The sequence below is a fragment of the Martes martes genome, assembly GCF_963455335.1.
Source record: "Martes martes genome assembly, chromosome: 2".
In the NCBI taxonomy this organism is placed as follows: Eukaryota; Metazoa; Chordata; class Mammalia; order Carnivora; family Mustelidae; genus Martes; species Martes martes.
The window spans coordinates 181,727,019-181,799,107 of record NC_137889.1 but is presented as its reverse complement, the minus strand read 5'-3'; the positions used below and the strand labels follow the sequence as shown (position 1 = coordinate 181,799,107).

The 72,089-nt window shown below is 47.0% G+C and overlaps 1 protein-coding gene across 1 annotated transcript; it reads right to left on the bottom strand.

The window, feature by feature from the left end:
• Positions 1-20,774: 20,774 nt before the first annotated feature.
• Positions 20,775-51,754, bottom strand: PDGFRA (platelet derived growth factor receptor alpha; the record flags this gene model as incomplete). Its single annotated transcript, XM_080797178.1, has 22 exons — positions 20,775-20,922; positions 26,361-26,602; positions 28,141-28,246; positions 28,369-28,468; positions 29,733-29,844; positions 30,603-30,725; positions 31,068-31,183; positions 33,487-33,653; positions 34,547-34,700; positions 34,922-35,032; positions 35,430-35,534; positions 37,675-37,807; positions 37,999-38,093; positions 38,811-39,004; positions 40,097-40,223; positions 41,193-41,308; positions 43,988-44,177; positions 44,268-44,439; positions 45,642-45,772; positions 46,950-47,210; positions 49,626-49,943; positions 51,706-51,754. 22 exons carry the CDS (start codon positions 51,752-51,754, stop codon positions 20,775-20,777), a joined length of 3,270 nt encoding a protein of 1,089 aa, XP_080653304.1.
• Positions 51,755-72,089: the final 20,335 nt, after the last annotated feature.

Here is a 72,089-nt window from a genome sequence, read left to right as displayed (position 1 = left end):
AATCCAAACTTCAAAGGTACACAAAAACCACATTACAAACCCTCCAACCAGTCTCAAGTCCATATCCCCAGCCCCTCCTTTATCCAACTCACACATACCATGTCGGTTTCCCCCATCTTAAAGCAGCCCACACAACCAGGGACAGCCCTTAAGCCCCAAAGCCTGCTAGAATTATTCAAACTAGTGGGTCCTATGACATCTACCCTTCCCTGCCTTGCCTTTCTGGTAGAAATCCCAATAAGGTTGTACCTATTCTACCCATATTTTCTCCTTTTTATCTGCTTCCTGACTGACTCCGGTGCTTCCCATGTGGCCATGCACAGTGTGGTGTGTGCCCCTCTCCTCTCAGGAAATGTAAGAAATAAGAATCTCCTTTCGATGGCATTTGACTTCTCCATGTCATCACTCAGTCCTCTTTATATTTATAAATTAAGGGGAAAAAAATAATCACACATCTTCCTTTGTAATTCTAGACATGCTATTTTCTTTGAACTTTCTTTCATTTATCTAAAATATAGGAATAATAATAATGAGTTACTTCGTATGGTCGTCATGAGACTTACTTCAAATAGGTGATAACAGTCTTTGCACATTATGAACATTATGTTCATTATTATAATTAGCCCTCAAAAAACTGATTTGCTAGTGTGTTTTCCCAGCAAAATCAGCTTCTGACTTTTTTTTCCCCTGACAATATAGTCAACGAATCATTTTCATGAAGCATCATTCCTGTCCAGGTGAAGAGTATGTTGTCAGAACCAGGTAAATTCAAGCAACAGATACAGAGCTACAAGGAGTTGTTGAATTGTTTGGACTTACCTGATGCAGTATCACATACAAAACTCTGCTTAATTTAGAAAGGGAAGATCAGTAAAAAGTGCTCCTCTAGAATACAAAAGGATGGCTGGATTTGTGATCATTCTAGTTAGACCTTTTCAGGAGTCCAACTAAACAGAACTTGGCCATTAAGCCTTTGTTAAGTGCAATTGCTAGTTTATAAAAATTTCCCACCAGATTCTTAATTATTGTTGTTCTAAACACAATAAATGGAATAAATAATGTTTCAGAAAGGAAGGGAAGACAATCTATGTAGAGGGGGAATAAATAGAAAGAAAATGGTCTTTTCCATAAGCAAAATGGCATTATTGTTGTTCCAGGAAATAACAAAGTTTCCACAGAGAGCTCTCCATAGTTTAAAGATGCTAACAGGAAAGGGTTTGCCCAAGACTGTTCAGAGAGTATCACAACCAAGATGGCGGAAATCTACATTTCCTGGAGCATTTAGTGCTAATTCCACTTGGTTCAGAACAAGAACAGATCATAGCAGGACAATGACCCGGGTGAGGTAAGTGAGATGCCAAGGGTGCAAAGTTTAAGGAGGCACTCGAGATTTCTGACTGTGAGTGTTCCCGATCCCCACCCCACAGTACAGCTACCAAGGATAAAGAATTTCCTTTCTAGCATCATTAACATAGAGAAGTTCCATCAAGTGGCTAGCCCTCAGCTGTAGCATAATCATAATGCAGACTATTGTGTGCTATACTCCACACTGAAACATGCCTCTATGGATAGACTGGGTTCTTTGCCAAGTAGCCTCCATCAAAACCTAACAAGAGTCCTGAATTTGAAGAGGAATTGAGACTAAACAATGTTTGCTTATTCATACCAGAAGTGGAATAAATTCTCAATCTTAGTGGGTGAAAGTCAATGTTTCTGAGAAATTCACCTCAACGTCTACAAATACAAATGTGTCCTTATGAAAGTAGCCACTACCCAACACCACCCATGTACTTAATTCCTATAATAATAGTGCTCAGGGTTTTGCCTCTATCTCCCCTCTTCCCGTGTTGCCTCACTCCTAGCTTGGACGGCTTGCCAGTAAAGCTCTGGGTTTTATTTAACCCATGCATATATGGTCAATTAATTTACAATGAAGGCTGCAAGAATATACAATGGGAAAAGGATAGTCTTCAATAAATGGCTCTTGGAAAACTGGACAGACATACAAAAGAATAAAACTGAACCTATATCTTAGACCTTACACAAAAAGAACTCAAAATGGATTAAAAACTTGAATGTAAGACCTAAAACAAGAAAACACGGGCAGTAAGCTCCTTGACATAGGTCTTAGAGATTTTTTTTTTTTAAATCTGGCTTCAAAGCCAAGGGCAACAAAAGCAAAAATAAACAAGGGAGACTACAATCTAAAAAGTTTCTGCAAATCAACAGAAACCATCAACAAAATGAAAAAGAAACCTGCCTAATGGGAGAAGTTACTCTCAAATCATATATCTGGTAAAGAGCTAATATATAAAATATACAAAGAACGCAAAAAACTCAATAATAACAAAAACATCAAATTTTAAAATGGGCAGAGTATCTGTATAGACACATAAGAAGACATCCCGATGGCCAACGGGCACATGAAAAGATGCTCAACATCTTTTCATCAGGGAAAGGCAAGTCAATATCACTATGGGATCTCCCTTACACCCATCAAAATGCTATTACCAAAAAGACAAGAAATAGGGGCACCTGGGTGGCTCAGTGGGTTAAGCCTCTGCCTTCGGCTCAGGTCATGATCTCAGGGTCCTGGGATCGAGTCCTACATCGGCTCTCTGCTCAGCAGGGAGCCTGCCTCCCCCTCTCTCTCTGCCTGTTTCTCTGCCTACTTGTGATCTCTGTCTATCAAATAAATAAATAAAATCTTTTTAAAAAATTAAAAATAGAAATACCATACGAGGAGTGTCTTGTGGCTCAGTTGGTTAAGTATCTGCCTTCAGCTCAGGTAGTGATCTCGGGGTTCTAAAATTGAGCTGCATGTCAGGCTCACTGCTCAGCGAGAAGTCTGTTTCTCCCTCTCCCTCTGCCCCTCCCTTCACTCATGCTCTCTCTCTCAAATAAATAAATATTTTTTAAACTCCTAATAAAGAAAGAATAAGAAATACCATACGGTCAAACAATGCCATTTCTGGGTATCTTTCCAAAGAAAACAGAACACTAACTCAAAAAGATATATGTACCCTTAGGTTCATTACAGCATTTTTAATAATAGTTGAGATACAGAAACACCTAAGATGAAGAATAAAGATATGGTATGTGTATGTGTGTGTATATATATATATATACACACACATACACACACACAATGGAATACTACTCAGCTATAAAATGAATGAAATCTTGCCATTTGTGACGGCATAAGTGGACCTTGAAGGTATTATTCTAGGTGAAATAAGTCAGAGAAAGACATATAGCACATGGGGGCGCCTGGGTGGCTCAGTGGGTTAAAGCCTCTGCCTTTGGCTCAGGTCATGATCTCAGGGTCCTGGGATTGAGCCCCACATTGGGCTCTCTGCTCAGCAGGGAGCCTGCTTCCTCCTCTCTCTCTCTGCCTGCTTTTCTGCCTACTTGTGATCTCCATCTGTCAAATAAATAAATAAAATCTTTTTAAAAAAATATACCACATGATCTCACTTACACATGGAATCTAAAAAACAAAATAAACAAACTCAGGCTCACAGATACAGAGAATAGACTTGTGGTTACCAGAAGGAAGGAAAGTGGGGAGGGGGTAAAATGAGTGAAGGGGATACAAACTGAAATGAGTGAAGAAGTACAAACTTTCAGTTATAAAATAAGCAAGTTATGTGAATGTAATGTATAGCACAGGGAGTAGAGTCAGTGATATTGTAGTAACCTTGTATGGTGACAGATAGACACTAGACTCACTGAGGTGATCATTGTGCAATGTATAGAAAGACTGAACCACTGTTGTACACCTAAAACTAATACAACATTGTATGTCAATTATACTTCAATTATTTAAAAAATTGGGGGTATTCAAAATAAGTAATGTAATTCTTCCCATAAATCTGAAAGGAATGTTATGATGATAGATGAGGGCATTCGACAGAAGGTTTGATTTGGGGGGATTTAAGGGAAGCTCTATTTAAACACTTTCCAGTACTTTGCAAATGTGTCCTACTAAATACCTCCCATACAGGGACGCCTGGGTTGCTTAGTCGGTTAAGCAGCTGCCTTCAGCTCAGGTCGTGATCCCTGGGTCCTCGGATCAAGTCCCACACAGGGCTCCTTGCTCAGCAGGGAGTCTGCTTCTCCCTCCACCCGCCGCTCCCCCTGCTTGTGTGCTCTCTCTGACAAATAAATAAATAAAATCATTAAAAAACCAACAACAACCCTCCCCTACAATCACTGTCATGATTGTTTTTCTTTTTCACTAGAGAAAAGAACAGCCATTATGTAATAGGCATTTTAGATTGGTGCACATGGGCGGGAGCTTTGGGATCAACATTGAATTTGGCCTCCAGAATTGCCAGAGACTTAAGTGTTGCTTTCTCAACTCTTCTGTTGCTCTGCAACAAATATTTACTAGGCTTTTACTCTGAACCAGGCACTATTCTAGGAATCAGGGATATATCAGTGAAGAAAACAGATATATATCTTGTAAGCATACAGCTTACATTCTAGCAGAGGAGACAGAAAATAACAATGAATATATCAATAAATTATATATGAGATGCTTGTAAGTAGAAGAAAAAAGAAAAAGTAGAGCAGGGTAGGTGGAAAAGAAAGTGCTGGAGGTAAGGGGCAGTGTCGGGGGGGTGTGAGGGGGGCGGGTGGTACCAATGTCCATATTAAACAGGAGGTCAGGTTTGGCCTCGTGGGAAAAGTGAAATTGCAAAGACACGTGGAAGAAATGAGGGAATTATCCAAGCATAGCTGGGGACGAGGATTCCATTTCAAAAGCTATAACATGAGTGGGTACTTGTGTTCCAGCAACAGCAATGAGGCCAGTGAGGTTGGAAAGGAGTGAACAAAGGGAAGAAGAGGAGAAGAAGTCAGAGAGATGGCAGAGGCCAGACCTTGAAGGGCCTTGACACCTATTTTCAACACTTTTTATGTTTTACTCTGAGTAAAATGGAGAGCCATTATAGGGTTTTGAGCCAAGGGGGTAACTGCGATCTGACTTCATTTAAAAAAAATTACTCTGGCTGTGGTATTGAAAACAGTCTACTGTGGGAGAGAAGAGAGCAGAGAAAGGTAGACCTAAGAGTAACCCGAGCAAAAAGTGATGGGGCCTTGGTCCATGGTGGCAGCAAGGCAGGTAGTGAGAAGTGGCCAGATTATGAATACATTTGGATAGGCTTCAGGTAGAACCAAAGTCTTGGCAGATTAATTTCAGAGTGTGGGAAAAAGAGAGTTGTCAAGAATGACTCCAAGATTTGGAGCATAAGCGACTGGAGGATGAGAGTTGTCGACACACAGATGAGGGAGACTGAAGACAGATCAAGCTTGAGGGAAGAAGTGAGAGTCAAGTTTTCAAGTTAAGAGGTCGGGGCGCCTGGGTGGCTCAGTGGGTTAAGCTTCTGCCCTCTGCTCAGGTCATGATCCCAGGGTCCTAGGATCAAGCCCCGCATCCGGCTCTCTGCTCAGCGGGGAGCCTTCTTCCCCTCCCTGCGCCCCCGCTCCTGCCTGCCTCTCTGCCTACTTGTGATCTCTGTCTGTCAAATACATGAATTAAAAAATTTATAATAAAGTTAAGAGGTCAACTATTTGACATCCAAATAAAGATGCTGAGGATGCAGTTGGACACATGAATCTGTAGTTCAGGAGAAAGGACTGGGTTGGAAATATGCATTTAGAAATTGCAAGCACATAGATGGTATTTGATGCCATGAACTTAGATAAGACCAGGAAAAAAATGAGGTTCAGAAATTTGCCTTGGGGCACTCCAATATAAACAGAGGCCAGGAGAAGAGAAGGATCAGTAAAGAGACTGATTAAAATCAACCAGTAGGGATGCCTGGGTGGCTCAGTTGGTTAAGCATCTACCTTCTGCTCAGGTCATGATCTCGAGGTCCTGGGATCAAACCCTTCAACCAGCCCCACATCGGGCTCCCTGGTCAGCATGGAGCCTGCTTCTCCTTCTCCCTCTCCTCCCACTCATGCTCGCTCTGTCTCTCAAATAAATAAATAAATAAACTCAACCAGTAGTGCAGGATGAAAACGAAGAGACATTGATATCTTGGAAGCCCAGTTAAGAACATTGTTATGGGTTGGAATTACAGATATCCCCATACAACTTTTTTACTTGTTACAAAAAGGTTGCAACACTTACGAACCAATTTATTGTAAGTGATGGAAAACATGAAAATAGTCACTTAAACTTGTGTTTTTTTAACAACAAAAAAAGCGGGATTAGATAGGTCAGAACTAATGTACTTGTTCAAGAATGTGATCAGGAAGCCTGTCGCAGTGTCCTGGACTGCCATTTTTAGGATGTGATTTTTTTTTTATTTTTTTATTTTAATAAACATATAATGTATTTTTATCCCCAGGGGTACAGGTCTGTGAATCGCTAGGTTTACACATTTCACAGCACTCATCATAGCCCATACCCTCCCCAATGTCCATTTCCCCCCACCACCCTCTCCCGTCGCCCCTCCCCGCCGCAACCCTCAGTCTGTTTCTTGAGATTGAGTCTTTTATGGTTTGTCTCCCTCCCAATCCCATCTTTTCATTTTTTCTTTTCCTACCTCCCCCCAACCCCCCCCGCCTTGCATCTCCACGTCCTCATATCAAAGAGATCATATGATAGTTGTCTTTCTCCGATTGACTTATTTCGCTAAGCATGATACCCTCTCGTTCCATCCACGTCGTCGCAAATGGCAAGATTTCATGTCTTTTGATGGCTGCATAGTATTCCATTGTGTATATATACCACTTCTTCTTTATCCATTCATCTGTTGATGGACATCTAGGCTCTTTCCACAGTTTGGCTATTGTGGACATTGCTGCTATAAACATTCGGGTGCACGTGCCCCTTCGGAGCACCACGTTTGTATCTTTAGGATATATACCCAGTAGTGCAATTGCTGGGTCGTAGGGTAGCTCTATTTTCAGTTTTTTGAGGAACCTCCACACTGTTTTCCAGAGTGGCTGCACCAGCTTGCATTCCCACCAGCAGTGTAGGAGGGTTCCCCTCTCTCCGCATCCTCGCCAGCATCTGTCATTTCTTGACTTGTTAATTTTAGCCATTCTGACTGGTGTGAAGTGATATCTCATTGTGGTTTTGATTTGTATTTCCCTGATATCGAGTGATGTGGAGCATTTTTTCATGTGTCTGTTGGCCATCTGGATGTCTTCTTTGCAGAAATGTTGTTCATGTCCTCTGCCCATTTCTTGACTGGATTATTTGTTCTTTGGGTATTGAGTTTGATAAGCTCTTTATAGATTTTGGATACTAGCCCTTTATCTGATATGTCGTTTGCAAATATCTTCTCCCATTCTGTCCATTGTCTTTTGGTTTTGTTAACTGTTTCCTTTGCTGTGCAAAAGCTTTTGATCTTGATGAAATCCCAATAGTTCATTTTTGCCCTTGCTTCTGTTGCCTTTGGCGATGTTCCTAGGAAGAAGTTGCTGCAGTTGAGGTCAAAGAGGTTGCTGCCTGCATTCTCCTCAAGGATTTTGATAGATTCCTTTCTCACATTGAGGTCCTTCATCCATTTTGAGTCTATTTTCGTGTGTGGTATAAGGAAATAGTCCAATTTCATTTTTCTGCATGTGGCTGTCCAATTTTCCCAGCACCATTTGTTGAAGAGGCTGTCTTTTTTCCATTGGATATTCTTTCCTGCTTTGTCGAAGATTAGTTGACCATAGAGTTGATGGTCTATTTCTGGGCTCTCTATTCTGTTCCATTGGTCTATATGTCTGTTTTTGTGCCAGTACCATACTGTCTTGATGATGACAGCTTTGTAATAGAGCTTGAAGTCTGGAATTGTGATGCCACTGACTTTGGCTTTCTTTTTCAATATTCCTTTGGCTATTCGAGGTCTTTTCTGGTTCCATATAAATTTTAGGATTATTTGTTCTATTTCTTTAAAAAAATGGGTGGGATTTTGATAGGGATTGCATTAAATGTGTAGATTGCTTTAGGTAGAATAGACATTTTCACAATATTTGTTCTTCCAATCCATGAGCATGGAATATTTTTCCATTTCTTTGTGTCTTCCTCAATTTCTTTCATGAGGACTTTATAGTTTTCTGAGTATAGATTCTTTGCCTCTTTGGTTAGATTTATTCCTAGGTATCTTATGGTTTCGGGTGCGATTGTAAATGGGACTGACTCCTCAATTTCCCTTTCTTCTGTCTTGTTGTTAGTGTAAAGAAATGCGACTGATTTCTGTGCATTGACTTTATATCCTGACACTTTACTGAATTCCTGTATAAGTTCTAGCAGTTTTGGAGTGGAGCCTTTTGGGTTTTCCACATATAGTATCATATCATCTTCAAAGAGTGATAGTTTGACTTCTTCTTTGCCAATTTGGATGTCTTTAATTTCTTTTTGTTGTCTGATTGCTGAGGCTAGGACTTCTAGTACTATGTTGAACAGCAGTGGTGATAACGGACATCCCTGCCGTGTTCCTGACCTTAGCAGAAAAGCTTTCAGTTTTTCTCCATTGAGAATGATATTTGCGGTGGGTTTTTCATAGATGGCTTTGATAATATTGAGGTATGTGCCTTCTATCCCTACACTTTGAAGAGTTTTAATCAGGAAGGGATGCTGCACTTTGTCAAACGCTTTTTCAGCATCTATTGAGAGTATCATATGGTTCTTACTCTTTCTTTTATTAATGTATTGTATCACATTGATGGATTTGAGGATGTTGAACCAACCTTGCAGCCCTGGAATAAATCCCACTTGGTCGTGGTGAATAATCCTTTTAATGTACTGTTGGATCCTATTGGCCAGTATTTTGGTGAGAATTAGGATGTGATTTTGAATGTCACGGTCAGACTGCTGCCACCCTAGGAATTGTCTTCAAGTTCCAGGAAGGAAAAAATGGGAATCCTGGACAATGTAAAAAAGATGAAAACTTTTTCTCATCTTTGCCTTTTTAATGCGATAAGGAAGTCCTCTCCAGAAATTACACCCACATTTTATTGGCCAGGATCGTGTCACATGGCCAAACTCTAGCTGCAAGGGAATTTGAGTATTTTGCCTTCCAACCTTTGTATTTTTAAAAAGCAATGAAAACATACAGAAAGATGTTGAGTGGGCCAATCTATAATATCTGCTACAGAGATTAAGAAACCATGCAGAGATAAAGGTCTCATGGCCGTAGAAATAGATGGGAAGTTGGGAGATTCCAAGGCAATCTCTCTTTAATAAATGAGTGTTTCTTAATGATCTATATCTAAGAATTATAACCAGATACTGCTCTCCTGTTTCCACGTGCACCTTATTTTGCCTTTGTTCTTTTTTTTTTTTTTGCCTTTATTCTGATCAATATCCAAGAATTTCACACATGACAGTACTTTTTTTTTTTTTTTAACTCTCTTGGACCAATACTATTCTCATTTAAAATGGTATCAGCTAAAAGGATGACTTCAAGACCCAAATCAACTTTCAGCCTTAATATCACTTTTGGTTTATGGGAATGACTGGCTCTGTCTCTGCCTTTCAAAGATGTTCTATCTGTGGACTATAGCTATTAAATATTCATGAGCATGCTTTAAAAGGAAATGTCAATTCATGAATCCTGGCTTATTGTTCTTTTGGCTTAGAATGCTCTTACCTTCTTCTCTCTCTGGAAAAAAAGTCATTCAAAGGCCAGCTCTAATGTTTCTCTGCAACATCCCCTTCATTGATTAAAGGCTCTTTTCTCTGTACTCTGGTAATACTTTGAATTACATATCACACTGCACTTTACCAACATTTGTAGGATGTATCTAAATTAACTCTTATAAGAAAACTTACAGCATTAAATCTGTACGTTAGGAAGTTTAAAGGTCTCACAAAAATTATCTAAGCTTCTACCTTAAGAAACTAGAAAAGAACAAATTAAGCCTAAAGTAAGCAGAAGGAAAAAAGTAATAGAGTAGAAGTCAATATAACAGAAGCAGGACAAACAATAGAGAACAGATAAACAAAGAAACCAAAAGCTTATTTTTTTGAAATTATTCTTAAAATTAATACACTGCTGTGAATATCCTCAATTAAAAAAGGAAGAAGACACAAATTATCAATATCATGAATGAACAAGGAGACAACACTACAGATCTTATAATAAAGAATAATAAGGAATGTTATCAACAACTTCATGTTAGTAAAGTCAAAAACTTTCTCCTAATACATTCATAACTGATACGGACAAATTCCTTCAAACACAAACTACCCAACTTACTCAAAAAGAATCAGACAGATTGAAGAGCCCTGTATTTATTAAGGAAATTGAATTCATAATTTGTAACCCTCCAACAAAGAAAATTCCAGGCCCAGGTGGCTTCTATGGTGAATTATATAATACCAATTCTACACAAACTCTTCTAGAATATAGAGGAGGAGGAAACATGTCACAACTCATTATATAAAGCCATTTATTACCTTCATACAAACCAAGACAAAGAACTGACAAGAACAGAAAATTACAATTACAGAAAACAGAAAAAAAGTCAATATTCATCATGAACAAGGGTGGAATGTTTTATATATATATATATATATATATATATATATATATATCTTTTAGAACAGTGTATTCTGACTGTGCTTCAGGTAAAAAATGTTCTTGTTGAAAAAAATAACTTTAACTGAGGGTACTTGTTTAAAATAAAGCATATCAGAGGGGAGGTAGGTGGATAGATGAGTGAAATAGGTGAAGGGGAATAAGAGTACACTTATAATGATGAGCACTGAATAATGCAAAGAATTGTTGGATCACTATATTGTACACCTGAAACTAAAAACACTGAATGTTAGCTATACTGTAATTAAAATTAAAAACAATAAAAAATAAAATTTAAAAAATTAGAATAAAAAATAAAAGAGCCCTAGAACAAAAACAGACCCCAGCCATTAAGTACCTGAGGGGGGAACATTTTGATAAAGACACCTGAGGATACTGTAAGCAACAAGGACATTAGCTAAGTAACTGTACTATACTGGCTAAGAATCTTATTTTTCAATTTTTAAATTTTAAAAAATTTTTTTCAGTGTTCCAAGATTCATTGTTTATGCACCACACCCAGTGATCCATGCAATACGTGCCCTCCTTAATACCCACCACGAGGCTCACCCAAACCCCCACATCCCTCCCCTCCAAAACCCTCAATTTGTTTCTCAGTGTTCACAGTCTCTCATGGTTTGTCTCCCTCTCTGATTTCCCCCAACCACTTCTCCTCTCCTTCTCCCAGTGTCCTCCGTGTTATTCCTTATGCTCCACAAGTAAGTGAAACCTTATGATAATTGACTCTCTGCTTGACTTATTTCACTCAGCATAATCTCCTCCAGTCCCGTCCATGTTGATACAAAAGTTGGGTATTCATCCTTTCTTTCTTTTTTTATTTTTCTTAAAGATTTTATTTATTTATTTGACAGACAGAGATTATAGGTAGGCAGAGAGGCAGCCAGAGAGAGAGAGGAAGGGAAGCAGGCTCCCTGCTGAGCAGAGAGCGCAATGTGGGGCTCAATCCCAGGACCCTGGGATCATGACCTGAGCCGAAGGCAGAGGCTTTAACCCACTGAGCCACCCAGGTGCCCCTCATCCTTTCTGATGGAGTCATAATACTCTATGTATATATGGACCATATCCTCTTTATCCATTTGCCTGTCGAAGGGCATCTTGGCTCAAGGAAATGTTGAAAAAGAAAAACAAAACTGGGGGCATCACACTGATTTCAAGCTTTACTATAAAGCTGTGATCACCAAGACAGCATGGTACTGGCACAAAAACTGACACATAGACCAGTGGAACAGAGTAAGAGAGCCCAGATATGGACCTGCAACTCTATGGTCAACTAATCTTTGACAAAGCAGGAAAAAATATAACAGTGGAAAAAAGACAGTCTCTTCAATAAATTGTGCTAGGAAAATTGGACAGCTAAGTATAGAAGAATGAAACTCGACCATTCTCTTACACCATACACAAAGATAAACTCGAAATGGTTAAAAGACTTCAATGTGAGGCAGGAATCTATCAAAATCCTAGAGGATAACATAGGCAGTAACCTGTTTGACATCAGCCACAGCAACTTCTTTCAAGATATGTCCCCAAAGGCAAAGGAAACAAAAGCAAAAATGAACTTCTGGGACTTCATCAAGATCAAAAGCTTCTGCACAGCAAAGGAAACAGTAAACAAAACAAAGAGGCAACCCACAGAATGGGAGAAGGTATTCTCAAATGACACTACAGACAAAGGGCTGATATCCAAGATCTATAAAGAGAACTCCTCAAACTCAACACACACAAAACAGATCATCACGTCAAAAAAAATGGGCAGAAGATTCACAGACCTGTATCCCTGGGGCTAATAATACATTATATGTTTATTTAAAAAAATTAGAAAATTTAAAAAAATGGGCAGAAGACACAGACACTTCTCCAAAGAGGACATACAAATGGCTAACAGACACATGAAAAAATGTTCATCATCATTAGCCATCAGGGAGATTCAAATCAAAATCACATTGAGATACCACCTTACACCAGTTAAAATGGTCAAAATCAACAAGACAGTAAACAACAAGTGTTGGAGACGATATGGAGAAAGGGGAACCCTTTCTCCATATCAACTAAAAAACTAAACTAAACTAAACAACTAGATCAACTAAACAAAGAAGAGGTTGTTCTCTAATAGTATTTGTTGAAGAGAATAATTAAAAAATGACTTTCTGTGGCCAGATCATTACATTACACTGTTGGTGGGAATGCAAGTTGGTGCAGCCGCTTTGGAAAACAGTGTGGAGATGCCTTAAGAAATTAAAAATAGAGCTTCCCTATGACCCTGCAATTGCACTACTGGGTATTTACCCCAAAGATACAGATGTAGTGAAAAGAAGGGCCATCTGTACCCCAAAGTTCATAGCAGCAATGGCCACAGTCGCCAAACTGTGGCAAAGAATCTTGTGGGGTAAAATAAAGTTGGTGATCAATAAAGCTGTTTCGAGAAGGAAAAGAACAATTTTTAACAAAATATTAGCATACTGAATCCAGCAATACATAAAAAGAATAATAAATCATAGTTAAGGGTATTTTAACCCAGGAATGTAAGAATCCTTGACTTTTGGAAAGCAGTCAATGTAACTAACCAAACTAACAAAAGAAAAAAGAAAAAGTATATGATAATCTCAATAGATGCAGAAAAAAGCCTTCGTAATAAACTGTTTTCATTCAACTTTGTAGTGGAATTCCTAACCAGTGCAATAAGGCAAGTAAAACAAATAAAAGGCATCCAAATTGGAAAGGAAGAAGTATAATTGTCTTTACTTATACATAACATCATTTTCTATATAAAAAATATTTTCTATGTAAAAAAATATTTTCTATGTAAAAAAAAATATGTTGAGTTAGTGTCAAGAACTATGAAGGGTCTGAGATTTTATCGTACTTGGAAGCTTACAGGTTGGACCACCACAGTTTCATGGATGCTGCCAGAAAACAAAAGAGACTCCTGGATCAGAAACAAAGGACTTGACGGCCCACAATCCAGTAAACAGCATGAGCTTGATACTTAACGTCAGTTTTCCCTGCATCCTGAACCCTATGAGGGTAATGCAAAGTGGCCTGGGTGGGTGCTCAGAGGCAACGGTCCTCACTGGCCAGAACCTTGAGCTTAGGAAACACCAGTGTTTTACAATAGGCTGCAAGCACATCTGACCAACATCTGTCCCAGAAGGGGACACCATCAAATAAATCTGCTTTCTGCTCTCGAGAGAAACTATTTCCATCTTCCGTGATGTAGAGATCTTGTGTGTTGTATTAATTTCTCAATCCCGGGGCCTGTAACAGTGCCTAGCTCAATAACATCTAAGGGCCGGGGGGAAAATTGGGGAAGGATGGATGTGAAGGTGGCTGTGAAGCGTCTGGAATCAAGCTAGGACAGGGGCTGGAGGAAGCAAGTCCACAGGTCTCGCTACCCCAGCCCAACCTTCCCATTCTCAAATGTTCCGACAACACTCTGTGTCCTTTGGTTGCAGGAAAGCTTTAGTTTTACCAGAAATCTCCATTAAGCTGTACTCATATCGTATAGATTATTCACGATACACTACTCCAGTTTTTTGTTACTCCCAAGTATAGACCGTGGCCCTCCACCCACCACGTTTTCTGCTCGGTGCTGCTCTGCTCTGTGATGTCATCTTCCCCTCAGGTAATTAGCCAGTTGGAATCAACTCTGCCAGCTGCCTCAGTGAGGCTGAAATATTCTAGAGATCCACTAAACAAAGAAGAGTCTGTTCTCTAATAATATTTGTTGAAGAGATTAATTAAAAAATGACTTTCTGTGGCCAGATCATTACATCATGTCCTCATGCATTTTCCATACTTAGAAAACCGACCCTAAGCCCTCCAGGGAAAAAAGAAAGGATGTCTAATAATCTTAGGCTCACGAAGGATACTTTGGTATCATCTTCATATATGCCAGATATTACATGCAACCCTGTGGGATGGCAAGCTCAGCAAAAGGAAAAAATGTAATGGAATACTCAAGTCAGAGAAGAAAAAGGTTTTCTTCCTTTCAAAGAGTTACTTAATTTCTAATCAAGCCTAAAACTTTGACCAGCCCAACAATCTGCAGCTCCAGCACCACACAGAAAATTCTGGATCCAATTCTGTTTGGAGCAGTCAGCATGAAATGTAATGAAATTCAAAATAGACAGGATACACATGCTCCAGAGGGAAGTCATTAATACCCATGAATAATGATAAAGCAAAATACCATCTGCCAGGATAATGTGGCAAATCTTTTTAAAATTCCAATTAGCCTTTAAACCAGAAACAGGGAGCAAATATGCTCCCCCTGCCATGTGAAACCATGTGTCCTTGATATCTCCATTGCTTTATATGTAGACTAAAATGTGGTTGATGGAAACATTACCCACATAGGACTAGATTTTGGAAGATGCGTTCATTATTCCTTAGGACATTGGTGCTATTTATGTAGCTGGGTAGAATAGAACATTACAATCTGCTAATAAGGCTATGTATATATATTTTTTCACATGTGTTTAATTGTAGGGGTGAAAAATTGTGTGTTATCAGCACAGTATATTAATTTTGCTATAACAACGTGGTTGGGTTTAATCCTTGTATGTATTTGGAGTCAGAGATAATGAAGCATTTCTATTGCCATTATCCTGGGGGAAATTGCCTAGTTTTTTATGATGGATTCAGGTATTCTAAGTCATTTTCTTGAGCTGCATTTTATGAGGCATGTAACTATTAGAGTCATAATATTCATTATTAGAGCTGTTGTACTATAGCCTAAAAAGAAACTGTTCTTATTATAAACGTGTGAAATGCTTCTACAGGCCAACTAGTCCATCACTTGTCTTTTGAAGTATCTCAAGAAGCAAAGCTACCTACTTCTGAACACGAACCCTTTCTCGGGATCCCTTGCTTTCCCATGGTCCCGTATGGTATAAACAGCACTGGAATTAGTATATTTGGAATTTCTAGCCTTGGTGCTCTCATTACTCAGCTGTATGGTTTTTGCAAGTCACTTGGTTTCCTCATCAAATGTCTTCCCTGCCTCAACGTGCTATCTTAAGAATCAAAAAAAGTAAATGTGAAAAGGATCTCTGACAGTTTTAAAACCATCTGATAGTCGTAACTGGGTGATGGGCATTAAGGAGGGCACGTGATGTGACGAGTGCTGGGTGTTCACGCAACTGATGAATCACTCAACGCTACATCTGAAACTAATGACATGGGCTAATATGTGGGCTAATTGAATTTAAATTTTAAAAAACCCTCCAATAGTGAAAGTTGTTCTTATTGGCATGAGGAGATAAAGTAGGCCACATTGTCTATATTATATTAAGAGGCAGAATTATACGTTAAAAAAGGAGAAGAGAAAGATCACTCTGCAGGCTGAACGCCTTGTGTGGATGCTAATCACGTCTCCTTGGGGCTGGAATGGAAGCAGAGCCAATACCCAGCCTACAATCCACATCTTCCAACTAACTCCATGGAGGTGAACTTTGATCTTCAGGCTAATAGAATATGGGTAATAAGGAGTTATGCTGGAATAGGGTGCTACATTCCAATTATTAATAACAATCATTTCCATCATCCAGAAATTGAAAATAAGTTGAACTGTATCGTTTTTTGTATTTTTTTTAAATTTTATTATTGGACAGAAAGAGTAGGAGAGCACAAGCAGTGGAACAATAGAGAGACAGGGAGAAGTAGGCTTCCCGCAGAGCAGGGAGCCCAATGCAGGGCTTAATCGCAGGACCCTGGGATCATGAACTGAGCCGAAGGCAGATGCTTAACCATCTGAGCCACCCAGGTGCCCCTCTAATTTTTGTTCTTTAAATCCTAAAGTCATTTGACTCAACACGCTTCAGAACACAAAAACCAACACCTTCCCAACACTTACTATATTGCAGTGAGCAAGGAGAGGCAGAGGAAACCCTAGAAAACTAGGGTTCCTAAAATAATGTGCAAATCAGGTGATTCAAAAATTTACTGGGACAATCATACAGGAAGACTTGGGCTTAATATCAACTTATTTCTGCAAACCCTTTGGCCTTGCAAATTTCATTTCTAGAATTCTGTCCTAGTGAAACCCTACAATGTGTGCACAAGGACGTGTGTGCAAAGAGCTTCATGAAGTCATTCCAATAGCAAAGCCTGGGAACCATAAAGGCACCTAGGAACATGATCGCATTGATTCTAGAACCACTGATTCCCATCGCATTGACTCATGGGAACCATAAAGACACCTAGAGGAACACGATCGCATTGATTACATTCACATGTGAACTATAAAACATGAGGGGAAGTCTGTCTACAGGGACTTCTCACAGAGATCTCTAAAACATAGCATTGACAGAGCAGAGCAGCAAAAAATCTGATAAGGATGTGTCAGTATAGTTTCATCAACTGCAACAGATGTGCCACTCTGGGAGATGCTGATGATGGGAGATGCTGATGATGGGAGAGGTAAGGGGCAGAGGGGAACCTCTGTGCCTCCCATTCAATTTTGCTGTGAACCTAAAACTGCTCTAGGAATAAAGTCTATGTTTAAAAAAAAAAAAAAGGTGGGGGGAAGCACTTTAGAAAGCATTATGGAGGCACCTGGGTGACTCAGTTAGTTAAGCGCCTGACTCTTGGTTTCAGCTCAGGTCATGATCTCAGGGTCATGGGTTCGAACCTTGCATTGGGCTCTGCGCTCAGGGAGGAGTCTGCTGGAGGGTCTGTCCCTCCCATTCCCTCTCCCCCGACCCAGTTCATGTGCACGTGCTCTCTCACATGCTCGTGCTCTAAAATAAATAAAATCTTTTCCTAAAAAAAGAAATAAATCTCATTTAGGTAAAATACAAAGCAAAAATACAAATGTATATGTATCTATAAAAACAGATGCATAGAAAGGGAACTGGAATGATAGAAGATGCATTTCTGCCTCTGAGAACCAGCACAGGGACGGGGAAGATGTTAGAATGAAAAAACTCTGTCACCTTCTATATTACATACACCTATGTACCATGTTTGAATGTTGTAGACAGTAAACGCAGTTGTGTACTCCTTCTGCAGGGGAGAAAAATACGATGCAATATGACACTATTAAAATAAACAGTAGGATCAAAGATGAGCCACGTACCCGTTATCTTTAAGACAAAACCTGGATCTAAAAACTAACCAGCTCAAATAATGTTTCAATCTTAAATTTCCTATTGGTTTCATCGAAACCCTATATGGAGTCCCACTGAAATGTTGCCAACAAAGGAAACTGCACAGGATGGCTTTAATTTCCGGGATTCGGCTAAAAACCAGAATGCTAGAACCTCAGCGTAACTTTAAATTATATATATCATTTATTGAAATATAAAGATCTTCATTTACATGTTTTAAAACAAAAACACGAATGGGGCATTTTGTAATACATTTTTTTTTTTTAATCAGTAGACCCTACCTATTGAGTTACCTCTCACACATTCGCCACACCACTGTTTTGGAAACACTGACGTATTTTTCTCTTTATTTTTCTAAAATATAAATTTTGGACATTCAAAAGTGCAACAGTCAATGTGCCTGTGGGGAATATCACAGTCAAAAAAAATATAAACCAAGGCAGTGATACAGCTCTGTCATAAATGTTTTGGCAGTATTCTCCAAGTCTACATAGAAATACATATATACATATTGATGTATAACATCATTTTATCTCACGTCCCTCTTCACAAAAATAGGACCATTTGTACAGATCGGCAGACCACATTTTAAGGACATCATCGACCATTTAAAAAAGTCACAAATTGTGTTTCTCAGGCCAGCTTTGATTGTCTTCATAAAAATAGAAAGCAGGAAGGATTGGCCAATTTTCATCTGGGGACTTTTGCAGGAGGCCAAAAAGGAAACAAATCTGTAATACACTGAAAAAAGTTAAAAAAAAAAAATGCAGTCACACACAAACTCAGGTGGGAGTATTCATTAGGACTGGAACGTACTCATCTGAGAATTTTCATCCAGCCTCATGATGTCATGCAGAACTCCAAGGAACATCAAAATGCAAAGCACCAGCAAAAGAAGGCTGTACAACAGACAGGGAGCGGTCAACAGAATGCTTGAGCTGTGATTCTAGAAACACAAATGTATTTCAAGTCTAATTGGCTCTACAGAACCTAGTCAGATTTTCTGTTTTTAATTGGCCAATCTGGCTCAGTCTTCACACTCACTATGAAAACGGCGGAGAAGAAAGTTGGGGCTTGCATTGAGACTGCACCCGTGGGGAGTCAAGTACCTTGTTTGTTACCGCTGTTGCGTCTTCCAACGCATCACCTGCCAGGAGCACGCGCCATGATTGCAGTAATCACAGCCCAGGTTTTTTTCACACGGTGTCAGCAATTAAGCACTACTGCAAAGAATGCCAATGAACCCGCACCAATCAGTTTGACAGTTTGGATGGATGTGACAATTTGTCTTGCCGTCTCACCCCACAATTTCGGCAAAACTTAAAAAATCATTTTTTTTCACCAAAATTTCAACCTGGTTACGCAGAGACTTGGGACACTGAACTGTGTCATTTTCGTGCATGCCACAGGGGGCAAGTCCAGTTGCCCCAGGCAGCTGGAAGCAGTGTCTTTACTCCTAGAAGACCTGCCAAACCAAGATTTGGCCCTCTTAGCCTCAGCTAAGACTGGAAAGTTAAACAAAAGGCAGCAACTGCTGGACGGAGGGCACTGAATGTCACTGACCCAGAGCCAAGGATTTAAACAGTAGGCTTCTGGCATGGTTGACTTCTAGACCAGTTCCAAATTTCAAATGATCTGGTTCCCATGGCAACTTCCTGGAACCTAATAAGCAGGTGTTTCCCAAACCTGGCTCATCAGAACAGCCAAGGAATTTATAAAAATACAGGTTCCTGCTCCTAGCCAGACTTGGTAATTCAGAGGCTCTGGGGTGGGTACTTAGAATTGGGTGATCTGGTAGCCATTACATTTGGGAACCAAGGACCTAAGCTAACACATGCGCCTGTGTGTTCTCCCAGTTTCAAACTATTTCTCTGTGGGGAAGGAGATGAAGGAAAGGGAGCCACAGTCAAGGCATCCTTCTGACTCTTCTAGGGGTTGTAAAGTTTTTAAAAAATATAGACGCTGGGATGCACCAGAGTCACCAGGCATGAAAATGGCCTCTGCAAATTCAGTCTTTTTTGCTGATGATTGTATTTTTCCACTGGGTAATAACATGAGAAGTCACGTTAGGCATGGGCTTATGCCTTCATATTGAGAACATTTTGGATTTAGGGGTTTTGTTTCTTTCAAATCCCATCACTTCAGAGGGCGATTAATTGTTTTTAGTACAACGGGTTAGGGAACCTATTCAGTCCACAGTTTAAAACACTTGACTTCCTGGAAGATGCTACTTTTACTCTGTTCTCTATGTTCAACTAAATTTAATCCACTAAAGCTATTACCATATTTTCTAGAGGAACATCGGTTATTTGATATAAATGTCAAAAACTGTCAAACTTGTCGCCTACTTAGTAAGAATTTTTTTTTAATTGTGCTTTCTCTATAGGGAAAACGTGTTACACATGACACATTTAGCATTACTGATAACAGTAGTATTATAAACGTAGATTACTATATGAAATGAGTTGGTGGGCTTCTAAATGACCCAAATCTAGTAAACAAGATTGGTTAATTGTTATTCTTTATCTCTTTAACACTAAAAAAAAAAAAAAAAAAAAAAAAAGTGAAATGCTATAGTACCAGTACCTTTTAAGGTTCAAAAGTGGTTTTGCATGTACTTCACAGAGGAGCGCAACAGCAGCTGATACCAGTTTTCAAGCAGAAGTACATGGATGGGATGAGTGGTCTCTTCAGAAGTCCAGAGAAGACAGTTAATACAAACCTAAACACATCCTCCGTTAGATCTATTTACATAATTACAATGCTGGAGTTTTCTCACAATCGAAGTCGCTGCGTCTGTTGGAAATCTCACCAAATGCCCTTGAAACACGGAGTTCGCCTTCCATGGCCTATCGCTTCCTTGTCCATCCATCTCCAGACTTCACACGCCGCTGAGATGCTACGGAATCACGGCCAAGAGGCAAGGCCGTCCAAGTTCATCTCGAAATCTCCCATCCAGCTGTCGTGAGCAGGCTCCCTGAGGCCCTCGGCTGGGAACCCCTCTTGACGCCTCATCCAAGTCCTCCTCCCAAACGTCTGCATTGCAATAAAGTGGTTTTCTTAAAGGGATCCAAAGTGGCTCCAGGCGTGGAAGGTCCCCGCCGAAATCTCCCAGTCACAGGAAGCTGTCCTCTACCAGGTCTGAGGAGTCTATGCCAATGTCATCCATCATGTCGATGTCCTCGATGGTTTCGTCCTCTCTCTTGATGAAGGTAGAGCTGCTGGAACCTGTCTCGATAGCACTCTCTTCGGAGGTCTGCGAGCTGGACGAGGGAGAGGATGGGAAAAGGTTAAGCCCACATGCAGTCCTATGAGACTGGGGTTGGGTGGCTAGGGTGGTCCCCCAAAGGCAAAGGAGCTCTTCCTGCAGGATCTTTTGGCTTTCAACCTTGGGCCATCCGATCTGGCAAGATTCTGCCGCTAAGCCAGGCAGCTACTCATCACCCATCACGCCGCAGTGGGCCCCGGGGGGCAAAACCGAGATCCCCAGGTCATCTCCACACGTCGGCCCTCCTCCTCTCCTGTCAAATCTTCCAGCAGAGCTACTAACAAGCTGTGACCATTTCTACACTCCCTACTCAGTCCTAGTGGAAAAGAGAGTAAGCAGTGCCTGATCAGAAGACAATGAGGGAAGGAAATGCACAGAGGGAAGAAATCAGCTGCAAACTATAGCCGGGCCAGTCACTTGCTGTCCCTGAAATTTCCCCAGTGTCCAAACAGTGTTCTCAGGATCTGAGCCCATGCCCTGGGAATGCCTTCCTCCCTTTCCTCTTTACACCCCCCGCCACCCCACCACCACCACCCCCACCCCACCCCCGAGCCCTAGTCTGGAAGGCCTGGTGAAGGTTCTTTACCCTCTAGAGCAGAGGCTGAAAAGGACCATTCTAGTTCTAGAGTTGGAAAGCTGTAGGTCTGGAATCGTCCACCACACAGCAGCTGTGGGAGTCCCACCAGTCACTTAACCCCCTGAGTTTGTTCCCTGGCCTATAGAAGGGGTCACAACAGTACCTGATGATATTCCTGTTGTCAGGGTGAATAAATAAAGTAATAACCATAAAGCACTGAGAAAAGTACCTAGAACATACTAAGTCTCAAAAAATATTAGCTATTATTATTGTTATTACTCGAACTCCTACCTGAAAAGGCCCTGAATAGTAGAAGATATCATGGGGGGGTGCCTGGGTGGCTGTCGTCAGGTGTCTGCCTTTGGCTCGGGTCATGATCCCAGGGTTCTGGGATCCAGCCCCATACTGAGCTCCCTGCTCGGAGGGAAACCTGCTTCTCCTTCTCCCACTCCCCGCCCCCTGCTGTGTTCCCTCTCTCACTGTGTCTCTGTCAAATAAATCAATAAAATCTTTAAAAAAAAAAAAGAGAAGGTATCAAGAAATAGTTCTTAATTTTCTTACATGTGATCATGATATTATGATTTTATAGGACAGTATCCTTATTTTTTTTTAAAGACTTTAGTTATCTATTTGACAGAGTGCATGTATGTATGAGCGTGAGGGTGGGTGGGACAGGGGCACAGAGGGAGAAGCAGGCTCCCCACTGAGCAGGGAGCCGGACATGGGGCTCAATCCCAGAACCCTGGGATCATGACCTGAGCTGAAGGCACATGCTTAACCCAATGAGCCACCCAGGAGCCCTGAGAGTATCCTTATTCTTAGGGAGCTGATTGGAGTTTCTAATGCTTTAGCAAGAGAAGAAAAGTATAGGTGTATACGTGTATGTGGTACATACACATCACATATGATATGTAGTATATATTATTATATATTAGATATATACATAAAATACATACATATACACATAATATAAATATTATGTATATAAATATATACATAAAATAAAATACTTAAGAGAAACCAAATGTTAACAACCACTAAAGCTGAGTGATAGATGTAATCTCTCAATTTTTCTGGACATTTACAATTGGTCACAAAGAGTTTTAGAAAAATAATGCTCCTTAGTCTCCAGCCTGTCATGGTTTCCTGTCTGTCTTCCCGTCTCTGAACCCCTACTGCCTTATCATTCTCTTGCCTGGGATTGCAACAGGTCTACATGTGTCTTTTTGCCCCACCCCACCCCCCACAGGTTATGTGCTGACAGGCGGGCCCGTCCGCTCTCCCTGTGAGGCTCCAGCAGCATGCTGGACACGTCATGTAAGCCTCACTATGGGCTGGCCAGCCACAGGAGGAAGGCACGCACGCGCGCACACACACACACACACACACACACACACACACACACACACACACACACCTGCAGTGGCTCTCAACCCTGCCGGCTGTTTTCTTCCATGAGGACCAGGCTTGACAACTCTGCCTCACTCCCCTCCTCTCCAGGTCAGTTCTGTTTCCAAGCAGAGAACTGAGCCTGGCCGGTAGGGGCCCACGGGCAACAGTCTGCTGCCCTCCACCCCGAGACCACTGCAGCCCAGAGAGCTCTTAGAGCCTGCGGGGTCCCCAAACTGAGGTTTCCTTTCACAACCCCACAGACTGGGCCCTTCCTTTGTCCCTGTTCCAAGTTTGTACACCACCCCACCCCCAACTGATACCCTGGTCCGGGAGCCTCCTGTCGAACCCCAGTCCACTGGGCTGGACTTGATAATCCCGTCGTCCTGACAACCCTTCTCCCTGGGAGGCCAGACAGATCTGCTTCCTGGAGCCCCCGCCAGTAGCCGGAGGCCTGAGTCAACCATTGGATACGGACCCCAACCCAACTAGGACCTGCCTTTATGAGACTTCTTTGGATACTGTGATTTGGACTAATGGCCCCTCCTTGGGGGACTCGACGGCTGAGTCCCACAGTGGAGTCACCCCACGGTGCACTGATGCTCCTGGGCTTAGCCTGCTCCTCTCTGCTGCTGCATCTTACAGACAGAAGGCAGGGGTGTGGCGAGGGAGGAACCTAACTTCAGGGTTCATGCAGCCAGATCATCCTCTGTATGCCAGGCTTCATGGCAGACCTAGATCTGATGACTGGGCTTACTTCTGATTCCCTTCTTACCGACGAGCACCTCAACACCCTCCACAGCAACCAAGGCCCAGTCTTTCTCATGCCTACTCCCCTCCCAAGGCCAAGCCTCCTGAGCCCAAGGAGAGGATTCCACAGGACCACTACGCCTTCCTAGACCCAGAACATCCCAACTCTGGCATCCCTACCCCCATGACGGACGAACTGTATACTCCACCCCCCAAATTTACATGTTGAAGCCCTAATCCCCATTGTGATTTTATTTGGAGATAGGGCCTTTTAGGAGGTAATGAAAGTTAAATGAGGTCATTAAAGTGGAGCCCTCACCCAAATGGAGTGGGGTCTTGTAAGAGGAAGAGACACCCACAAAGCGCACACAAAAAAAAAGACCACGTGAGGACACATGAAGACAACAGCCATCTGCAAGCCAAGGAGAGAGGCTTCAGGAAAAACCAAACCTGCCAACACCTTGATCTTGGACTTCCAGCCTCCAGAACCGTGAGAAAACAGATGCCTATTGTTTAAGCCCCCCAAACTATGATAGTGTGTAACAGCAGTCCAAGCTGACCAAGACGCTCCCCATGCTCAGCCCACCTGTTGATGACCTGGGGTAGTCATCTGGGACATACTTTGTACAATTTGAAAATCAAACATTATCACCCTTGCAAAAAAGTTCTAAATTAGTCTCTCCATGTAATAGATGTCAAATTCTGCAGCGCAGTCTCATGTACCCCCAGAAAAGTTCTGGGCAATTTGCTTATGTTATCTATCAATACAACTTCCTAACCCCACTTCGAAGCAAAACCTTTTTGTAACTGAAACATCATTCAGAGTCCCTGACATACAAAATAACCAAAATGGATGGCAGATCCAGGGTCAAGTGCTACCACAGATAACCCAAAGCTCAGAGAAACACTTTGCTAGAACAATACGACCGTTATTTTTGAAATTGTCCTCAGCAAAGGTAAATCAGGGCACTCTGCCCAACCCCTCCTATTCTCATAGCACCCTTCAAAAACAAAAGAACCCAACTATACTTCTTAAATTACCTGATTCGTACCAACAGCAAAGGATGCCAAAATCACAATGCTCCAAACTAAGGATGCCACGTGCCTCTGCCTAAGTAACTGTACGTAGCAAACCAAATGACTGAGGAAGAAGGGACAAGAGTCTCCTGAATTGGGGGGAGGGGGGGGAGAGGCTCATACGAAACTCGGACCTGGAACCAAGGACCACTATGATCACTTTCTCCTGCCTCTGTTCAAGGGCTATGCAAAGACCATGAGGACCTGGGACGCGGTTCCCTATCTGGGACTGTGTAAACTAATGGCTTTAGTGCTAGCTGGGTGTTAGCATCACCTTGTTAATAAATCAATGGATCCAGGTGATGATCGCCGGTGGCTGTTAATGTCACAGAAGGGGAAACAGCTGGACAGTACGTAGTTCCCAATGGCCGTACACACCAGCAGCTTTGAAGCATGCTTGCCCAAACTCTAACCTGAGCCAGATCAAGGCTCTAGACTACCAGTTGACAGCAAATACAAGAGACAAAGCATGTGGTAAGACACACTACAGGATGCACTCAGCGACATTTGGAATGTGGGAACGTTACAGGCAGATGCTCCAGTTTCTTCACAAATACCATGCAAGGGGGTAAAAAGGGGCAGGACAAAGGCATAGAAACATAGCAACTAAATAGCATGTGTCCCTCTTACTTGGTTCTCAGAATGAAACAAATGCAAAACCGTATTTATGAGAGAATCGGGGAAATTTGAACACATGTGGTCCTCGTAACGATTTGTCGTCAACGGGTGGGAGAGCAAGATAATGGTACTGCAGTTCTTTTTAATAACTTAGTAACTCCAGCTGTTTTTTAAAATAGAGCCTGTTTCGGGCGCCTGGATGGCTCAGTGGGCTGAAGCCTCTGCCTTCGGCTCGGGTCATGGTCCCAGGATCCTGGGATTGAGTCCCTCATTGGGCTCTTTGCTCAGCGGGGAGTCTGCTCCCCTCTCTCTCTGCCTGCCTCTCTGCCTGCTTGTGATCTCTGTCTGTCAAATAAATAAAATCTTAAAAAAAAAATAAGAGCCTGTTTCTTTTAGAGGCACCATAATGGAGTATTTATGGAGGAAATGAAGGATGTCTGGGATTTCCTTCAAGACAATCCAGGAAGAAGAGATACAGCTCTTCGTGCAGTCTGGCCATGAGATCATAGATGCTCAAGCTGAGTGAGAGAACTGACAGTTCACTAGTCGCCTTGAATGGAGCAGGTCAGAAATCTTCCATGATACAAAGTTTAAAAGAAGGAAGAAATCAGCCAGGAGGCACCTGGGCCAGGTCCCCAGAGATTCTAACCTGCTGGTCTGGGTGAAGCATGCAGATCAGTTTTCAAGTCTCCCCAGCTGCAGCTGGGGTTAAGATCCACTGGTAACCATCAGTATGGAATAGCCCAGTCTAGCCTCTCTCAGCTCTCTCCCCAGTCCCAGGACCCATGTGGGAAACAGCGAGAGAGGCTTCGAGTATCTCGAACCTAGGGACTCAGGTCAGACACTCTGCACCGAAGCATGTCCCTGCCCGCTCTTACCTCTCCCAGCCCCGAAGGGCTGCCTGAGGATTGTCTGGGAGGCGTTTACAAAACGAAGCCGACCCCTGGAGCCTCTGCAGCAGGGGGCAGGCCTCACCGGCAGGTGCCCTGGGGAGCGGGGCGGGGCTCGGCCGGAAGCCCTACCTGTGTCTGTTCCTCTTGCCCAGGTCTTCCTCCTCAGGGACCGGGTCGATGTCGGGCAGGGGGATGATGTAGCCGCTGTCCGCACTCAGCCTCTGCTCGTCCAGGCTGCCCTCCCAGTCCTTCAGCTTGTCCTCCTCGTTTTTGTAGGTGACGCCGATGTAGGCGTTGTCCGCATCCACGCGCATGCGCGCCACGGCGGGGTGGTCGCTCTTCAGGAAGTCCAGGTGAATCTTCTCGTAACTCTGCAGACATGCATTTCCCACGGTTAGCCACGTGCCACCGACCGAACCGCAGAAAGGACACTCAGAACTTAACTCCCACTTAACCATGTGTCTCCGGGCTCCCTCAAAGATACGGGATTTAGACAACTGAGAGTCCGATGTCAACCGTCCGCAGGTGTGGGCCATGAAGAAAGGGCCACCAAGGACAAGGTCGTCCTGCCCGAGAGACCTCTCATTCACGTTAAGATACAATGAGTCCGTTTTCTGAGTCGGTAGCTAGGACCGTGTCCCCCAACCCTCCCCCCCCAACACACCCCCACTCCCTTCTCTGGGCCTAGCAGGGACCCTTCTAGTCCCCCTTACAGTGTCTCTCCAGGGCTTGGATGCGTCCCAGTAAGAGGTGACAAGGACTCCCACCGGGAGAACCACCCCTGAAAACTTCCTGATGCCTAAATGCTGGAGAAAGAGAACTAACTCCAAACTCACAGACCTTTGATCAAAAAAGACCCCATTTTCAAAAACAGTTCTAGTCCCTTCCCACCAACATGTCCTACGTACCCCAGACAGAACTCCTTTGACGGACCTATCCTAATTTCCTTCTGCCTCCTCACTGCCTCACTTCTAGGAGTTGTAACGGGCGGTGGAATAATCAAGAGACAAAAGTATTTAACTCTCAGTTCAGCACGCAACCTCCTAACACGGCTCCTCTTTGGGGAGCAGCAACAAATATGAAAACTACAGAGTGACTCATCTGACTCACAGAAATGCAGTTTACAACGCAAGTGCGTCTGTGGTTCCCTCCCAGCATCTCAGCAGAAAGTTGTTTCATTCATTAACATATCCTGCTTGGTTCCATGAAATTACATTTGTTCCTCTGAACAATGCTTCCTACTGCACAAAAAAAAAACCAGCTGGAGCCCCAGATAACAGCTGAGGTTGTTCCTTCTAGTCAGCTGGTAAAAGCCAATTTCACATGGACTTAAGTGCATTCAAATGAGTGACGGAATGGCTGTGGATGCCCCGAGACTTCTAACGGCACGGTAGCTTCGGAGTCTCAAACATCTGGAGAATAAAGTGCTTACAGGTGTTGCACACTTAAGATGAAAGGGGAGCCCTGCAGAAAGGGGAGGGTTTTCAGACATGACTGCTACCAGGGGCCTGGGGAGCGCTCCAGGAAAGCCAGGCCACCGGATCAAGCAATCTTTTTCCTCCTCTGAAAATGTCCCTTCAAAACAGTGCTGAAAACAAACTGAGGGTTTTGGAGGGGTAGGGGATGGGGGGAGGGGTGAGCCTGGTGGTGGGGATTAAGGAGGGCATGTGTTGCATGGAGCACTGGGTGTGGTGTATAAACAACGAATCTTGGAACACTGAACAAATATTAAATTTTTAAAAAATATATACATATAATCTTTTGAAAATAAAAAATAAGATAAAAATAAAAATAAAAAAATAAAAATAAAACAGTGCTGAACAGTGCTGCTCGCCGCAGAGCCACCAGTTACTGACGTCTTCCCCTTGGCTTGTTCCTTTCCACCCAACTTGGAGGGGCCCAGACCAACCTTCTTGTACTGTCCAGGCAGCAGATTCTCCACAATCTCACTCAGGTGGTAGAAGGAGGGTCTCTTCTCTGGCTCACTGTGCCAGCACTTCACCATGATCTCATAGCTGCAGGAGCACACAACCAGAGTGGGCCCACGGAGCAGTGTCAGGGCACCCCTGTAACCGACAGACCGTCCCCACCCCCCGGGCATGGACACAAGGCCCCCCAAGCAAGGTAGGGGGCTCACACTTCACTGGTGGCGTGGTCGGGCTTGGCCATCCGGTACCCGCTCTTGATCTTATTGTAGAAAGTCGAATCCACCATCATGCCGGGGTAGGGCGTGCCGCCTGAAAACCGAGGGAAACCACCCAGGTTAGCCAGCGTGTGGGACACTGCTGAAACTCTCAGGGTGACACAGAACCTACAGAAAACGCCTAGGGATCCCCACTTGAAGTTCTGGTTCTTTCAAGGAAACTAAGTGTGATCATCTCTTTGACTTCACAGGCTTCTGCAAATCTTAAACGTAGCTAGGACTGAATGTTGGTCAAGTCCAGACACCCGAGGCAAAAATTCTACATCTTTAGAAAGAGCACAAAAGTGTTTTTCGATGTATCTGACTACTGGATCTACATACACAAAGCAAAATAGAAAATCAAGAGAAAATTCGGAACCACGGAAGGAAAAATTATTTTCACCAAAATGTTCAAGTAACTAGAGCCAAAGTCAAAGCTGGGGCTTAAAATATCTAGATAATTCTCTGCTTTTAATAGACTGTAAGACTCCGTGAAGCCACCCACTGGGATGACCCACAGTGACATTCGAGCAAGGAGAACGGGGATCGAAAAAGGAGACGAAGTGGGGAGGAAATCCTTTCCTACAGTTCAGGAAACATTTCACTGTGTACGGCCAAGATCAGATCAAGCTTAGCTTCCTCTCTAAAGCCTTCCAAAACTACCGCAGGGCTCCCCCTTCTTTCTTGCCATTACAAGTTGAAACTGTTTATTGCCACGTGGAGGTCTTGCCTCTCCAAAGAAGCTAAGGTCAGGGTCATGCATCACTCCTCCCTCCTCACTCAGGGGCCTCGCCTGGCAGCGCGGGGTACCTGTATTATTTGGGACCTGGTGACCGACTCACTGAACGACGGGATGGTCCCTCTTCTCTCTCCTCTCCCAGAGCGATGACCAGGAAGGCTAGTCACTCCCATTCCCTCAGCATATTCCTTTTCACCTGAGCCTCGGTCACCATGAAGACCGAAAGGCAACTCTCCGCCAGTGAACCTACTTGACCCACAGTCCCACGTGAAAAAGCAGCTGGGGAGTGGGTGTCCTAAGGAACACTTCCAGTGGGACAAAGTCACTCTGGCACAGCCCAAAGAGAGGAGGGCCACAGCCCAGGGGTGAAGGTGCAGTCCCCCAAGACTCCCGGCTCAGTCCACCTGGGCATACACCAGCCACCCAATGGCACAATTGGTCATTCAAAGCAGCGGCAGCACCCTTGACTCACAGCAAGCATCTTATTAGCATCGTTTACACCCTGGAGCTTGGAAAACAGTGTTTCCCTTCCAGTGTTGTTGCAAAACCACCCAAATGAGTGGAGATGTCGGGCCCGTACCAAGGGAAAAGATCTCCCAGAGCAGAATGCCGTAAGACCAGACGTCACTCAGCGTAGTGTAGAGATTGTCGAAGATGCTCTCGGGGGCCATCCACTTCACGGGGAGGAAGGTCTGCATGGGGAGAGGGAGGAAGTTAAACCCAGCGTCCCTGCTGATGACCCACAGCAGCAGAAATAATAGGGCTTCTCTCTGGACTAATAGTAACTTGCACTTACAACCTTGCCCAGGAAATCTTTGTTTCTTGTTCAGCACTCCGCTCCCCACACTCAGGAGAGTGCCTGGCATCTAGTAGGTGCTCAATAAATATCTAATGAAGGACAGGTGGTCAATGTCGCCTCTTGTGTCCTCCCAACAAAGAGCACCCAAAAATATTAACCCTGAATGTTCACTGAAAGCGTAGGAGCCCTGAATGCCATTTGCAGATCCGACAGAAGTCAGAGCTGCTCTCTCTGGAAATGAACACATGTACACAAGGCACGTAGCAGTAGCAGCTAACACTCACTCGCTAAGTGCTCGTTGTGTACCAGGCACAGTTCTAAGCATCTGACATTTAAGTCCCTGAATCACCACGGCAATCCAGGAGACAGGTACTGTTATCAGGTCACTGCTACTGACAGGGAAAATCAGGGTACAGAACAGGCAAGAAACTTGCCCCAATCTCCAGGCTACTAAGTGCTCAAGCCCGTACTCACGCCCAGGCTGTCTGGCTACAGAGCCTACGCTCTGCATACTGATTCCCTGGAGCCCGCTCCTGGGTTTCATGGACTCCATGTTAAAAATACGGACCCTGAGTGGCCAGTAGCGACATCTAGTTTTAGAGACCGAGTGAGGAAAGACGAGCATGCCCAGTGAGTGGAGGGAGCACGTACGCTGCCTTTAGACACGTAGTTGGAATCATGCATGATGTCTCTGGCCAGACCAAAGTCACAGATCTTCACGATTTTCCCTTGCGCCAGGAGGACATTTCGAGCAGCCAGGTCCCGGTGGACACACTGCATGGGAAGAGAAAAACAACAGTCTGTCCATCTGCCACTAGACGTCAGCCCTACATGACTGGCCGCCTACAGTGGTGCCAGGAGCTGCGTGGCACACGTCACGGAGGGTGTCCCAGCACAGAGAGCTCACCTCCTCCAGGCTCTCCTCCCAGCCACTCCTGAGGAGGAGAAGTTCTAAAACAGGGTAGATACCTGATGATACCAGACTCCCCACTATGCTTCGGGGAAAAGGAAGAGAGAACCGGCCATTGCCACCAGCCTCTTGGAGACCTTCCGCGCTCACCTCACTCAGGCCTGTGGCCTGATCTACAGAGAACTCTGTTCCATGAACACACTCACATTTTTCGAAGCCAAAAATTCCATTCCTCGCGCAACTTGATAGGTGAAGCTCAACAAATCCAACAAAGTAAGGCCTTCTGAGTTATCGTCCGAAAGGAGGTTTTTGACTTCTGAGTCTGCAGAAAAGGAATGAAGGGTGTTGGCCTTAGAGGGCAGAGTGAAACATCTCCCTCCGGGATGCTCCCATGGGGCTGGGCCACTTGTCAGTGTGCGATGGCTTGTCCAGAGAACAGATCTAAGATTTTTTTCCTATAGCGTTTCCGGACCTCACGGGTGAGTATGTTAGCCACGCCAAGGTTCTACCATTAAAAAGAAATCTATCTGCAGAAATCTCTCTCTGGTTTACATACACATGTATCCATAAGGACCAGTCTAGTGGGTTCTCACACATCTTGTTGTTTGCCTCCCAAATTTCTTTTTTCAGCCTTAGTTAGCAAGTTACCTCAGCCACCTCTCTCTCTCTCTCTCTCTCTCACACACACACACACACACACACACACACAACTTGCAAAATCTTCCATGATGAATATACATGAGGGCCCTCTGAAAAAGTAGTTTCTAGGAATCCCCCCCTTTTTTCTTCCCCTCTTTTGAAAGCCACCTTCACAGCATTTGGCTCATTTCCTGAATAAAATCCAGCCCCAGTCAGACCAGAGGTTAACAATCTTCAAAGGTCAGTGCCAAGGACTTTGCCTTTAGTTCCTTTTGTAACTTGTCCACTTTCCCCAGTTAGTCCCATCTGGAAGAGTCCCAGGGTTTTCGAGGAAGGAGGTAATCTAGGCCAGCCGTTCGCATTTCTTTTTAAAAATTTTCAGGCAAGTGAAGAGTAGCTGTAGCCATTCATGTTTTTCCAGCCAGCTAGGAGAAGGCCAGCAAGCAGAGGTCTGCCTGCCAGCAGGGTCCGGGCTGAGTATGAATCAGGTTCCCCTGACATCTGGAGCCAGGTCCAGCCTGGGAAGCAATGTCAACTATTTTTAACAACACGGGAGGGGAGAGGAAGCACTGGTTCCGACAGCTCCCATTGGCTCATCTTTTAAAAGGGCTTGGAAGTGTACCCACTTGGCAAAAACAAGTGAGTGGAACTTGGAACCGCAGCAATGGAAAATACTCCTGTGCACCGAGCTTTGCAAAACAAGCACATTCTTTTTTAACAGATTGTACCTTTCACTTAAGAACCCTACAAGCATTCAGAGCATTATCGGTGATTTTCAAAATAATTTCCATGGCAGCTTAACACTTTTGTGCATTGACTAATGGGAGGGCTCAAGCCTAGTAACACTGAATCACAAGACACGTCAACATCAGACCCAATAGTAGCGTCCTCCCAGCTCCAAGCCTGGGATTAGAAGGGAACCTGGAGGGGCCTATGCCCTGCCCCCCTGCGCAAGTGGGGTGGTCCATCTGCTATGGGCATCGGCTAGACTCCCTGGAGTTTATAAATCAATGCAATCCTGCCACATGTTCATTTGTTTTGAAAGACGAGACAGAGCTTCCTTCCAACAACAATAGAAATACTCAACATTCTCGGCAGAAAAATACAACTTCCAATTGTCTACTTTCCAGTGTCTATCACAAAGTGGGTATTAACACAGCTCAAAGCAAGGGCTATTGAACTCCTAGGTACTAGAGACTTAGAGAACTTGAAATTTTAAAAATAGTTATTAGGAATCAATAGAGGATAGCTAGCTTTCAATTTTGCCAATGGGGGCGGGGCGGGGGGGGTGGAATCAGTGATTGCCATATTTTCGTTAAGAAAAAAAAAAAAAAAGACACATTAACACCCAAAAAAAAAAAGCTAATTATATCAGGATAAACCATTCTTTAAGAGGATGATGTTTAAAGTGTGAAAATACATTGCATTAATTGTTTTTTCTTTTTTTTTTTTTCCAAGTCACAGGCCATAAAACTTCTGAAAGCACATCACAGACCCCTCGCACAGACATGCAGTTAGGGACCACAGGATGGCAGCTTTGCTCACCTTGCCTGCTCACCTTCCTCTGAGCTTCTGTTTTTTTAGGGTTTGTTTTTTGTTTTTGTTTTTGTTTTTTTAAGCAGACTCCACACCTAGCCTGGAGCCCAACACGGGGTTTGAACTGACAGCCCTGAGATCAAGACCAGGACCGAGATCAAGAGTCAGAGGCTTAACCAACTAAGCCACCCCGGTACCCCTTCCTCTGGGTATTTTAAGTGCAGGTTTCCACGGCTATCTGAAAATAGAGCACTCCTATGAGCAAAGAAGCAATTACTGTTTTGTAAAACCCAAAAATCCTTTCCGAACTTCAGCACGTGAGAACACGTTACCAGTGCAGGTCTTTCATAAAAGCAGAGCAGCAGAAACCCAGCTTGTGGAGAGCAGGGGAAATCTGGATCATATTAAATAAACCACCGGCAGACCCAAGAGTGGACAGTGACCATTTACCTAACACAGATTTCTTCTTGTATGAGGCTGGGCGATCATACAGCGATCTCTGGATGTCCGAGTACTTAGAGACCTCCTTCCTCTCCAGCATGGGGACGTACTGTGTGGTGTCAGCCTGCTTCATGTCCATGTAGTCCCCGTTGTTTTCAAAAGATAAAATAACGTAACTGTAACAACAGAAGAAGAAACCTTGTTCAGGGTGCTGCTCCCCGGGAGTGGTCATTCGACCTTCAGCAGATAACCAGGGGCCAACGGTAACCAAGGCACTACAGTAGGTAAGGCGGCAGCTCGGGGGCAGCTCGGGGGCGAGGGGTGGGGAGGGGCGGCAAGCAAAAGCAAAACCAACATGTACCTCCCACGTGAGGCAGGCCAGTGGGTGAAACGATCATGAACCAGTCATCACACAAATACTTGGGTCACCTCCCCTCAGTGTTCCTGTCTTTATTCTTGCTCCGTTTTTCAACTTACTGGCCACAAACCCAGGCCATACAACCCCAGGGCTTGGGCAGATGTTTCCTGCCCCTCAATAAATTCAGTGCCCATTTGGGGTCCATCGAGTAACTCAGTATAAAGTGAACTTGCGCTTTCTGATCTTACAGAACTGGAAATCCACACACAACTTTACAGCTCCTTGTACGTTCCTGCAGGTGGGGTTACTACCACTGGCTTGACCTCTAGGCCCAGGCTCAGTAAGGGGCAGAATCTCAAAAGTTGGGGGTCCTCGGGCGGTTTCTCACAAGATACCAGCAGGCAGCCTCCCTGGCCGGAGCCACGTCTTACAGGCCTGAAGTGGACCGCACCTTAACAGCCAAATAGCTTCCAGAATGATTCCAATGATTCCAACTCTTGCTTCCATTCAAACCTCTCAGCAAGGCCTCCCCGCATGATACCCAGTCCCAAACACCTGCAGGCAGGGATGTCCCGGCTGCATCAGGGGATGACGGGCCGGGTAGTGGGGCTCTAAGTCTTGCTGGGTCTGCAGACACAGATTCTGTGGGGACGCGGGCTGTCTCCAGCAGTGAGGCTTGTGACTCTCAGCAACGCCTCACTCTGCACCCACCTCCGTGTGCTGTCATCCGCAGGGTTCAATCCGAAAATGTCCAGCTCCTTCTTCGGCTTCTCCGGGTGGCGGCTCAGGAAGCTATCCCTGTTCTTATGCAAATAGTTGACCAAATCCCCATAGAAGCAGTATTCAGTGATGATGTAAATAGGGCCTGTGGGAACCAAAAGCAGTTAAGCAATAGGCATGAAAACGAAGAACAGAAATGCCGTGAAATGCTATGTTTGCCCCGATGCGAGATGATTCTCAAAAACGAGGAGCTTCCAACAATTCAGTGGAAGTCAGGCAACTCTGTTCAGGGGACTTATATTTGCTGGCATGTTTGGAGGTAGAGAGTAAGGACTTACAGCCTGCCTCCCAGGTCAGGAAGCCTACCTGACTTGGTACAGGCTCCCAGCAAGTTCACAATGTTTAAATGCGGCCCCAGATGAGTCATTATCTTCAGTTCTGACATGAGAGCTTGCTTCTCACTGGATCTGGCTGTGGCTGTTGAAGAAATCAATCTCCCATCATTTCGAGCCATCTACCTCCCAGAAAAACCCAGTAACGCGGCCAATCCCACGACCGGATAGCATTTTATTTACCGAGAGTCTAAAAGAGAAACACAGAGTAACTGGTCTGGACTCTAGTAATACCTAGTCTTCAAGGGAAAAAGAAGTCACCAAAAATAACAGCTCCTGGTTTTCCAACATACAGACAACGAGATTAATCTAAATGACCCGTAAGAAAAAAGAGCGTAAAGACACAGAAAACCTAGAATCGGAAAAAACCCAGATCTGGTCCTTAATGTGGCACGCACTGGCTGTGTGATTTTGAGCCATTCACTGGACTGACCTTGATTAAAAAAAAAAAGAAAGAAAAAATCCCAGGAAAGGGCACTTACGTTTTAGCATCTTCACGGCTACTTTCATGACAGGCTGGGAGCGGCTTAACCCATAGGCAGTTCCTTCAACCACTTTCCCAAACGCACCAGATCCCAGGATCCGACCTGCGAGCAATCAGAACCATTAACACAGGTGGAAGGTGGCGTCATCCCCTCGGTTTTATTCACCAACGTCAGCAGTAGGCACGCCCGAAGGCGCCCGGGGCCAGTGCTGAGGCGGGGCAGGGAGGGAGGCTGTTCCTCCAGGATGGAGTAAGCATCACGATTCCTGCAAGTGAGCACGTGAGACCAGAACAGAGCCCACACAGAAGAAAATCAGTACAGTTGCTTTCATCAAATACCATTTGCAAGAGGAAGGGAACCTCAGGCAGGAGTGAGGCAGGCACATCCCTCCCTGGTGTGAGCTTTCTGTCTCCCAGCCCCAGCCCCAGCCCCAGCCCCAGCCCGGGGCCAGTCCGTAGGCTCCGAGGCCCCCGTTTCCTGTGGCTCTCGCCCAAACCCCTGCTTCTCTATCCCTCAGTTCTCCACATGCAAAGAGGCATCTTTTGCAGCAGTTAAGTCTTTATCCACTGGAAATCCCTCAACATCCGAGACCTCGCTGATTCCGAGGCGTGAAGAAGCGAACTTCGGGCTGGTGTCCTTGCCGCCTGCTTGTCGGAAGGACCACGAATGTCACAGCTCCACACTGGAGGCGACATAAGTAAACAGCCGGGGGAAGACTCGGCTCATAAGGGACTAACAACCAGCAGTGCGTGTTTGCATGTATGCATGTGGGAGACTGTACCCAGAAACGTACGGCTGCCTTAGGGGAACACACAGGAGCAGAGACACACAGAAATGCCTCTTAGCGTGTTAGGGGTGTCACCCTTTTCCCCCCCATTTTACTACTTTAAGTTCCTCGGCTCCTTCTGTAAAATCGACGGGGAGTGGGGGTATAGGGGTGTGAATGGTGGGAGAGAGAGATGATAAAGCTGCATTTCCAGGTACAAGTGGTTGACACTGGAAGTACTAGGACATCTTGTTTGATTTCAGTTTAAGTCACTCCTCAGGAAGACCTAACCTTGATGCACTTTGGAATGAGACAAGCGGGTCTAGTGTATTCCCAGTGACACAACCTCTAGCTCTTTCATTTGTCTTTATTTCTTTATTTTTTTTATTTAAATTCAATTTAGTTCATATATACTTATTAGCTTCAGAGGTAGAATTTAGTGATTCATCAGTTGCAAGTAACACCCAATGCTCATTATATCAAGTGCCCTCCTTAATTCCCATCACCCAATTACCCCATCCTCCCACCCACACCCCCCCCCACAAACCTTCAGTTTTTTCCTTATAGTTAAGAGTCTCTTACGGTTTGCCTCTTTCTGTTTTCATCTTATTTTCCCTTTGCTTCCCACGCGCCCTCCCCCTGCCCCCCGTCTTCATCTGCTTTTTTGTCTTTGTCCTGTTTCCATTCATTCACAATGTGATTTAAGAAAGAAATTCCTTGAACTAACAGTTCATGTACTCCGTCTCAGCCCAAGACTGAAATATCTGAGAAGTTTGTGATAAGTTGGCTTGATTATTTTTACATGTTTTGCTTCGAAAAAGTACCTGTATTTTTATATCCTATATACATTTCTAAAGAAGTATCTAATACATCCTCAGAATGAACTAGATTAAAATACCCTGTGTGGTTGTCCTTATTCAATTCTTGTCTGTTCCTTTTCAGTCACATAAATTCATCTCATCAATTCGTGTCACTCCCAAAGCGAAGCCATCTCAATGACTATCTTTGGCAGGACATTCTCACATTCTCCTCTCCACTTGTAAAATTTTCTTTAACCATAATTTGCTATAAAAAAAGATTTTTATTTTTTTATGGTTTTATTTTTTTTTAAGATTTTATTTATTTGAGAGCGAGCACGAGCAGGGGGGAAGGGCAGAGGGACAAGCAGACTCCCTGCTGAGGGCGGAGCCTGATGCGGGACTCCATCCCAGGACCCCGAGATCATGGTCTGAGCCGAAATCAGACGTTTACCTGACTGAGCCACCCGGGTGCCCCTGGAACGAGATTTTCTTGTAAAAACCACAGCAGTGATGCAATTAATTCATTGTCAAGACATAAAAATATTTCTGAAAGCCAATTTCTATTGCCTAGCTCTTACTGAGCAGAAGTTCAGATCCCTAATTCCTGCACAAGGCTATGAAAGGTCATGTCCAAATCAAAGGGGAGTCTTGGGAGATCACCCCAGGAGGCGCTTACCAAGCACGAGCCCATCTCTTGGAAACTCCCATCTCGAGTCATAAGGCAGCTGCATCGGGTCCACATAAATATATTCATGTCCGTCAGGGCTGATGGATTCAATGACCCTCCAACGAATTTCATACCTCGGTTTCTACAAATGAGCACGACAGGTAACTGGTGAATTACCAAAGCTTGACTGCAGCCAAGCGACCAGAACACAGCAGAACTGACACGTTCAACACATCGTTACTGAGCTCCTTTTCTGTGCCAAGCCCTGAACTAGGTTGCTATTCTTGTTCTTACCGGCTTCAAGGGTTTTCATTCTTGGAGAAAAATACCTACCTGTTTCCAAATGACAACCAGGACAATAAGTGAGATGATCACAATCACCAGCAGCACGAGGACCGCAGCAGCCACAGTGAGTTCGGATCGCAGTGCTGAAGGAGAAAGGCTGCGTGAGGCAGAAATTTCCACAAACACACAGGAGGGCGGGAAGGTGATGTGGCTGTGTTTGGGGCGGAAACCTGTCCCTTCTGGGGGAAAAGCATCAAGGCTGCCTGGCTCGTTTTAGGGATGGGTGACACCATCTCCCAATCATCTACATGCATGACACTACCCCAGACCTTCCCGTAGAAGAGAAAGGGAACAAAATTCCATCAGGGAAATACAATACTTACTCCAAAGGTGCCACAACGTTAACCTTCTAGACAGAAGGTGGACTGGAACGTAAAGACTGATAAATGGGACTGAAAGCCATGTAAGTTCAGTTTATTTTGAAAGGCTGCATTTTGTTTATATTATACTCTGGGCTTTGTTGATTTTTTTTTTTTTAAGAATGCAACCTGTCTCGACAGTTCAAAGGAGCAAGAAAGCAGCAGATCCTCCTTTCCCATCATCCATCCCCACACTCAGACTACAGAGACGGACTAGCTATCCTGCTAGACAAGCGGAATGCCTCGGATGCCTCTGCCAGGTGCAGTTTGGGGTCAGAATCCGGAAGGAAGGGTTCCCACGTGGAAGCCCAGAGAAGGCCCTTAAAGAGCATTCAGAGCTGAATTTCTGCCTTGGGACCTTCATTCCTTTCGGACCCCATCCGGGATTCAAGGTTCTGCCTGCGGGAGGAGGGGCTTGGGTGGTGACTAAGAGCAACTCACTGGGAGCCACCAGCTTCAGCTCTCGGCTCTCAGCCCCAAGGAGGTTCTTGGCCAGACATCGGACAGCAATGGTCTCCTCCACTCTGGTGAATGTCACTCGTCCCTCTACAGTACTCCTGTCTCGGGGGTGGACCTCCGTGATGATGTTTGAGATATTGCTGGCCAAAATAGCCCATGACGTTTCATTATTACACCTGGGGAGAAAAAAGACATTAATTTAGAGCCAGTAAGTGGGATAATGGCGGGGAGCAAAGCAGAGAGAATCACCGACGGTGGCAAGTCGTTCTGACCTTGCCTGCATCTGGGGGTGCTACACATGGACTTTCATATTTTATGTGCGTATTAACATGAAGCTTGTTTGCACAGACCCAACAGAGGATAACCCATATGTGGATAATTCAAAGTTAACTGCTGATGAAGCAGGCAAAGTAAAAGTAAGTTCCGTCAAATATAACTACCAATTCCAAGCCTTGAACCCATGAGCCAATGGATCAGATCTACTTCAAGAATGTTTAACTATCCCAACTGCCCCACCCTTGGAAAAGCCTGGCTCCCTCCTCTCCTCCCCACCTGCACTGTCAAGAGCCCCTCAGGTGTCAGTAGGGTTGGAGTGATCCGCTGGCTGAGTTGAGACCTGACTCCAGCCCCAGTCAAGACCCTAGTGCTGTCATTCTGCCCTGAGAAGGGGGAGGTCTAGGAGCCTCAGACCCCAAGAGAAACAATCGAGGCTTCCAAACACAGTCACCATGAGCACATTGCTCACACTGCTCACCATCAGAGAAGGTGGATGGATGGCGGGGGGGGGGGGGGGGGGGAAGGAGGAATTGGTGAGTTAACTCCGCCCAGACAGCAGGTAGGCAAATGGGGTAAGCAGTCACCATGCACGGGACTGTCATTTATGTTCACGCACCAGTCTAGCTACCAGATAAAGCTCACCCTCCAAGAACTCTAAGGTGAAGTGGGCTAGGGTAGCAAAAATCCTTTCTTAGAGCTGTGGTCGTTAAATTCATCTTTTCTGATGAGGCACCCCTGGAGAATCTGGTGAGAGTTGGGGACCTCCTTACCGTCCTCATGACCACACAGGTGCACGGGCAAGCATACCATCCACGCATGCACGCCAGGCCTATGCTTAGGACCCTAGCCTGGAGTTTATGAGACTTTGGCCCAGGAAGAATCACAAACACAAAAGAAGGGAGAGCCAAAGAAAGAAAATGCATCTCAAGTTCTTTGAATCAGGGAAGAAACATTCTGACCACCAATGAGAAAGAAACCTCTCGTTTCCGTACTTCTTAATATCCTTGCAAACCATCCACTCGATGTCAGGAAGCGGCGTCCCTTCAGCGGTGCACCTCACGGTCTGTCCCCCTGTAGTGCCATGGTGGTCGTCAACCAAGTCCAGAATGGAGGAGGGAACTACAAGAGGGGAAGGGCCATCAGAATCGAAGAGTCTGGATCCTGGAACTCCTGTGAGCCCCAGGTTCACAGAAATCAGGCTCAGAATTCGTCCCCCCACCCCCGCATTTGGACCTGTCAAGCGAGTAACCCCCCAAGAAGGGGCTGAAAGCAGTTATGGGCTCCACTCTGGATAGACCCACTTGGTTAAGAGCATTTTCAGTTGCAGTGTTTAGGGATTTGTGTCCTGTGGTGTTCTAAATCTGGAGTGAGGAAAGCAAAAGGCCCCTGTGGCTATTTGGCTTGAAAAGCAAGGAGGTTCTTAAAGCTGTATTAGGGCTTGGGGTTTAACTAATGGATTCAGCCGGAGTATGATGTAAAGCAGCATTTACCAAAGTGCATCTGTAAAATGTGACTAGCTCTTCAACATTTTTTTTTAAATCCTTGATCAAATACATTAGAAATATGCTAGCATTTGTATCACAGGTTTACTGTGAGGGTCAAGGGAGCCTCCTAACGCAGTCCTGGGCACACGGCAGGTACCCAGCGCACAGGGGCTGGACGTGAACGTGGAGAGACCAAGGCACGCCCTCTCTTGGTTAAGGGCCACTGTGCAACCGATGCCAGTGAGCGGAGCTAAGCAAAAAGACTAAAACTCTCCGAACAACCTGAGGTCATCTGGACCAAAACGCATCACTTTCCTCTTCCAAGAAGTGAAGGAGCCAGACTGAGAAGCAGGTGGTGTTGTAAGCTAGGAATTCCCCCAGATGGTTTCAGAGCAGCCCGGAACTTCCCAGAACTGTGTGAATTTGTAAGGCCAACAAAGCTCTCCCTGACAGGTGACATCTACACCCACTGCGTTTCCCACAAATGGTTGTTTTTCTCTTCACCCGTTGGGAGGAAAGTGCCAGGCTCTCCTTGGGGGGCGGGGGGGGTGCACTCCTTCACGCAGTCACTGAGCTACCGTTATCTTTATACTGCCTGACTCACCTTGAGTTAAGAGTTCAAAAGTATAGCTCTTCACGTCATCCTCGTTTTGAACAACAATTGTGTAATGGCCACTGTCTTCCTCCTTAGCACGGATCAGCTTTAATTTGCTCCGGTATCTGAAACAAGGACTGTGTGTCAGCAAGTTGGAGCCAAACAGACGCCAACTGTTCCAACAGTTACCATGTTCACGTTCAAGTCTGATTTTGTAAAAAGTAGAAACATCTTTTTTTTTTGTCCACATCATCGCTTTTCTGGGATTTTCGGTGCCCTTTCTACACAGTGAAGGTCTGACTTACAGACACTTAATTCTTAAACGGAAGACCATACATCTTGATGAGCAACAGCTTATGTGGCTAGAACAGCCATCAGTTGTGGTTAAGGCCTGACTTCTGAACAAAACAGACACATCCCACCACCTTCCCTTAAAAAAAAAAAAACAAAAACCAAACAAAAAAAACCCTTGATTTTTACCTCTTTAAAAATACCTGCTTCCCCTAAATAGCCATCATGTAGGTGATACAGCCAAACAATGGGGCACTCTTGAAGAAAGAATGCAGACACAGTCTGCACACTGACGTGGAGCGATCTCCAGGACTTAACATTCCTACTTGCTGGTATTTGCTTAAAGAAAACTCTGGAAGATTTCAGAAGAATCTAATGAAACTAATAAAGGCATTTCCCTCAGCTGGGGGAGGCAGGGAGACCAGGGTGAAGGGAGCAAGGCTTCTTACAATGCAACTTCTTCATGCTTCAATACCGATAAAGCACAAGATTGCACTGCCTATTAGAAGAAATTAGAAAAATCTATTTCTTCATACTTTATTAAAGGGAAGTTTCCCCTAAAGATTGCTTCCATGTATTATAAATGACATCTGGCTCTGTGTGTTTGTGTGGGTTCATTAATAAAGTATTTGCCCATTTGATGGCCCTTCTTTTTCAAACATCACAGGGGCGCCTCGGTAGCTTAGCAGGTTAAGTAAGTGTCTGCCTTCAACTCAGGTCACGATCTCAGAGTCCCGAGATCGAGCCCCACACTGGGCTCCCTGCTCAGTGGGGAGCCTGCTTCTCCCTCTCCCACTCCCCCTGCTTGTGCTCTCTCGCTCTGTCAAATAAATAAATAAATATTTAAAATAAATGAGTAAGTAAAACATCACAGTGCTGAAAAGCAACGGGATGGACGGGGAAAAGCGCGGGTCACAAAGTGAGAAGAGCTAGGGCATCACCGAAATTCTCCACGCCTCGGCGTCCTTATGTGCAGCGTGGGGTAACTGGCATGTGCAACAGCACAGTGTCCTTTCCAGGATGAATTCAATGAAATTGTATGCGTGGAAGGTGAAGCCCCAAAGGTACGCTGTAAACACCGAGTCTTCTAGCCCAAGATGCCAGGCACCAGCAGCGGTAACGGGAGCACAGTGGGCTGCTTTGCCCTCTGCTGACCATTCTGCTGACCATGTGGGACGTGCTCCAGGCCGGGACTTTCTGAGCGAGTCCCCATGGGCACTCCTGGCTACTGGTCGCCACACGATCCTCTGTCATTCATTGTCTCCACTGGCTCAGCCAAGGAAACTGGTGGATCCACTAGTCTAAAGCTCCAGGGAAGCCATATCCCTCATTCAGTGCATTCATCCTTATGGTCCCCGGCCCACCATGGGAACTAGGCGAATCTGTGCTAGGAGCTCTTGAGTCACTTTCGCGTGCTTTCCCGCACCTCTCCACTGGTGAGCTTTGTCTTGTCATGATTCTCAGTATGTCCTGCAGAGAGCATGCCTCCAAGCATCAGAAGTGTTGCTGTGCCTCGAAGCCCAAAGTAAAGTTTGGCCCTGCCCACGTCTTTGCACACCTTTACCTTGTGTCATCAGAAAAGCCCTCCAGATTCAGCACTCGACACTCTTTCCATCGCTATTCTCCAGAGGCTATAAAATTCTGTTTGCTCAGATACCACTTCTCAGCGGCACATGGGATTTAGTTCAGAAGAAAGAAGCAAGCAAGTCCCAAGGTGACGAACCAATGAGAGAGAGGGTCTGCCCCTCTTCCCTGAAGGCTAGAAAAAGGACTGACGTGAGCCTCTCTGGGATGGTTTCTGATGAGGGTGCAGGGTCGGAAAACCTAGTGCAGGATGTACCTTCTGCTCTAGGATTCCAATCAGAATTTAACAACTGCAAGAGACCTCAAGATGTCATTTGTCTAATTCCTTGCCTTGACGGACATAAGATATTATTAACCCTACTTTACAGACGGGGAGACTGAGACCGAGGTGAGTTACTCCACCCCTAGAGTAAGAGACGAGAGCAGGAGACTGTCTCCTCAGGGGGTGGGGGTCCATTTGCTCTAAACCAGATCTAACCAGCCACTACCCCTATTTCCAGCAGAAGCCTCCCTCAGGCAAATGTGTTTCAATGAAACCAGTGATGTTTTGTTTCATGTAGGTTTATGTGATAAATGGCCTCATCATACGTTATCTCCTTGCCATACAGATGGTGGATGTCATCAAATACATTCAGCTCAAGTGGGTCCCACTTGACTTCCTCTCCTCCATCCTGTCCTGGATGCAGGAAATGGTCTTTCACTGGGAACAGAGCTCTTTAGTTCCTTCTTCTGATTTTATCGTTAAATACTTCCCAACAGTATCAGCACATGGCAATGGTATCATGAAAGGTACCTGATTTCAAGTATCTCCCGTGTCAGACTGCTCATTTTCTAGATCGTTCCTTGTGTCGTAAGACATGCACAAACCTCCGCCTATCCAGGGAGAAACAGTAAAAAGAAATGCATACTTGGGAAGGGTGTTTCTTTACCTTATTTCCTGAATCTTTTCTATGTCCGTGGTGATCTCTGTGAGATTTTCAATCAGAGTCAGGTTGTCCTTCAGCCAGGATATCCTGGGAGGGGGGTAGGCCTGCACGTCCACCACGAAATGTTTGACTTCATGTAGGTCGACAGCTTCCAACGGGCTGAAGTTGGGTTTGATTTCAATGAACCCTTTCTCTGTAGGGGAAAGAGTTTCCATTAAGTAATGATTACCAGAGTGGATCCCCAGCAGCAGGGATGACTGACATTTTAGAAAGCAGAATGTACCATGGACAGAAATGGTGACTTTCTTCATCTCTTTGACCTCCTTGGTGGCCTGGCGGGCAGCACATTCATAATCTCCACTATCTTTCACCGTGGCCTCGGGGACCCTCAGAGTGTACACCAATTTGATGGACGGGACCTTGATTTCCTCCAGCATGGTGATGCCTTTGCCTTTCTACAGCAGAAGAGGAGGAAAACCAACTTTAAAAAACTAGCTCTGAAGAGTGAACCCTCATGTACACTGCGGACCATGGGTGGGGATCAGGAGCCAATGTAGGTTCCTTGATTGTCATGTCCTCCCCCCCCACCAACCCCACAGGGCTGTCGATAATGAGGGGGAGCTGTGCAAGCACGGGACACACACAGGCTAATGGGAAATCTCTGTACCGACCACTCAATTTTACTACTAACCTAAACAGCTCTAAAAAATAAAGTCTAATAAAAAAAATGTTCTTAGACTAGCTCCTTAGAAAATCGTATAAGGACATTTAATGACATAGTAAGGTGTCTGTGCTATGCTGTTAAAGGAAAAAGGATATGACAAAGTACTATTTAAAGCCTAATACCTATTAATGATTACATTTATTCTGTATACAAAGTATTGAAAGGACTCATCTTCCTAAAATATTCATGGTGATGTCCTGGGAAGTGGCTTTTCCTCTGTTTCTCTCAATTTTATAACATTATGACAATAAACCTGTATTATTTTTATTACCTGATGAAAACTTTGTTTTATAAAATGATACTTAGATTGTATGTTTTTGGGCCCAAAAGCAGGTACTGTGGTTTGGGGGGGAAATGTCTATTTTCAGTAAGTGAGCAGAATGTTTATGCTTTAAGGATTAAGGCCAATCAAGTATGAACAGGGAGACTAAACTGCCTCACAGCCAGAAGATGTATGCATATCGGACTATGAATGTCTCTTCAATGCATGAGGTCCTAAGGTCGAATGCGAACATGCCCAACTTCCAAATGATGCCCCAGAGAGCAAGAAGGAGGGGAAGCAAAAGCAGAGGGGGAGGGAAATGGGTAAAAGGAAAGAAGTTATCAAATGCCAGAAAAGAGCAGGAGCAGAAATGTACAGATCAGGAGTGAAAGGGAATTAGACAGACAGACAGACAAGACAGAAAAAACCATGTAGATAGAACCTTCCTATTTCTTTCTGACTAATGAAAAAAAAAAGGGGGGGCGGCTCAGAATACACCTTTATAGATTCTGCAGGTCCTGGTCCAGCTAGCGTCTCCACCTCTCCCACTGCCCAAAGAGCCATAAAGCGATCTAGTAGAACGGGCTCACTGCAGAGACAGGAAGCAGTGACAGGTGTTCCAGGCCTGCTGGACTCCTCTCCATGCCACCAAGAGCCCCGCAGGTACCCACCACTTCTCCAGGGTATGTCCACTGAAGGTCGACCACCTCGTTGTTGAAGACGGCACAGGTGACCACAATCGTCTCCCCTGCCTTATACACAGTTTTAAGAGCTTCCATTTCTAGATCAAGTTCGGATGTTGCTATTTCAAAGAAGAACAGACACGAGGACCTCAGTACCCGTAATACAGTTAAGAACCACTGTAAGGTTTGGGTTTGCTTTCCTTTTTAAGACCCTGAAAAATAATTTTCTTTTCTTTTTAAGCTTTTTGTGTGTTTGTTTTTGGTGTGGGGGGGGGCAGAGGAAGAGTGAGATCGTAAGCCCTGATGCGGGGTTCAGTCTCACAACCCCGAGATCACGACTCTCTGACTCCAAGGCAGGAGTCAGATACTTAAATGGAGCCACCAAGCTGCCCATAAAAAATAATGTTCAAACCACTGTGATCAAGACAAAATGTTTAAAGTCTCAGAAGCTTTACTTTTGTGCTGGTGTATGTAATTTGGCACAGTTATAAAACAGCACACATACACACACACAAATACCTACACACCCAACAGTAACAATACTAAACCTAAATTCCAACTGAACAGAGCACCACATTCCTGAGCATCTGAACTGAGGATGGCTCTCCTCTTCTGCAACCAGCTTTATGGATGTATTTATTCATTTAATCAACCAGCCTTGACTGACCAGCACTGCTCTGGGCACCTCGCTCCTCCCCTACCACTCTCTCCCTCCCCCACCTGCTATCAGCTATTCTCAGTTCTTTTCTAGAACCAAGCACAGCGCTGGCATAAAAAGGCCCTTACCCAGCGTTCAGTAGCATTTGCTAACCCCAAATTCTGACCCCAAACACGCATTATTCTTTCCCATTCACATGAACCACTCACATCAAAGGGAGGGCTATAGCAACAAGCTTTGCTCAGAATCAAAATCACCTTTCTTAAGTTACTGAAGTTAATCTAGGTGTCCACCCCCCACAGGTGTGTGTTTGTATTTAGGGCCTCTGTAGTCAGGAATGTGGGTACAACAGTAAGAGGCTTACGCGAGAAAAGAATTCCTCACAGTATTTCGAAGTCAACTGATGAAATATGAAATCTTACTGGGATAAAGTAGCATTTGCCTTTAGTAATGTTAAGCTTAGTGTTACTTCAGACACAGATGGCAGCCTAACATTTTATGGCAAAGGTGGGGTACAAAATCCCCAAATATTTAGGGTCTCCATCACTAGGGACTATGATTCTTAAAAAATCCCATCCATATACATCGAATTATTCTGCTTTTAACTCTTATGTTAAGGAGAGAGAAGGTGCAAGTACCTTTTAAAGCATAAACATTAAATGGAATGGTCTGGAACTTCTTCCCCCTGACGGTGGCTTCGCAGATATAGGGCCCGACGCTGAAGGTCCCATTGAAGCCCTGTCTGCTGTCATAGGAGGCGTGCACCACCCCGTCACTGCTTATCAAGGTGACTGGAGTCTCGGGATCAGTCGTGCGACAAGGTATGATGGCAGAATCATCATCCTCCACGATGACTAAATAATCGGTCATTCCCAAAGGAACAAAGGCTACATCTGGGTCTGTGGTTTGGCGAAGAGAGAAAAACACGTTAGGCATTAATTTCACCTTTACCTACTATATTCAGAAAAATTATCTCACTGGCATGAATCACATTAGGTATGAATGATACCTTCACATATATCCAGAATGTTCACAGTGATATTAACCATCGTAAGAGCTAGAAGGCTGTTTTGTATGAACAAAATAAAATACAGTATGAACAACAAAATAAAACAAAGTATGAACCCCACCAAAATGCCTGTACCCTAGTTAAAAAAAAAAAAAGGCTGGTGATGACTATAAATTAGCTAGGAGGTGAAATCAAACTTTAAGCACTACTGTAAAAATGATCAATCTCCAAGTCTATTCGAAACAAGAGAAAATAATAATTTCAAAAATTCCTATTGCCTATAGTCAGTATCACTGAAAAGTAGTACAGAGATCTGTCTATTAAAAAATAATCTGTCAAGTAATAAACAGAATTTACGGTTCCACAGCCTGAGAATTTCATTTCCAAAAGAAAACCAGCTACGGAAGCTACTACAGTTAAGGAGTACTGAGAGTGTCAAACGTCGGGTTCCAAAGGGCCCCTTACTCTCCACGAGTACAGATAAGAAGATCTCTAACCAACAGCAGTGTGGAGCCTACTTGGATGACGTTTGTGCTGAGGGGAAGGGAGGAACAAGAATTTTTGGACAATCTTAAGAGATCGAAACAAACAAAAGATCAAAACACCATATGCCTTTAACAAGCCCATATTCCATTCTCTTCAAAGCAGGAGGCATTTATGTGTGAACAAAGCTGGGGTACCCTTCTTAAAACAAAACCTTTTGTTAAGAGTGTCATGAAAGAAATGAAGAGGGTCTAGATCCCATGGGCCGCCCACAGTTAAGAGGACAAGAGCAGCAGCCGATTGGGGGGGTGGGGGGGAACTTGTAAGGAAAAGGCAGAAAGATAGGACGATATACTTCAGAGACCCCCTTACCTCACCTCTGCCAAAACAGGATGGCAAGATTTACCAAGAGTTTGTATATTTGTCTGCTTTAAGCCAAGTAATAATCCAACTACAGTCCCTTTTAATTTAAGTACGAAGACTGCTGTTACCTGAGTTCATGTTCAGAGTTCCAAATCCTTGAACTCTGTTCGTAAAGATTTCAGCAAACAAAGCTACAAATTCATCTCAGGTTAAAATATACAGTTTGGTATTCCTAACACAACAGCCAGGGCTTCCTTTAAAAATGCAAGTCATCCCTACCATTATGCACTATCTACGTGATGTTTAAATAACATCATGGCCCTCCTTTAAACAACTGTCCTTGGTAGAAGCCAATATACACAGAGATAGATACAGGGATGGATACAGATAGAGATGGTATAGATTCAGAGAGACAGAGACAGACAGGCACAAAGGAACATGTAAGACACAGATACAGATGGAGATTTCGATCACTGCAAGGAGGGCACGGGGAATACTAGCTGGGAGGCAAACCAAATGAATCTCAAGCTCATGGCTAAGCCTGGCTGATTAGCGGGGCTACTGGGAGAAAGCACCACACTGTCCTCCACTCTAAGGACAGGCTCTGAAACCCATCACACCCCAAGGCCATGCCGTCCGGAGGGGCCACCAGCCAAGGACTGTGGGGCACTGGGGTTCCTTAGGCTCCCAGACCTTCTCAACACAGAGTTCTAGGACTCATCTACTCTACCTTCCTTCCTTCTCTCCTCCATTTAAGGACACACCGACAACACAAGTAGAGAGCCCTCCCAGGCAGGCTCTGTGGGATCCTTCCCCATTTCCTCTCACAGGCTGTCCCCTCCTCAAACCCTAGTGTGCTTCATCCCATCTTAACTCCTGTCTTGGCACCTGCTTCTCACGGTTCAGAGACAGCTTCATCAGTATCAATCTGCCCCGAATTTTAATCATGGAAAAACTCCCCCTAATTAATCAAAAATATATATTTCATTCTATCTGGAAAAAAAAAAGCCTGGTTATTGGGAAGCTATTAAGAGAAACGATAAGCAGCTCGATAAACGATATCGATAAACGATAAGGACCTACTTACTTACTTTTCGTGTCCCCAACACTCCGCCCAGGGCCTGACACACAATAAATAAACCGAAACACTTGTCAAACTTAGCTGAACCGAAACGAGGTCATTTCAGATTTTTTGCAGAACGCGAATAAAACGTGCTATGGTACAAATGATTTCTTCTAAAACTTCATGCAGTTCCCAAACGTCCCCCATAAATATTTCTTGATAATAGTCTCCCAAGCGACCTTGATTTAACGTGCGCTCTCTCGTAGTTTTCAAGTTTTCTCCCTTACACGTTTATTATGTTTCTATTTCCTAAGATGCTAACCCAGCTGGCGCGGGGGTGGGGGGACCACGAGCGGGGTGTGTGGGGGGGAGGACCCCCCCCCCCGCACAGCTCACCTGGCACATAGATGTAGATGTGTCTGCCTTCGAGCTCCATTTCCTCCGTCTGCGTGTGGTTGTAATAGCAAGTGTACAAGCCTGTGTGCGCCGCCGACGCATTGACCACTTCCAGCACAGTCACAAAAAGGCCGCTGTTGTTCTCCTCATTTCTGATTTCCACATTGGGGTTCTCTTCTTCAGACATGGGGTACTGCCAGCTCACTTCACTCTCCCCAAAGCATCTCAGAGAAAAGGACGAATTCAGCTGCACGACCTTTTCATTTTCGTTTGGAAGGATAGAGGGTAATGAAAGCTGGCAGAGGATTAGGCTGGGCCCTGTAAAAGGAAACAGGCTCTGAATGGGGCGCCGCCAGAAAGGACCGTCTCACCCAGGGAACGGACAGGGGCAACAGCCGCGGCTTACGGGAACAATGACCGTTTCTGCGCAAAAATCCGTTAGCCTGGATGCCCATGAAAGGCCCCCCATTCTAACAGCCACAGCATCTGCTGAGAGCAGCAAATGCTCCAAAGGCCTCCAAAGCCCCACCCCACCCCGGGATTCACCCCAGCGAACACTTAGATGGAGAGAGAACGCCTGATGCCCATTCTGTAGTTCAGACTCCCATGTGTGACCATAAAATATCCCAAGAGGGCAGAGACGCGAGCACATGTGGCTTCTTCAGTGTCCGCAGGCTCTGCAGGCGCCCCCCTTAATATGGAATGTGCTGAGAGCAGGGGCAGGGAGGTTGCACTAAGCACAAAGCAGGTCTGTGCTCAACAACTAGTCTCCTCCTCCATTCTGCACGACACTCGGGCATGCCTTCTCGCTAATGGCCTCCCAGAAACCCAAGCAGGATGATAGAGATTTTAATTTTAATTTAGTTTTATTTATTTTTAAGTAGGCTCCAAACCCAATGCAGGGCTTGAACTCATGACCCTGAGATGAAGCCTCGCCCGCTCTATCTACTGCCTGAGCCAGCCTGAGAGCCCCTGGATTTTAACTTTTTTAAGGGAGAATATTTGAAGCCCAAGAGTTAAAACTCGAAGTTCATCTTAGAACCTAAAACTTTAGTCCCGCTTCCCCTATAAAACAGAAGAGATATTATGACTTCATTATTAATCAGTGGTCTCTGACCTCCTTTGGAGCCCAACCCGACTTCACTATGCGCCCACGTTGACTTGCAGCTACACGCTGAAGTCATGAGTGCATCCCCCAACCTCCCCCAGGCGGGGTATCCTTAGTGGAGTTTGGAACTACCGAACCACTGACCTTGCTTACTGCTAACATGCCCATATAGGTAAGCCCTACAGACACTAACAGACTTAACTCCTCCGGCCAGAAAAACACTGGGTTCCCGGTGAACATCTGTGATGTTCACAAACATCTGGAAGAACACTAAAAAGTGCCAGTAAATGTTTCCACAAATGGTCCCAGTAGTATCCTCCTGGTAGAAAAATGTCAGTCAGATTTCCCAAGAGTCAAATATTCTACCAATCAGATTCCAAGGGGAAAGGCGGCTCCAAGATTTTTCCAGCAATCTAAGCGTGTTCCACTTAAAGACAGGTATGATTCCCTGGACGTGAATTATTTCCTTCGAACATTCGTGAAGTCTCCGGAAACCCATGTCCCAGGGAAAAAGCGCGGTGGGCAAATTTAGGCTATTATTCCTACCATGTTTCCATGCCAGGATTATACGTATATTAAAATTACCACGGGGCACCTGGGTGGCTCAGTGGGTTAAAGCCTCTGCCTTCGGCTCAGGTCATGATCCCATGGTTCTGGGATCGAGCCCCGCATCATCCGGCTCTCTGCTCAGCAGGCAGCCTGCTTCCCTTCCTCCCTCTCTCTCTGCCCACCTCTCTGCCTACTTGTGATCTCTGCCTGTCAAATAAATAAATAAAATCTTTAAAAAAAATTACCACTGGTGAGCATTCCTTCTTAACTGGAGTTAGCACGATACAGCGAAGGGAACTGAAGGTCTGTGGTTATTCTACATAACTTCTCATCACTTTCGACTTCCTTCCCCACTTTTGGACCATGTTTGCTGAGCACAGGGAACACACTCCCAGAGCACAGAACTTGTTCTGGGATCCTTACCTGGGAGGAGACAGCCTAAGATCAGCAGGGCCAGAAGGGAGGTCCCCATCGTTCCAGAAAACTGGAAAATCAAACGTCAAACAGAAGCAGCATTAGCCAATAAAACCACCAGTGAGCCTCGTTCTTTTTGTGCTTTGCAATATGGAAAATGTTAACAGCATCATTTTAGTCGAAAATACCTCACCTTAAGATTCATGGTTAAAGCAGTTAAGATACCTAAAGAATCCCACAGCCCAAAGGGACCCCAAGATCATGACAGGAGCCATCTGAAGCTGAAACCCTTTTGGATTGCACACAGCTTTCAAATTCCAAAAAGTCTGGCTTTTATGGTCTCAGAATGCATCCAAGAGTATAGAAGAACTGTTCCCTTTTAGCCCACTGAAATGAAGAATGTGAAAAGCACACGCTATTTACTCAACTTCCATTAATGGAGCTGTTTTCGCTCAAAATAGGTTGTCAATGGCATGTTTTGCTACAGAGAGTACATGAAGTCCACATCCTCCACAACCTTTGCAAAAGACGCTTCGGCTACAACAAATATTTTTTTATCGAGGAGCCATTCTGATATCGAGTTTTTGAAAATCAAAACCAATGTCAATTGGAGGGATGTCCCTTTACCATGCAGGGCGGGGGGGGGGGGGCCCTAGCAGGCTCAGGCTTAGAGGTGTGGACGAGGTGGGGTGGGGGGAGGGCCAGTGCGGGTGCAAGCTTTAGGATATCCCACCAAAAAAATCACCTAAGCCTTGGCCTGGGGTGTTCTGGGTCTCTGCCTTGCTCAAAACCCCAAAGTACGCAATGGAAGGATTTCATGGGATTTCACTGGTTCCACGGCTAGCTTTGGAAACTAAGATGCGTGTTCATGATTCCTGAGTAAATTGGCCTAAAACAGACAAACCAAGAAAACACAACAACAACAAAAGCTCCATGTATGCCTGTGGTTAGCCCCTGATCGTGCATTTTTGCTTTCAGATGGCCCGTATGCACAACTCAGATTTCTGCTACATCGATTTCTACCGGGAAAATGCAGGAGGAAGACAGAGTGAAAGGCAGAATGCTGGCAGGGGGCGGGGAGGGGAGGGTTGGAGAGGGAAAAAATGCTAAATCTGTATGCCTTGTCTATTAATAATAACCCTGAAACATACTTGATTTTACGAAGTGCCAGCTGAGGCTCAGAGAAGTTTAGCAAGTCACCCCAAGTCACACAGTGGGCGCTAAAGCCAGAATTCTAACACAAAGTCTGTGTGATGCAAAAGCCATGCTCTCTCCAATTCACCATATGGTCTCCCTCAAGGGAAGGTCAGTGCTTCAGCCTTGTGTGTCTCCTCCCTCCCTCTCCCAGCACTATTTCCTCATGTAAATTGGGGCCCTGCTTCCCTTCTCTGCTCACCCTAGTGAGAGAAATACAATTGCAGCGCTGTGAACCCAAATGCCAATTTGCACAATGCTGGCTCGCTGATGGCTTCTGAGGCTCCTGGCATGTGCCCGGGAGTTTGAGGGCGGCAGGGGTTGCAGGGTTTCCTCACTGCTGTGGTGATGGGCACAGCAGGTCCCCGAGCCAGGCCGACCAGCCTGATTTACCACAATTAGCAGTAACGGCCTGTGTGTTTGTACATATAAATATCAGCCTCCCACTGATAATCCACTTAGCCAACTTCAAAGGAGCCCTCCAGAGCCAGCTTGATGTCTTGGGTTTTATCACATTTATATCCTGTATTTCTGTAGCAGGCCTTGCCAGTGGTGCATCTTTAAAGCATTCCCGAGCTTAGGAGAAGGGCTCTGAGGAGCGTTTTGCCCTGGGCCAGCCCCACCAGCTTTCCTTCTGTGCCTGCAGATACAGCGACCATGCTGCCAGGTTAGTGACATGCTACGTGGGCAATGAAAGCAAGACCTGAGAGCCAGCGATAACGATCCGAACACTGAGAATCAACATGTACTTGCCGAAGACTTTGAATTCCCTTCTCTGATAAGAGTAGTTCCCTGGCTAGAAACCCAGGCGTATTTGGGAAGTTTCATGTCATTCCTCATCTGTAACTCAAGACAATTTCATCATGAGTAATTGCAGCGTTTGCCCTACAGGGAGGCAATGGAAAACAGGAGAGGATGGGACTCCTTGCCTACTGGGCACGTAGCGAGGATCTCAAAGGGTCCGGCTCATTATTTCTGGGGCTTTTTCACCCAATCAGTAGACCCCCCCCCCCGACACCCATCCTGGAGCATATCCGAAAGCCAGGTGTGCAAACCCAAGTAACTGAGGTTACAGATTCAGAGAAAGGAGTCGGCAAGAACAAATCACTTTGCAAGAAGAGCAGCGGACTTCATCCAAGTCTGTTTTGTTAAAAAATCATAATCCTATCTTCTCATGCCAGCTACAAGTTGGTTTCAGACTTCATCCTCTATAACCACAACGCAAAAAGCACGGCCAAGAGTTAAGAGAAACAAACAGGGCAAAGAGATGTGTGCCACGTTCTCGCTCAGGCCAAGGGACCCGTGATTTCTCCACGGCATTCCCTTGTCTTTCTCATTCCTTCTCTCCGAAGTACGATGGAAATCGCTTTGGACTAGGTTCATCCCGTATCGATGCTTAAGTCCATCTCTCTGAACCTCTGGCTCTTCTTCTATTATAGGGAACAGTAACACCTAACTTGCTGGCTTGCCTTGCCACGTTATTATAAAGACTAAGTTACAGTTTAGTCAAGAGCGCTTTGAAAACTGCAGCCACTGGTTTTTATATCGACCTAGGAGTCTGCAGGACTGTTTTATAAAGACTTATTATTTACTTGAAAGAGAGAGAGAAAGAGCATGAGTGGGGGAAGGAGCAGAGGGAGAGGGAAAGAGAGAGAATCCCAGCAGACTCTGTGCTCAGCACGGAGCGGACACATGGCTGGCTCTCACAAACCCGAGACCACGACCTGAGCTGAAATCAAGAGTCAGCGGGACACTCAACCGACTGTGCCACCCAGGTGCCCCCCTGCCCCAATGTCTGAGATGAAAGGAGCGTCAGAGTAACTCCTTCAACTTCTACTTAATGAGAAAGTCAGGCCCAGAGGCCTTTGGACTGGCCCTTCATCACCTGCATACTGAAAACAAGGATCTAAACTCAGGTTAGATGAAGGCCGGATGAACGATGGAGGCAGGCTGTTTTAACTCGAACCAACACACACGATCACGTAAGACAGAAAAGAAATCTGTTTGCACCCACTGTCCTTAATGGGCTTCCACCCCTGTTCTGCAAACACAAGTGAAGAGCCTTGGAAGGCAACTCAATAACCAAAGACAACATGCTAAGCTAGAGAGTAAACAGAGCTTGGGCACTATTTCCAGAAGTGAGAGCAGGCTAGCCGCCTCAGAAATCCAGAAAGCTAGCCTCCCGATCGCCAACGGCTCAACGCATCCCGCCGCAGAGCCACTGAATCTTGAATTTCACCCCACCCTGGCATGATTAAAGGCCACAGGAGACTCTCTCACGATCCCCGAAGCCACTGACAACCTCAAGATTCAGATTTCCGAGGCTCGGTTAATTTCAGCTCTAAGTTAATTCTAACTGTGAAAATTACATATCCCACTTTATCCCTGTGACAAACATTCTAGCCTGTCTGGTAGCTCCAGCCCCGGCAATCCAAATGCTGGTCAACACCGGTGGCAACTTCACGGAAGGTGTGTTTACCAGGATCCGCACCCCACCAGATGCCATTTTGCCGTTCTGATCTCCCTGTGTTCCATCAGACGTTCCAGGGATGGGTGGTGGCTGGAGTATTTCACATGGGAGCATTTTACGGGACAATCGCAGCCCGTAAACCTTTCTGCTCTTCTGCAGATACTTAGCCACGGGAGACTGAAACGAGACTTCCTCTTCATTGTCGCCAAACTAGTGTAACTCTTAATGAGACAAAGCTGGGTGTAGTCGCTCACAGTGCACCTGAACTCAAGATCACCAAGCTCCTGACTCCAGCGCTGCACTCATAAAGGAATATGCAAATATCCACCCAGCTTCTGGACAGATCTGCTCTGAGAGTCAGACGTGGTACGTGTGCACCTTGCTCACTACACAAATGCAAGGAACAAACTAAGGCACAAACTACACAAAAGCCCACAAAACAAATGCGATCAGCCCCGTGATTTTTGCAGCTTTGTAGTAAGAAGAAACGCGTCGTCACCTTCCACCTGGTCCTACCAGGCAGGAAATGCATCTTCCTCAAGCCACAACTTGCTTAGAATCCCCGCGAAGCCCATTCCCGGAGGATCGTTGCAGTTCTCAAGTGTGGCCAGCAGATGACAGTGTTGGTCCAAGGACTCGCGTCCCGGGCTCCGTGGAGACACACACACACACACACACACACACACACACACACCACTAGGAAGTTCTGCGCTAAAATGTCCCAAATCTTAACTTCCAATCTCCTCCTTTCTCCCATCGTACTTTTAGGTGTCACGGTGACCTCAGTCCAGCACCCAGAGAATGGAAGCAGGAAGAGGCAAACTGTTGCCGAAAACGCTCCACTGTCCTCGGAGCCCTGGGAGAATTTGGGGAGGGACAGGCACCACCAGCACCGTCGCTGCGAGCGAGCCGGCTAGGGCCGCGGGGCCTCGGGAGCCCGGAAGACGGCGCTGCCACGCCGGGCCGCACAGGTTCCGAGGGTTCGGCAGGAGAAGCCCCTGGAGAAGAGGTCGGGGGATCCGAGACTTTGTTTCCCCACGCTCTCGCCGCCCCGGGGATAGCGCCCACCCGCAGGAGGGAAACCACCTGGGCCTCGCCGGGTGGCGACCGCGACGCCGCAGCCCTGGCCAGGGAGCCAGATCGGTTCTCAGGCCACTGTCACCCCTCGCAAAAAAACAAAACCCGCCCGGCGGGGGCCGCGACGGCCGCGCAGCCGGGAACCGCGGGCGGACTGGAAACGACCGTTCCCGTGGCTCAGTGGCGTGGGGTCGTAGAACAGCCAGGGACCGCCCGCGCCGGAGACCCTGCGAGGGTCCTCTAAAGTCGGCGGCTACCCCCAAAAGCGCCCGGGACCTTATCCCCTGCGCCTTCCTCCGCTGGTCCCACGCTCAATCATGACGACGCCCCGGCGCATCCCCAAACCCTGCACGCCGCCCCTCCCGCCCCCCGAGCGCCTCCCGAGCCACACACACCGTGCCTGCCGGCGTCTATCCGAGGCCCTGGGGCCGCGGCGAAGCTGACGGGGTCGGTCGGCCCGGGGCCCTCCGGCTCAGCGCTGCGCTCCGACGCGTCCGCCTCGCCGAGCGCCAGAGGCCGGAGGAGAGCCGGGCGCGCGCTCCGGAAAGCCACTAGAGGGCGCAGCGGCCCCGCGAATCTTACCCGGCCCGCCGGCCGCTCGGGCTCCGGGTCCCCGACAGCGCCGCCGGGCCCGGCAGCCCCACCACCTTCGCCGGGGAGGTTCCGCACGGTCCCGCCTCCTGCCCGGCTGCCGCACACGAACCCGCGCCGGCCGCTTCCCTTCCCGCCGCCCCCACGCCCTCGGCCGCTCTGTCACTCCGGGGCTGGTGGTGACGACCGCCCGCTCGGTCGGAGCTGAGCGTCTCTCTCGGCCGCACTCCCAGCCTCAGAGCGGCAGAGGCCGCGGCGCCCCGAGCACGACGCTGGGCGTTTGCATTGTTTTCGGCGGAGACCTGAGAGGGGGCCGGGAGGGGTGGAGGGAGAGCGGCCGGGTTTAGGGTTACAGCCGCGCGCCAGCGCCTCCTATGGGCCCTAGAGGGGCACGGTCGCGGGCAGCCGCTGGCAGAGGAGGCCGCGGGGCGCTGAGACTGCAACCCCTCCTCGTTTTTAAAGAACGGAACCTTCCCCCTGCCACACACCCCCCCCATGGTCGCTTCTGTCCCCGCTGTCCAGTGCACTCTCGCGCCCGCAAGCGCCCCTCGCTTCCCTCTCTCCGGGAAGGGGAGGACTGCCGTTGGCTGGGAGAGGAGCGCCCCAAACCCGAGGTCCTCTTTAGCTACTCCAACGTATTTTCCAACAGATTCCCGGCGCTCTGTTCCGTTTTAAACAAAAGAAAACGCCGCAGAGCCACTTCAGCAGAAGACATGCAACTGCAGAGCCCGGACCAGGGCGCAGCAGAGTAAAGCAATTTGCCCGCAGCCTGCATCCTACGCGGGACCTACCCCCTCGCACCCCGACGGCTGATGCTGCTCGAGGGCCCCTCGAAGCCAGACTCAAGGAACGCTGAGAGCCGCACCTTTCCGTCACCGACCAGGCTTTAGCTTCTCCCCCTGAACTGCCACTCGTCCATCAGCAACACGCAACCCTGTCGCAGCTCCCCGGAGGCCAGAGGGAGTCCCACCCGCTGGAGTCTGCAGGAAGGCGCTGGCCACCACGTCTGCAGGACGCGTCCAGGCGCTGCGCGCCGCCCACGGCCGGTCCCCAGGAGGCACAAAACGGGCCCGCCTCGGCGCCAGACGAGTTTGCAGCTGGAAAGCCCGGCCCGTTGCCCCTCCCCCTGCACCCCTCCCCAGTCCGCGCCCCAGGAAGAAAGCGACCTGGGGCCGGGAGCCGGGATTCCGCTTCGAGTTTCTCTCGGTCCACTTAAGGACTGGTGCAAGGCCCGAGGGTCAGCTACCCACTCCTTCCCGGCCCCTCCCCCACCCCCAGCCCCACCCCCGCTGTGGGGACTCACCCAAGCTACACTTGGGTCAAACCAAAAACAACACTGTGTAAGAGACTCGAAGCCGGGACTGACCAGGGTGCCAAAACGGGGATGGACGGGCTCTCGCCTGTCGGGGAGCGGAGGAAGGGCCCCTTTATCATAGGAGAGTGTAAAGAGGAAAACCAAGGAGGAGGAAACCAAAAGGAAAAGAAAACTGGGAAGGGATGCAAAGCAGAAGCGCCAGGGTCCGAGTGGGCCAGAGGCGGGTGAAGGGTGGGAGATGTTAAAGCCAGAGCCACCAGGGCTGCGGCTGAGGCGGCAAGCCCGGAGCGACTCTCCCTGCCCTCCAGCAGCCCGGACGCTCGCTGGGCTGAGGAGTGCTAGTCCCGTGAGCTGTGCGGCTGACTGTCCTGCCCGTGTGCCCCGGATATCTCCCTGCCCTAAAAAGCTGCCTAGTTCTGGTCGCGAGCGACTGCGGCGAGACAAGTCGGTCCAAAACGTTGAGCAATTCGGCTGCGGAGCCAAAAATCCATTTCCCACACGGCGCAGCCCGGGGCTTTTCCAGGCAGCTGGGCCGAGCTCGGGGCAGTCCGGGCCTGATAAAGGCCATCCACACTCCCTCTCCACCCCGGGTTTGCCTCTCACCCTGGCAGATGGAGTGAGTGGCAAGTTCTTCCAAGCACTCGTTCCGCAATCCTGAGGTCTTAGCAGGGCTAGGGAAGCCGAGAGAGGGACGGGCGCTCCGGCTGCTGGCAAGACGCGCAGCCAACAGACAGACGGCCCAGCACTTCTTCCCGTCGGAGACCTTTGGCCAGGACACTGGCAGCACTGGCAACACCTGGCCAGGCGGCCCGGTTCCCGGCCCCTCTGGCTCTGAGCTGGCTGCGACCCTTTCCGAACAGAACCGCAGATCCCAGTTGTTTTCGAGCCAAGTGGACGCCGCCCGTTTCCCCCAGCACAACCGGGAGAAGTTAGTATCCCAAGTAAAAGCTGACTTCCATGGAGACAGACGGAAGAGGAAAGAGGGGCGCGCGAGGAGAGAGCTCCGAAGCAGGCAAGGAGGCCGGAGCAAAGAGTGAAATCGGGGCACTGGAGAGGATGAAGCAGCGCAGGGCGAGAGCAGGCGGCGAGTGCCACGGATCGCCTCGAGGAAAGGGACACGCAAAGGGGGGGCGGGTCTTGAACTCAGGTGCCCGGAGGAAGGTGACCAGGCCGGTTTGTCTACCATCTTTCTCTTACCTGGGAACCAAGTTTTTCCGTTCCGAGTCGTCCCTAACTTTCCCCAAGAAAAGTTCTGCACTTTCCTGGCGATCCTCCTCCTTTCCTTCCTGTGACCGGGACTGGGCAGCAGTAGAACCCCGGGCTTTGCAAAAAAAAAAAAAAAAAGATTCCACCGAGGAAAGGGGACGCGCGGAGACGAGTGGGGGTGGGGACCACAGCGCACAATGAGGGCCCCTTGGAGCGCAGTACGAAATTCCTCAAACCCACTTGCTGGAATGCGAGGCGACGACGACTTCTTCACTCGGGGCCAAATGTGTTTGTCATTACTCCAGACCGCCTGCCCGCCCGCGCCGCCTGCGCCCCCGCACTCGGGCGCGCAACCCCAGCGCACTGCGCGTCTGGCGCCCGCTCTCCCTCACACTTCACTGATCCCGCAAACGGCTGGGGAGTCCCCCCAAACCCTCGCCCCCGTCCGCGCCCCCTCTGCTCGTCTTGCAGCCGCCCCGGTTGTGCCGTGTCTGGCCCCGGCTCGCACCCGGCGCTCTGCGCCGTCCAGTAATTACGCGCCCTCGGCCGGCGCCATGTGCCCCCGGCTGGCACCCGAGGTCCGGCCCTCTCCAGCCGAGCCCTTCACGCCTCCCCTCCTCGCAACCGCTTCCGCGCCCCACTCGGCGCTCTTCTCCCTCCGCCTCCCCCAGCCCTCCAGCCGCGCTCCACACCACCCGCTGCACCGCTGTCCCGCCAAACCGCGGGCGAGGAATGAAAATACTCATTAAAAACCTGTCGCCTTCCAGGACCTACTGCCAAGAAGAGGGCAAACGCCTCTGCCCCCACTCCCAGCATTACTTGGTGCTCGTCCCAGTATACACGAATACCACCCCCAACCCCAAAAGAAACCTCAAAAATGTAAGCCTAAACAATTTCGTTGGGAGGCTATAGAGTTGTTAGAAAAGCACTGCTTTTAAAAATAGGTCTGGAAAATGTGTGTTTTTTTTTTAATCCCTAGACTTTCTAGCTCTTGGTAATCTTTCCTCCAAGTGAAGTTTATTAAACATAAATGACTCTCAGGACACAGAGCTGGAATTCAACTTTTTTTTCCTCATCGCCCAAAGTTTAAGTGAAGTTTCTTCTCTTCGAGCCCGAAGAGCCTGATAAGGAACTTCTCTTAGAGACAGAAATCATTTTTTTCTCCTTTCTTACCTTCTCCTCCTATGTCAATTCGTAATGAAAATCCTACATATGGAGTTAAAAGTGTCCACGGTTTCCAGTCCTCTCCTGGAGTCCCCTCTGTTTTTCTCCCTCTAGCTCCAACTGTAATGGGCTCAAAAACCGCGTTTTGTAATTGATTCAATGTTATAGTCCATCCTTCTAAAACTAATCATTTGCTCTAAGTAAATAGCTGTCAGGAAATGAAGCGCCCCCCCCCTTGGCCTCTTCAAAATAAAAGTTGCTCTCGAACTCCGTGCGCTCTGAATCTCCACGCAGCCACATCGCGCCTTCGCTTTTTGCTCTTACGCAATCAGGGGGTCCAGTCCCAACCCCCAGACTTCGACAACAACTGGGGGGCGGGGAGCAGACCAGATGGGGTGGGGGTGGTGGAAGGGGGAGGTGTTGATGTTCTGCCGGGAAAGAGGTTCGTGAAAATACAAACTGCCCATCATTTCCAGAATGAGTTCGCCTCCTGATTTAGGGGGTTATTTTCCTACGCTGCTATGTTGCTCTGCATGCTCTTTGAAAGAAAGAAAAAGAACTTGTGAAATTTCATTTAATGCCCAGAAAGAGTATACATCTGGAGTCGAGAACGTCCCTTCTGTAGAAATTCTTAGCCCAACTAGACAGGGGGCTGCCCGGAGAGGTCTCCAACCGGTTGCGTCTTTACAACTTGGGGTCTTTTAGGGAAAGTGCGGGGTAGTTGCTAATCCTTTAATGTGATTAGGCAAACTCTTGAGTCCCATATGAAAATGATGGTCTTTGTTTTTGGTTTGGTTTTGTTTTGCTTTGAAAACGGGTTTGAAAGAAGGTACAAAGAACCCAGGGTCTGCGTAGGTTTGGAACGTTCTCGGACAGAATGACCTTTACTCCCTCGGAGCCACTATCTTGTCGTGTCTTTGTTTTCGGGGTAATCTGGGCGAGGTTGCGCTGGCTTCTATCACGCACACAAAAAGGCTCAGGGTTGGGCGTTTGAGGAACGGTCTACAACAAATCTGCCACCTCCTCGTTCAGGGGAGGTTCGCCTCCCCGTGCTCCCTCCCGCCGCAAGGGACGGACCTTACCGATGCCCTGGGGTTGAGCGGAGCCCCAAAGCCTATCCGCAAACTCGAGGCAAGAGACTGTACAGGGAGAGAACGATTCTGCTCGCGAAGGAAAGGGGGCGCTCACGCTCCAGGAACCAGACCAGGCGAAGTTGGGCTTCCAAGGGACGGAGGGGGAGGGGAGCGCATTCACCTTCCCCGCCTTCTCTAATTTTGAGTTCTCCTGTTGGATGGAAGGGGTCATTTTTTATCTCCATCCCCCCCCCACACTCTCAGAAAGTTTCGGCGTCCAGGCTGAGCCTGGAATGTCGGACAGTCATCAACGTTCTTCATCCGGAGGGTGGACAAGAAGAGCCGGCAGGAGAGGGTCACAGAAAGGTGTGGGGTCCTGTGCTGCTCTGGGATGGGCTCCTGGGGTGTCAGGCTCGGGAAGACGTCTGGGGCTGGACTAGGGGCCCCACTCCCCCAGCTCTTCTGCGAGCCCGCCTCTCGTGCATCTTCAGTTCGGGTGACTGCACTGCTCACTATTACTTCCACATGTTCCTTCAGGAAATCATTGAAGGCAAATATATGAACAGCCCCTTGTTCGGAATGCTAACAGGATACCGTAATGTTTGTAGATAATGAACCGGGCCGCATGACCCGCCCCCTCCCCCCAATAAAATCATAGTGCGGAATAATAGGAGAAGGTGGATGCTGGCTTTCACACTATCAATAAAAACAACTTGAGATCTAAGTTTTTGTATCAAATACCCTAAAAAATAGGAAGCAAGGTAGGGAGCCTACCCAGGAAGGCCTGCTTTGCTCCGGGAAACAGCCCGCCCGGTCGCACCGGGGTCTCCCGAACCCTGGGCTCCCAGCCCACAAACGGTAACTTCACAGTTCATTTCAGAGATGCTTAAAGGGGGCCCGAAAAGCAGGCTGGGCGGGGACGTCTTCGGGTCGTAACTCCTCGTGAGTTTGAAGCATGGAGAATGGATGAGCCAGCGAGCACCCAGTTGTCCTTCTGGTAGTAATTACCTGCCTAATTTGAATGATGCCTTTGTTATGATCATTAACAAACATTTGCTAAAGGTTTCCATGTGTGACATTCCAGAAGGTTTAAAGGACTGGGATGCTGACTCCCGGGATAGCGCACCGGTGGGGGGTGGCGCAGGGAAGCAAATGGTTGGGGGGCGGGGGGAGGTGATTTCGGCGAGTCTGGGCCGAGCGAAGATGGGGAGAGGTCAACATCTGCGTCCCCGGCAAAAGCAAAATAAACCCACTGGTCGGGAGCAACTTCGGGCCTGCAGGCCCTCGAAAAGAGGCGGTTCGTGCCTTAAAACCAGACCGGCCCCGGCAGCCACCACCCACCCGCGCCTCCCACGGCTCATAGGCGGGTTTGAATCTTGCCGTCCTCCCTCCGCCGCCGGTCCGAGCCTTCGGGAGTGGACTGGTCTGCCGCGTAGTCCAGCCCGGGAGGCGGCCGGGCAAGGGGGGGGGGAGGAATGGAAGCGGGGGAGGCGAGCCGCTCTCTTCCCTTGTTGTTCTAAGATCTTTCCAGATTGCTCCCTGGGCGCCCGGGGTCCTGGGTGGTCCTGGAGCCGCCACGGGCAAGAAGTGCCGCTGGCCAAGGCGGACTGCGAGGTCCTTTCTCCTCTCCCCGGGCTCCGGCCCCTGGCACCGCGGGGGACCAGGCCACCCGGTGCGCGCCGAGGGGTGACTTTCGCCGACGTGGGCAGCTGTGCGAAGGTCTCAGCCCAAACCGGGTTTTTATTTTTAACCTCTTGTGTTTTTCCCTTGAGGAATCATCTTGAGGTTAAAACTGAGTCTTTTCTCCCCAAACCGCGAGTCGGGGGGCGGGGGGGGGGCTGCGGCCCTCTGGGAAGGAGGCCTAACTCCAGAGTAGAGCTGGGCCGAGAAGTTGGGGGAAGTCGCAGGGAGCACGGCCGTTCTGGCGTGGCCTCGCTCGTCCAGGCCCGGCGGCGACATGACATCGGGTGGAAGGGTAGAAAAGAGATGTGTAGAGCCAGCCATCAAAAAGAGGGCCTTACAAACATCGCACAACCAAACCAAAATGGTCCCTGAAAGCAAAACAAAATCTCCCCCGCCCTGCTCCCGGGCTCGAGCCTGCGGCCCCCCACTCCTCCGTAACCCCGGCCGCAGCTCTGGGCGGCGCACCTTTGGCTCTCGTGGGCGTTCCCCGCTGAGCTGGGGTTTGGTTTCCTCTCTCTACTCCCCTGCTCTACGGCTCCACCCCCCGATTCTGGCTTGCTTCGAGAATTCAGAAGGTCCTTCTGCTTTAGAAGACTTGGGGTTGTAGCAGTTCCCCAAGCCGTTCGTTGTGCAAATCACAGTTTAAAAAACTTGTGATACCCCTCTCCCCAAAATGAGACTGATGGGATGGGGCACATTTCTAGGTTCGCAATTTGAAAATGCAAACCGTTTGGCGGTTTGCAAAAGAAAACGGCGCTAACCACCCCTTCCTCCCTCTACCCCTTTGCTACTTGCCTGCGCCTGGAAGAGCCGCCTCCCTGGGCCCCGCAAAGGGACCTTCCTGGGGAAGGCTCGGAGGAGGCGTGTGGATGTGGCGCACAGATGTGGGGTCCCCGCGCGGGGAGAGGGAGGGAGAGCGGCGAGGACTCCGCCCTCGCCTCCTGGGTCTGCCCTGGCCGGCTTGGAAGCTTGCTCTGAGCCTCTTTGCATGCTCAGTATGCAGAGAGGCTCAACTTCTGAAAAAGAGGAAGAGCTCTCCAGGAGGGTCCAGACCAGCATGCGTAACTTGGGGGTTGGAGTTGTCTGTCCAGGGGTCCCCGCACACCTCCTCTCCTTGGCGGTTTCTGTTTGGCTAAGGGTGCAGCGTCTCTTCTGGGTTCCTTGGCTCTTTCTGTCCAGAGATTTGGGTCTAGGAAAAAGCAGACAGCAGTTCCCTGTGAGCAAGTGACCAGCTTCAAATGCTCCTAAGGTCCCTAACCATGCCGCCTGCTTACAGACCGCCCAGAGGACAGGAGACCGGCAGGTCTGTTTTGTGGCCCGGTCCAGCCCAGGTGGGCCTACACGCCTCAGAGTTGAAAAAGGCGCAGTAGGACTGAACCCCTTCTAGATCTGGATTTTGGGGTACCCTTTTCCTAGGGAGAGAGCCCCACTTCCTCCATCTTACCCCCCTCCCCTTTCCTTCTCTTTAGGATTTAGCTTTTAGTTACTTTTAATTTGAAAACCTATGTGAGGGGAGGGAGAGGGAATGAAGAGTTGGGAGGTCTGCTCCTTATTACGGGGCCGGGCGGCCAGCTTTCCAACACACAGCTGTGGCTCAGGGAGGGCTGGGAGGGCTGGCTGTGCTTAGGTCAGCCTGACTGAAGAAAGGGCCTTGTCCTCTGCAAGTCCCAGGAGTACAGCAAGGCTCTGTGATGTTTAAAAAAAAAAAAAAAAATCCAGCAGAGGTGTTGTGAAGCGGAAAGCCACTGGGACCTGCGTCCCACAATTACATTAAGTATAGTACCTACGTTTGAAAATGGGCCCCATTATTTAATCAGGGTATTATTTAATCCCCAAGGCAACCCTGTGGCTTGTGCATGATTACCCCCATGAGCAAACAAAGTCAGAGGAGTTCAGCAATTTGCATAGAACAGTTCCTCAATCTGCCTACCCCGGTCCTGGCTCCAGGTATGGTCAAGACAGGTCATGGTTCCGAGCCTCCGTTTCCCTGTGTACATGAATGGGCACACTGTCTGCCCTAAGTCCCTGCATCATTGTGAAGCTCAAGTGAGATGAGGTCTATGTGGCTCAGTGGGTTAAGCATCTGCCTTCGGCTCAGGTCATGATCCCAGGGTCCTGGGATCGAGCCCCGCATCGGGCTCTCTGCTCAGCAGGGAGCCTGCTTCTCCCTCTCTCTCTGCCTGCCTCTCTGCCTACTTGTGATATCTCTGTCAAATAAATAAGTAAAATCTTTTTTTAAAAAAAAGTGAGATGAGGTCTGTAAAGACCAGGGAAAATCTAAATAAGTGATCCTTCTCTCGCTTCGTCAGGCTTTTCCACCACATCATCGCTGCCGGTTCCCCTGGATTGGCCTCAGGAGATGGGGGAAAGCCAGTCCAGATTTCTATTTCATATTCTCAATCAAGGATGGGTGGGGGTGTCATGAGTCTCAGCTGTCACTACTCAGAGTCTCAGGCTCTCCTAAGAAAATGAGCCCGAGGGCACCGGGGTGGCTCAGTAGTCAAACTTCTGCCTTCAGCTCAGGTCAGGATTCCAGCACCCTGGGACTGAGCCCCATATAGGGCTCCCTGCTCAGCAGGGAGCCTGCTTCTCCTTCTCCAGCTCCACCACGCTTGTGTTTCCTCTCTCACTATCTCTCTCTCTGACGTAAATAAATACAATCTTTAAAGAAAGAAAGAGGGAGGAAGGAAGGAAGAAAATGAGCCGGAGGTGAGAGGGCTAGAGGAGACAGAGCGAGGAAGGATAAATAGAGGAACTGAAAGTGAGAAGCCGGCCTGGCCTCACCAGCCAGGGGGGCTGCAGGAAAGCCAGGAAGAAGGAAGGGTGGGGGAACTCAGTGTGGAGAATTTGGGGTAAGGATCAGTGAGGGAACCCCTTGGCTGTCTTGTGGGGCTGTGCACCAGACACCCTGACTTTGACAGGATGCATCCACTGGGGCAAGATATCCCCAAGCAAGCACCTCATGCATGGCTCTCCTCCCCCACCAGACTCCCCCTCCCCTTAACCTTGGTTTTGGAAGAGTTTCTTTTTCCATTTTTTAACCCATCAAAAACACGGTATGTGCCAGCCAGAGCTGCTTCTTGGCTTTGGAGAGTCCATTCATGGAGTCAAGAAGCATTCACTGAGCATCTGCCTTGTGCCTGGCTCTAGGTTAGGCATTAACGATAAGGTAGTAAGCAGAATGGATATGGTCCTTGCCTTCAGGAAGTTGCTAGAATATTCTTGTCTGGCCACCAAAGTTTCCCCCTTTGCAGCCTCACTGCTGAGTCTTGAGAGAGCACCCATTGGGACAACATTCACTGCTTTGTGAGACTCTTATGAAGATGGCTAGAGAAGGCAGACCAGGCGCAGTCTTGACTCAAGGGCCACACAACCTTCCCGAACTCTCCAGAATGTTTACAACTGAGATCTCCAGCCGGGACTGGGAGAAACTCCAATTCAATACAATATATACATACGGCCCTGCCTGCAGAGAGTTTGTAGACTGGTTAAACAATCAATCAGCGAAACATACAGTTGCACTACAGCGCTGTACTCAAATTTTAGAGGAGCGCAATGACATGGACCACGTAGAAGGAGCCCAGCCCAACCTGGGGGCCAGAGGGGCAAGAGACATCTTCTCCTTGAACCTAAGAGAAATTAACAGTCTAGCTGGAGAGGAATCTCTTGTGCAGAGACTTGGAAGTGAAAGCGAGCACAAGGTCATCCCAAGAAGTGAAAAAAAATTGGAATGGCTGGAACTTGGAAAGGACCAGATGGAGATGAGTGAGAAGGAGGCCTAATCATAGGGCTTTCAGGCCCCGTAGAATCTGGTCTTAATTCTAGGGAAGTACTACAATTGGTTTAAGGAAGGACAAGACTTGAGCAGAGCTGATTTTTGGGCCAGATCAGACTAAAAGATGCCTGGAGGCAGGGAGGCCACCACTGTAATCTGGCAAGAGAGGATGCTTCCCTGGCCCCAGGGTTCCCGGCAGGGAGTTTGGAGAAAGTGACTCTGAAAGGGGAAAGTAGGAGGCACACCCTTCCTGCCTGAATGTGAGCCCTGCGGGAGAGTGGAAGCTTAGCGGGTGCTGTTCCTCAGTTGGGGTAAAAAGGAACACAACTATGGGAAGGAAAATGACGTGCCCACTCTTAAACATGGTACATTTGAAAAAGCTCTGGAAGGCAAGAGTCAAAAGAGGAGAAAATCCAGAACAGAATTGCCGGTAACTCCAGCATTTTCTGGTGGGCAGAGAAGAGGCTATGGAGGGACATCCAGGAATCCTGTTTATCTCCTGAATATTCAGTTGTCATCCCCGATCCCCGATACAATACAGGGGATTGTATGGGAGTTGGTTGAATTTAAAGAGCTGTCTACACTTACGTAAGTTCAGTGTTACAAATTGTGGTCAGACATACCTGGTAGTTTTGTATCGCGAGAACTTGAATTATTAGACAACTGGCTATACTAGATTATGGTTTCTGTCAGTCATACTCTTAAAAATATATTTGCATTCAGATTTGGATTCAGATCACCCGAAGACCCAAGTGGGGTTGAAGCCAGATCCTTGTCCTAAGGACATTCAAGTTCTAGCTCTATCCCTCACCCCCAGCCCTCACCATGCAGTGGAAAGGTTGAGGCAGAGCTTACTCTCAGGGACCAAAAGAAAAATACGATTTCAGTGACAAAGATTGCATATTGTCCCCTAGTAATCATTCTCCCTTCCTTCTCCATAACGGAGCCTCTGATTGTTTTGCTTCCTGGGACAAAACCTTTTTTTCAAAGTCTCTCTTATAGCTAGATGTGGTCATGAAGAAAAGTTTAGGCCAATGGGATATAAGCAGAATTTTTGGGTGCAATTGCGGACAGGTGTCCCTAATGGTAAAGGGGACATCTTTCTCAATCTGGTCTTTTCGCTGAATGGAAAGCCGATGTATTACTGGCCCTTCAGCAGCCAACTTAGACTATGAGGCAACCTTGAAAGTGGAAACCACGCACTATGGCCCAATAAATGTAAGGTCCCTGACCCGGGAAGTTTCAAACACACCCTCAGAGACTACCCATTATCTTCTTGAAGATATAGGGAAAACAAAACTATCTCATTAAGCCTTTTATGTTGAGTGTTTCTATTACTGGCAGCTTGGCTTGATGCTGACCAACAAAATCAGAAAGCGTTTGTTCATTCTAACTACAAACACAATCACCTTCACCCAAAAATGAAAACTGGGGATAGAAGGGTTGAAACACATACACAGCAGCATGACATCCCCAGTAAGCCTATAAGGCTTGGATGTGTCCCTGGTGACATACATATTCATATTAACAGTATCCCTGCGAATCTAAGCATATGTGTGTTTGTGTGTGTGTGTGTGTTACATTCAGGCATGCTGCTTATTCAGGTTAATTTGTCTCTGGATAGTAATGGAAAAGGGACTCTGAAAGAGACAAAAGAAAGTACTGATTAGTTCCCTCTCCCCCACCCTTTCACCTGGTCTCCTATTTTCACTCTTCATTGCATTCTTGATCTCACCCTTCATCATATTCCTACAGTCCGCACACTTCTGGCTCTCTCTTGTCTCTGCCTCTATGTCCTCAGCCTACTCACATTCTTGCAGGGCGCCTGGGTGGCTCAGTGGGTTAAGCCTCTGCCTTCAGCTCAGGTCATGATGTCAGGGTCCTTGGGATCGGGCTCTCTGCTCTGCGGGGAGACTGCTTCCCGCCTCTCTCTCTGCCTGCCTCTCTACCTACTTGTGATCTCTGTCAAATAAATAAATAAAATATTTTTTAAAATAAAAATATTAATAATTAATTAATTAAAAAATAAAACGATCCTGCAGGTAAAGCTTCAGGCCAGCTTCCACCAGGCCCTGGGTCGAGAGATGCAGGCCCATGCGGCAAGGAGATGCTGATTTCTGGTTGCTTCGGGAATCTAATGAGAGCCTGAGTTTCTCCTCTCCCCGCCCTCCATCTATAGCTATAGATGTGCCGTGACCTCTGGGTGCTCATCTGGACCCTCCAACCCAGCTATCACTGAGTCTTTAAGCATATACTGCTGCTCACAATTGGAGTGAAGCCCTAAAATAAGAAGCAAAATCAGCTTTCCTCTGTGGCCTGTCTCCTTAGCATTTCCCCCACTGGATTCTGTGGGTGCTGTGGGAGAGACACAAACAAGACCTCTGCACTATGGTGATCAGCTTCTGTGCGGGGGTGGGGGGTGCGGACAGACAGAAAACAAACCCACACCCTGATTAAATGGCAGATGTGACAAGTGCCCCTCTGTCATCTGGTCATGCGGGAGGTTGCAGTAGGAAGCCAGAGCACTCCAAATCCTCAAGGAATCTTCCCCCGAAGGTGATATTGAAACCTGCGTGCCATTCTGAGGAAGTAGCTGTATTCTGCTCCGATTTTTTAAGTCATTCAAAAGTTAGGTCTCACGAGGAGTTTGTATTTGGGGCATCTGCAAAGATAGCCAAGCTTATGCTCCTGTTTCTGGAAAGGACGGTTTCCAGTGCCCCTAAAGGAACTCTCTAATTTGCTGATGTTGAATCACAGATGGATTGAACACACTCATCTGAGGAACTGTCCCTGTTCAGGGGAGACACCTGGGTGCCCTAGAGATTGCCTATCACGGAATTTGAATATAACTGAGACTCAGCACAACTGCCAGATCTGGTTCTAGGGTTATCCTTGGGGTGGAGCAGTCTTGGGGAGATAAGAGGAAGGCGTGCTGTCTGTCACGCAGCGCCCTGAGCTAATGTTTCACAGGCTGACAATGACAGAATGATTGCCTTTGATTAAAGCACTTTTTCAGATATCCACTGGGCACACACAGCCCGTTAAGAGTTTGCACTACTTAAAAAAAAAAAAAAAAAAAAGAGTTTGCACTACAAAATGAATAACCCAAGGCCCTTCAAGGATTCCACAAGATGTTCCAAGTTCCTTATTGTTCGTGCATTCGGTTAATTTTTGTATTGCTCCCTAAGTGCATTTATGAAATGACTTCGCTGCCTGGTAGGTGTCTAAATGGTTAACTCGGATTAAAGAAAAGAAAAAACCCTGAGCCGTCCCAGTTCTCCCTCTGCGCGCCTGTGACTTTGGACCACTAGAGGGCGCAAGAGGCCAGCTCAGAATCTAAGTCCTATCGCCAGTCCCCGTTAGCCTGTAAAAAGAGGACTGTTCCCAAACGTTCTGGAGAGGAGCCAAGGTTAGGGTCTCTCCCTTCCCTAATACTCCCTAGGCACCCCTAAATACTGGTTCAGTTCCAGTCCAGCCCTCGGCAAGCTCGATGTTCGTCTTAAAGGTCGGAGGCTGTCTGGAGACATCCTCAGAACAACTAAGGTTTGGGTGTCCGTGCGAGGGGGAGGGGAGGGGCATATGATGCAATCAGGAGCCAAAATGCAAAGGAGACACAGCCCGCTGCCACCCCCGACCACAGGTCAGTTTCTGTGGTGGGGAAAGTCAGTGTGAAAAGGTGGGTGAGAGCAGAAAGGTATAAATATAAAGGCTTTAAAGCACAGAATTAGGGCACTTTAGGGAACTGCAGAGGTTGGGAAACACTCTCCCCCCATGGTTTCAGAGCTAAAACCTAAGAGTGAATAGACTAACCCTGGAAGAAAGGGGAGAGATGTGTTCCCTGCAGAGGGAAAGGTTTAGCAATGGCATGGAAGCCAGAGTGGTAAAAGGGGAGGCCATGCTGCCCACCAGGGTCAAGGGCCCGGGAGCCCTGGCCTCTTCCCGCCGTTCTAGAGGAGATTTGAAACCCCCCACCCCACCCCCCGGACTTCAGAGAGCTAACTCAGGACCTGCCTGAACTTAAGTCCAACTCAAAGTAAAATGTCTAGAATTGGCTCCCATAGCAAATAACAGTGCTTCATAACGTCAAGTCAGCCTTGATTATTGGAATTCTCAAACATTAAAACAAAAATTTCACCTGTCGGTAAGGAATAACATAGTACATTTTGCGTGTATTACCAGAAAATCAGTATTTTGACAGACTGGCTTGGACTGTGGAGCTAAAAGATTTGAGTTTTCTGAGGTTCTCCTCTATGGAATTAGCGCTCTAGAATGGGCAGGCATCTTGGAAAGTATTTCTTATCAAATGATTTTCCATGACAGCCCTGTGAAAAAACTGGTATTAATACTGTTGGTTAGCCCCGGTGTTCCACTGGGGAATAACAAGAGCAACCGAACCAGCGTGATTTACCCAACTCAAACACTCACGCTTTTATGGTTAGGTCACGTGACTACAAACACGGATCACACTTGACACACGCTTACATCTTTCAGAAGAATTTTGATAATTGTGGTCCAATACCTCTTTCTGTTTTAGTTGAATTCAGGGACGATTATCATGACTTCCAATCTTGGCATTTAATTCTCTCCTACAAACCCGTCCTCTACTAAATAAGGGTGCAATGACATGATTTGTACAAACACACAGAAGTAAATTGAAGATGTGTTTCAGTACTCCTTGTGATAATTAGAGACACACATGACAGTCACACATACAAAAGGTAAAGAGTAACATATAAATTCTGTCAAAGATCCATGTGACATGAAAAAGTGCTCCACATCACTCGGCATCAGGGAAATACAAATCTAAACCACAGTGAGATACCACCTCACACCAATCAGAATGGC